Source organism: Drosophila persimilis, unplaced genomic scaffold (assembly GCF_003286085.1).
Source record: "Drosophila persimilis strain 14011-0111.01,24,50 unplaced genomic scaffold, DperRS2 tig00000431-arrow-pilon, whole genome shotgun sequence".
Lineage (NCBI taxonomy): Eukaryota > Metazoa > Arthropoda > Insecta > Diptera > Drosophilidae > Drosophila > Drosophila persimilis.
In genome coordinates, this window is record NW_020825312.1 from 5,081,745 (window position 1) to 5,153,208 (window position 71,464).

Below are 71,464 nucleotides of genomic sequence, written 5' to 3' on the forward strand. Positions count from 1 at the left end.
ACGGTCTAGGGCAATTCCTGGTTGCATTTAGTAAACCTCTTTGAGTCAAATATGGGACTTGGACTGGGACATTGCCATTGTGTCTTCTCTTGACTGGCACTGGGACTGGTACTGGTACGGGGTACGGGGTACCGGGTACGGGTACGGGTACTGAGACGAGTCCAAGAGTCCGACGCACATTTTTGAATGAAAAACGAAAACAATGCCATTTACAAGACACTTAACGAGATGTCGAGTGAAAGCCAAAACGCTCTCGGTTGTTACTGTTTTCGATGGACGAATGGAGGAATGGAGCAGCTATCATCTAGAGATGGAGACTGGTGGACTGGCACCTGAACTGGGCACTGGGTACTGGGCACTGGGTACTGGGTACTGGGATCTCCTCGTGATACGATATGATGGCCATTCGCTGATGCTGATGCTGTGGCTGTTGCTATTGCTGTTGCTGCTGCTGCTGCTGCTGATGACGATGATGATGACGCCGCATGTGTATGGAGTGTATGGAGTATATGGAGTGGCGTGGAGTCGACGGGATTGGAGTGAAGGCAGCAGCTCTGGCACAACGCACACATTGCGGTGGAGTGGAGTGTAGTGGAGTGGAGTGGACAAAGTGACGTGGCTTGTTTTGGCATACAAGTGCACTTCACTTGAGTTTCGAGTCCAATCTAAAGAAGCACAAGTGAGCGTAGACTTTCGGTCTAGTGTCTCCTCTAGCCACTCTTGACGCTTTTTTCGCTTTTGGATTGGATTGGGATCTTTTCTTTTTCCTTTTCTTTCTTTTTTTTTTTTACTTCTTTCTAATGACAGGCAAACAAACAGACCTGCAGATCTGTAGACAGAGGCTACTGCTGCCTACTCCCCACATACTTTCTCATGAATTTGTTGTCAGCGCTGGCAGAGTGTGTACAACAAATCGAGAGACAGAGCAACGGAACAGAAAGAGACGGAGGAGGAATAAAAGATTTATGGCCAACCATTCACCAATTGTTCAAAAACGTTTTAGGTCGAGTGGAGAGTGGGGAGTGGGGAGTGCGGAGTGCGGAGTGGGGAGTGCGGTGTGGGGAGAGCAGGAGCTATTGGCCTAGGCGACAACTAGGACAAAGCTGTTTTTGGTCACATGATTCAAATTATACATAAATGCAATGCCATTTTCCAGAATAAATGAAAATTTAAATGTGCAAGCACACAGACATATGCACATCCATCCATACAGGCACACTCGTACGTACGTACGTACTCTCGCAGGAAAACAGGTTAAATGGTTAACAAGGCAGCGAACAAACGAGACCGAAGTGGAGGCAGAGTCCAACGTCAGGTATGGCTATGGGTATGGCTATGGGTATGGGTATGGGTATGGGTATGGGTACGGGTATGACATGGGATTTGGTATCCTCCCCTCTCCCTCTTTCTCTGGGCTCTGGGAGAAGATTCAGACGCATGCGCGTTGACCGCCCGCTGCGCGTACACATTCTGAGAACTTTCCACTTCAATTAATAACTAATTTGATGTGTGCCGCACGGATCGCAGTGCGTTTTATCGATTTGGACAGCGATCAGCATTTGGAGCACCAGCACCAGCAGCTCCAGCTCCAGCTCCGGCTCCAGGAGGAGGGATCTTTCCGGAGCCCCTTAGATGTTTGTTCGCTCATTCGATTTGTGTTTGCCTGAAGTTTCGATTCGAAATTCGAAATTGATTGAGAAGGGTCTAGGCGATATGTGACAGTGAATATATGTACATATGTATGTATGTATCTATGTATGCATATGCATACGTTCATGCATTTGTTTGTGTGCGGCTGTGAGAGAAGGGAAGACGGGAGGCGTGAGAAGGCATTAGCAAGAGAGATTATCTATAGAAATGATTGCTGGATTGCTGGTTGCCTGGGCATAGGACAGGTTACGACACAGAAACGGGATATTCATTCAAAAATTTAATTCGATTTGTGGTTGACTTTGAATGGCCTTTCAGATCGGATCAGAAACCATCGCCTTAGTGGCTGGGAAAATTGGGATTCACACAACTCTTCCGCACTTCCGGGAATATTTCGATTCACATATTTCCATACAGAGCTGATATGTAGATTAGTATATGGTGTAGTTAGTATTCATCCACAATCCTGGCTTATTAAAACGAAATATCTCCATAGAATATGTATATTCTTTGGGTTCTTGTTTGGTTATCGCGAATTAGAAAGAGGAACCGAAGTACGACCTGCAATACACTAGGAATTAGACACCTCTCACTCCATTATGCATCAGATTGTTATTCCATCCAGCAATAAATATTGAAAGTGATTCCATGATCCATCTGACATTGGGAGAAGCAGAACATTCAACTCGAAATCTGATCAATTTGGCATATAATAATTATGGCTTATTGTAGTCGCTTGAATGGATGGATTCGTATTCGCATTCGGATGTGGATGTGAATGTGGATGTGGATGTGAATGCATGTAGTCTGTGGTTTCTGTTTCGCTTTTCGCTGCAGTCCAATGCAATTTCTGTGGGTGTCTTGGTGCTGGCTGTACGAACTACGAACTTATCGTACCGCCTGCCGCGCCGGTGAAAATAAATCAAGGTCTAAATACCCAAAGCTGAAGCTGAAGCTGAAGTTTAGGCCCCCGTCCGAAAAATGCCTTTGCGTTCGCTTTTCTGCTTTTCTGCTTTTTTGCACTGCAACACTTCAACAATAAATAACCAAGTCATATTTTTCACCTCCGTTCCTGTTGCTGTTGCTGTTGTTGTTGCTGATGCTGATGTTGTTGAGTCACTTCCTGGTTTTTCAACCCACTGAAAGGGGCAGAGTCAGGGGGAGTGCTGGGCACATTAACGAGCATATTACCTACTATCTCGCCAGACTAGAGAAATATGCAAAACTGTTGACCGTTCCGACTGAGCTCCAGCTCGGAGTCAGAGTCAGAGCTGGAGCTGGAGCTGGAGCTGCAGCCAGAGTCGAGAGTCGAGAGTCGAGAGCTGCAAATCATTAACATCTCTTCCAGAAAGCAAACCACCACGAACATATTTTGCACGTGACCTTATTTCCCCCGCACTGTCAGAATTGCTCAGATGCAGATGCAGCTTTGGCTTTGGCTGAGGCCGAGGCTGCGACTGAGGCTGAATCCTGGAAGTCGGTGGGTTGGGGGGATGCTTAGGGGATGGGTGCTGGGTAGCTGGGCATCTTGCGGTTGGAGCAACATCATTTTTCGATCACGTTTTAAGTGTCTTGCGCCTTCGTCGTAGTCTGAGTCTGACTCGTCGTCTTCGTCGCCGTCGTCGTCGTCGTCGTCTTCGTCGTCGTTTTCTAGGCAAGTTAAATGATTTAAAACCAACAACAAAAAATATCGTGCCAAGTGCTGCATATTGCACGTAGATCTAAGCCGAGACCAGGGCTCCTCCCTCATGATCCCCTTCCTTCGGCGGCAGTCACTCAATCCGTTAGACGTCGGAGGCCACGTAGCTGTGACTGCGCTGATTGCTGACTATCGATTGCACTGAGAGAAACGGAGACCTAATCTGGGCTTTCAGCTTTCACTTTGAGAAGATTCCATATGTCAGAAATCACATTATAAAAAGGAACACAACCATATCTTAATTAAATATTAGGTTTTTAAATACAAAAAAAGCAAATTAAATAGAATTCTCTTTGAACTAAACACAAATTTATTGAAATGTATTAAAAGTATTACATTTAAATGTAAGAACTGTTAAATAAATATATTATATATTTAATTTGTAGGAAATAAATTTAATTTAAATATGAAATAAATATTTCCAATCTCGGGGCAAATATAATGGCATCAATATTTAAATATTAATATTATTAAAAATTGTTTTAAAATACACTTTGATTTACAACTTTTCGGAGCTCAGGGCTTTGTTCTTTTACTTTTGATGGTATTTTGAATATTTTTACAGTGCTTTCAAAAATATTTACTATTTTACCAGTTATTTTCTCTCAGTGAAACTCTACTCACTGTCTAACAATGTTATTTTTTGTTGTATTTTGGTTTTTTTGGACGCGCTGACTAACAACAGTTCAAGCGCGTCATACTCTCCACCAAGCACCCCCAACGCCAGGCCCCTACCCCCCCCCTGGTTAACCCTCTTCCCCACTCTCTGTAGGAGCAGTGACTAAACTGCATTATCACGCCTCTCCATTGCATTATTGGCAGCGCCTTCCTCCGTGGCTCCTTTCAGGCGATCGCTAGGTTAAGGTAAAAACAAGACAGCCCAAGTCCCAAGTCCCAGTGCCCGTCCCGGTCCCCGTCCCCGTCCCCGTCCCCGCCCCGGCTATCGATCCTAACTACATACTTTGGCCGCTAAGCAGGCAGAAAAATATATGTCCGACAGATGCGATGCGCATACTTACTACGATTCGTTGCGCTGCTCACAGTTAGGTGTCTACTTAAGCAAGAAATCAAAGATACAACAACAAAAACAGCAGAAATACAAGAAAAAATCATCAAAAAGCTATACAACCGAGAGAGACAGAGAGAGAGGCTCGAGAGAGGTAGAGGAAGAGAGAGGCTGGCTGGCTGGCATATACTGGCATCTGCATCTGACTATAAACCGCAAGTTAACCGAAAAAAATGACGTGGCAAATAAAACAGAGCGAAGTCGCAAGAAGGCTGATGAGGGTACGAGTATTGAAATTTGTTGAGGGGGGTGGGGGGTTTACTGAGAGAGAAAAAGGGTACTGAAAACTGGACATTGAGATCCGCACCAAAGTTGGGGGGATTCGTCTTCCACTGCTTAAATTTCATTGTGTGGTGTGAATGTTATGGAAATTTGTTTAGCTCTGCATACAGGAAAACCAACAAAAAAAAATCACAAACAAGAATTGCACGAAACTTTTCAGAGAGGTTCCGGAGTGGAGGAGGAGGAGTGGAGGTTTCATTTTGATTTTCACACCACAGTAACGAAAGCCATCTTCCTTTTGCTATTCACTGGTCTGGCCTTCTGCAGCAATTGGTCGCCAGTGACAGCTTTATTGGATTCCGATTCCGGAGAGCTATTTAGCTGCAAGAATGCTGGGAAGAAAATGATTTGTCAGCCACGAGTATGAGGGGGAAAAGTTGGAGTTGGAGTTTGAGCTTGAGCTTGAGATTGAGATTGAGTTTGAGAGAGGTGGAACAGGTATGGTGTGGTATCCATCCATCCGCCTAATGCATTTTTCCATTCAATAAGTTGGATTTAAGTTTTCTTTCCGCTGATTACAATTGGTTTAGCCAGCTGCTGATTGATTGAGAGATTGGGGGGACGGACTCTGTGCCTGTCTCTGCCTCTGTCTCTGTCTCAAGGAGAGGTGAGGGCGAGGGCGAGGCTCTTGAAGAGCTAAATTTGATGATGATGAAGATGAGTGGAGTGAAGTGAAGTGGAGTGGAGTGGAGGAGACAAGTCCTTTAGTTCAAGACTATTCAAGTACTTAGCCAAAGATTTCATGCGATTGTTATTTATTCTGCCTCTGCTCAAGTGCATAATGGCTGGAGGGGCAAGGGCCTACGGCGATGGGAGCTTTTGAAGTTTAAATGCAACGAGAATGAATCCCAAAGGGAATCCACTCTAATCTTATCCTGATACATTTATTAAGAGTGCGTTATACAGGGGACTTCAATCCCTTCTGTTTTATTCATTGATCGTGCTACCAAATTGCTTTTCTCAGGCGATTAAATTGCAAGTGTTAATTCTTGCGGTAAGCCCATTGTTAAATTGAATTTCCGACAGAGTTCTTATGAGCTGCTGCCCTCGACCTCGACCCCCTGCTAATTTGAGCCATTTCCTCAATCAACTTTCGGTGACCTCCGATCGCATTGTTCACACTTATCCAAAAGCCAAGAGAAGGTGTCTGGTAGCGGCTGGTGCTGCTGCACATCCTTCAAGGCTGTTAAATCAATTTACACTACGCCGCAAATCGAACTGTTCCTTTCCGAACGGCCCTTCTCTCCGTCTGTCTCCTGTCTGGCATAACTCTGCCTTTCGTCTTCGATCGTTAAGCTCCTGGCCCCCACTCTTCCTCCTCCTCCTCCTCGTCCTCGGTCTGCTTCCAGACAGCCCTGCCGTCTCAACAGTGCTCATCTTTGGGTATGCTGGCAACGGCAGCAACTTAATCGACATCGTTTTCACATTGTCAATTGTCTTCAGCCACTCTGCATGTCCGCCAACCGTCACCCAGGCCCAGCAGCCGACAACAATGGGTCCAGGTTCAGGTCCAGGCACCCGCCCTCCGCCCCCAGCCCCCAGTCCCCAGTCCCAGCAGCCTCGGCCCGAAAAAGCCAAGCATGGCATTCTTCTCTTCACGTTGAGCTGAGCCTGTCTCTCGGCTCTCGACTTCCTGTCAAAGTTCAACAAACCGCCCCAGCGAAACAAACAGCAAAAAAGGCACTATAATTGCAGTTTCCATGTGTGTATGGAAAAAGGCGAGCAGCAGCAGCAGCGGCAGCAGCAGCCCATGGATCAGTCTCAGTCTCAGTCGCAGCACCAGCATCCATGGCACAGCACAGCAGCAACAGGGACGGGACCGACCGGCAGAAGCCTTTGGATCTGCCTACGTTTCGTTAATATTTTTGCAAATTTTCTTAACCTCCACTTGGCCAGCTCCTGCCTGCTCTCCGGGGGAGAGTGCAGCATGCCGAGTGGCATGCAACACTACCAAAAACGTACGTACAACGATCGTGTTGAACTAAAAAAAAACCAACCAACAACAAAAGCTCTGCCTGGGTCGCCTCCGTCCATTGCATGTGTACGTACGCGCAGACTAAACCAGTTTGCAGCTAACCAGCTCCTCATTCAAAGGCCACAGTGGAGATTGGCACATGGATGCTGCCCAGATGATGAGATAGAGAGAGGATAGAGCAGGACAGACACTTTTCCTATAAAATAGTCTCTTGAATGGCCAAATATGATTTGTATTTATGATGGATTATATTTCTTATGCCATAAGTCATTAAAGAAACAAATTGTACATCACTTCAGCGTCCAAGGACCGTAGATTAGGTTAGGTCAATCCGGGGATTATCTGGATAGGGGGGTATGTAGCACCTCAGGAGTCCTCAAGAATCGGGGTGTTCTATAAGTTATATTTTTAAAATCACTCAATAAAGATTAATTTAAATCAAGCTTAAACTATATTCTTCAGCTATAATCTCCAGAGATGTTCTTTGATATCCAATAGTGAACACCTGAGTGGGGCTCATCGTAGGGAGCTTCCACTGTAGACAACCTGGTGAACGGTTGATCGCTTTTGCTGCTCCAACGGATGGCTGTGCGATGTGTGTGCGAGTGAGTTCTTCCATGTGTGTGGTGTGTGCTGTGGTGTGGTGTGGTGTGGTGTCTTCTTGTTATTGTTGCTGCCTTGCTGCCTTGCTGGCTTGCTGCTTTGTTACTTCGCTGCTCTGTTGCTGTTGTGATCGATTGCTGTTTGAGCATGCAAATGTGTAAAGACGCCTCCGCCACCAACCAACAACCAGCAGAAGAAGAAACCGGCTAACTCGTTTGGCCTGGCTCTCGGTATGGGTTTTGGGGTATGGGATATGGGGCCTGGGCCTGGCTCTGGCTCTGGCTCCGTTCTGCTCTGCTCTGGGCCCAAGTGTAGAATCGGGGAGAAATCAGAAAACCGAAACAGAAACGTGTCCAGCTGCAGCGACAAAATGCTAAATATATTTGTAAGTTTTCTATTTGACGATCAACTGGCATTGATTCCTTAGCAGTTTTTACTCGTATACTCTTGCAAAAGGTACTCCAATGTTAGGCATGTGCTTAGAAAAAATTCAAAAAAATAATACACGTAAGAGCATGAGTAGCTGAATCGATTTAGCCATCTCCGTTCGATGCCTCCGATTAAGCCGATTTAGCGAGGGTGCATATTCGTATACCCTACACTCCTTCCGTAGTGTATGCTTTGGTATGCATTGGATCTTACTGGCTCTTACTGGGCTCTTGGGATCGTGAGATGCTGGCAGTTGATTTTTGATGAATTTATTAAGATTTTTCTCTGTGGCAAAAACTTCTCGACCATATCCAAAGGGGAAGGGGAAGGGGATGGAGAAGGAGCAGGAGACCTCTAATGAGTTAGCGGGAAAGGCGAAAAGGCGAAAAGTTGAAAAGTTACCTGACTCGACGGCAAGCAGCGAAGGCAACAAATCAACGCCTCTACGCCTGATCTATGATTAGTGTCAAGTCAAAACCATAGAGTCTTGGTCGGGTCAACCGCAGTTTCTTGGCCATTGATATATGGATGTATGTGCGGCCTGACCGCGACCACACAATTTCTGTATTTTTGTTTCGCCATCGATCTTCTTAGAGGTCCTCGTCCCACCTCGTCCTACCTGAGGCTAAGGACACCACAAATTTCCAAGCAATTGGCCGTGTCTAACAATGGTCGAGGCCAGAAAACGTTTTAGACCCTTTGGGGCAAAAGGAAAACAGAGGGACTCCTGCCAGGCGTCTCGAAATGGGTCCGTCCTCGTCCCCGTCTCCGTCCCCGTCCCGTCACAGCATGGCAGCAGATGTTGTCCTTTTTTTCTTTGCCCTCTCCCTTCGAACTGGACTGGGTTAATGTGACCTTCTCGCCCTGACAGCTGTGTCTTTGTACCGACGACGCGGCAATTTTCTTAGCCTGCATTTTCCTCTTTTGTTACGCAAAAAAAACGAAAGGAAAGAGGCAAAGAACAGAACGTTTGTTTACCCAAAACACACACAAAGTGTGTGGAAAATTGGAAAATTGTCTGTACAATTGTAAGGCTTTCGCTTCCTTTCCTTGTCCTTCCCCCCCACCCACTCCGTGTGTGTTTTTGTGTTGTACGTATTTGTGATTTATTTTGATCGATCGTTCCTACGGCTTAAAAACTCTTTATTCTGTTCGGCTCAGCTCAACAGTTCTCTCTCTCCGTTTCCCGTTGTTTACTTAGAGAGTCTTAATTTTGGTCGGTTTGCATTCTATTGGTATAAATACCCCACAAATAGTTCCTGAAAATTGCACATGTCCGCACACAAAGATTGCAGAGGTCTCTCCTAAGGACACGATTGAGTGTTTCAAGGCATCTTTGTTCAATGCTACTCTGAGCCCCTCTGTCTCCGATCGCTTTCCCATGGACGCAATCCAGGTGGGCTCTACAGCCGCTTGATATATGCCAAACGATCGACCACTGTGGCCTACTCGCACAGTGGGCGAATTGACCAATCTAGCACGAAAAATCCCTTAGCTCCAAGAGAATTTAAGTTAGTTTGCATTCGGGAAAAAACTAAGATTCCAGTGCCAAAATAATAACTAAAATTTTATGTAAAATGTTTTCATTTTTAAAGAGCCATCTATTATATTTCCATTGTTAGAGATTCCGTTATACAACATTCGATGGACAACACTGCTTGCGAGTCCCATTGAAGATCATTAGCGAAGACTGAACTAACAGAATAACCAGGTCTTAGAGGTGCCATATTCTGCAATATTAAACGACATTTAGAGCAATATTAAACGACATTTTGAGCAGGACGAGAGTGCTATTTATAAAGCTATTTGGGTTAATACCACTTAAAGCATGATTTCCACCACATAAACTATTTGTTAGTAGATACACTAAACTATAAAAGAACCCTTTTTAATTGGAAACTATGACTTTTAATTTAAAATCTGCGAAGTTGAAAAAATGAACAGAATATGTTATGATTTTTTAACTAAAATTAAAAAATCAGTAATCGATGGCTCCTTGAAGAATGGTAAATAGATACCACCAAATAGGTTTTGAAATTCCACATATAAAAAATGGTTGTTTTTTCCGGAATGGCCAAATGGGCTGTGAAAATGAATACAAATTTCCAACAGCCAGCATTGGGAATATGAACTTGGTATTACGAGCACTAGAATAGACTCCATTTCTAGTCGTGACTAATAAAGAAAACCAAAATTTATACTTTAATTTCTATTGTAGTCTCATTATTTACCACTGTTTCTGTTTTTATTGTTGTAATATATTTATATTGTGCTTCCAAGTCCAAGTCCAAGCTTAAGGAGTTTCGAGAGCTCAAAGCGCTTGTAATTTTTGTTAATTTTTTGAGTTGTTTCTCATTTCTGGTGAGTTCTCATGTCTTATGATCTGATCTGAGATCGGATAATTCAACACATAGCGAAATATATATCGTTTCGTTGGCATTTCTTTGTTGTTCTCCCTATCAGATCTTCGGGATTTCCTCTGTCTTCTTTTCATTACTGATCTCCCCTCGTGTTGCCGCCTTTTCGCATCTTTTCGCTTTCCCAGTCCTGGCTTTAATTTTGTAATTACTATAATACACAGCCCCACGAGCTGTTCTGGACTGTTCTGGGGAGCTGTTCTCCATTGAGAGGGATAGCTGGGTGTAAACGACTGGCATCCTTAACGGCTTTCGATGCTCAAACAACTGCGGGGCAAAGCAGCAAAAAGCAGCAAAAAAGCAGCAAAAACCATGATGAATAACCAGCAGGAGAGGAAGAGGGCCGAAAAAGGGAGAGCTCGGGTGAGACAGAGAAAGAGAAAGAGGGAAGTAAAACATTATTGAAAACTAACTGCTCCCTGTTTTAATATAATTTTAAATTTCTTGCTGCTCATCGGGCATTGTGGATGGGTGTGTGTCTTGGCTAAAGCGCAGCGTTTACTTCAAATAATTATGGAAAATGCCAAGCGCAAGGGGGGAGGGTGATTGTGAATGTGAGTGTGAGTGTGAGTGTGAGTGCAGTTTCCTTTGGTCAGTGGTCTGCCAGCCCCAACCCCAGCCCAGGTGGGCATGGTCATGGTCATGGCCAATGAGCTAGGATGAAAAACAACAAGATCATAATAACCAGCTGCAACGGGCGTGCGTTAGGCGAGCAGGGAACGGTCAGTGGCAGTGGCAGTGGCAGCAGTAGGGGTAGGAGTAGGGGCAGAGAGGCAGAGTTGCGGTAACAAGCGCTAATTATCGACAACAAGCTAAAACAGCGGCCTACAATTCAGCTGAGGCAGAAGTATACGTAGAAGCAGCAACAGAAGCGCCCTACGCAACGATCTCCTCGCTAGAGGCCACGCTAACAGAGGGGGAGGGGCAGATGGGTAAAGAAAAGCGCTGCGCGGATGCAGCGACTTCCATAGCCATTAAAATTTACACAGGTAACGCAGCAGCAGCAGCAGCAGCAGCATTTCAGCCTCCGTCTACGTCGTCGTCATCATCATCACCATCATCATCATCGTTGTCGGTATTCATCGTTGGCCTTTCTCCCATTTGGCGCAAACTTGTTAACTTCTTGGCATGGATGGTCATCATGCAAGCCTCGCCAGAAGCAGGAGTTTGAGGAAAGAGACAGGCAGACAGCCTGAGAGCGAGAGCGAGAGACCGCGGCATTGAGTGTGTACGGACAGGACAGCACATGCATGCAACGTACACAAGCAACAAGAGCCGAAAAGCTCCCCGAATGTGGAATGCTCTTAATCAATTAGTATGGGCGCACTTTGAGCTAAAGAATGCGTTGGACATATGTCGAAAGGGATAGAAATAAAGCCTCCTGTCCACCCACTTCCCTCGTACGCCAGCTCCCGGCTCACTCGCCTTGTTCAACGGACGAGTATACATACGAGTGCGAGACTGTACCTCTTGTACAAGAAAGTGTCACACACATCAACGAGCACATGATTTTAAAAGGATCATTTAGAACTCAAGCTTATATTGGGATTATACCGTTCTTTTAAATGGCAATGGACTAAAGAGAAGACTTGAATAATATTCCCAAAGAAACCTGGCAATTTTGGATTTCTTTCAAGAATCTGCATTGATCAAAACTATTTCGATTCATGTGGCCAGCCAAATTGAAAGTCCCTTAGCTCTCTGCAACAATATCTGCCTGAAACTTGAAACAACTCACATATTCCTCATCCCATTCAATCCCCGTTCCAGTCTTGACGACCAACTGCCATGTCATAATCAATATGCCCCATCAACATATCAGGTGTATAACAAGCAGCCGCGGGTATGACGCTCTGCCACTCTGCCCCTCTGCCTCTGCCTCTGCCAGATGAGGCAGCATGTATTGGTTGCAATTTATAGTCGCAGGATCGCTTACAAGCCAACGAGTTGGTAACGCAAACCGGCGGCACTCATAGCCAGTTACTGCTGTTGCCGCTGCCGCTGCTGCTGCTGCTGCTTCTTCTGCTGCTGCTGCTGTCGTTGTTGTTATTGTTTGTTGCATGGGCGCTGATTTTTATGCTCGGACTTGCGGCCAGTGAAGATTTCCAACGCAACTGATGACGGAGATGGAGATGGAAACTACGACTGGGACCAAGACCAAGACCAAGACCGAAACCGAGACCGAGACTGGGCGTTAACTGCGAAGTAATTGCGTTTCGGCTATGCAAGTACATAAATTGGATTTGAAATATGTACACATGTTGATGGATTCCTATAGCCAGCCTATCCATGCTATGGGTACCTGACTGCATGACTGACTGACTGACTGGCGGACAGTCGGTCGGTGCCAGGACTGCCGCTGAGCGCTGGACGGCATGGATGGTAGGAAAAGAGAAAAACATCGAACCATTTGTCTCTTGATAATTATCATTTCAGTATGATAGCATCAATTTTGAAAAACATTTGATGATTTCTGCTGCGTGTGTCGGTCGTTAACGAGATCTTGTCGAGGCCTAGGCCGATGCCGATGCCGAGGCCTGCCTGGCAGATGCGCCTCAGAGGCACCTGCAAACTGCTGATAAGTAAATACTTTGTAGGAAACAGAAGTCACGGGCTGCGCTGCACAGCTTGGGATCTAAATATGGGTTACCGACAAGTGCATAAGAGAAGTACGGGTACATAAACAGATGAATAGAATTGAGTTACGGCTCTAGCTTCAAAAGTCATCAAAAACTGTTGGATTTACAACGCTAAATCCCTCAAAGCTGCCTTAAGGATCTCCCCCAAAACTAATCTACAGCTCAGTGCAAGATCGGTCTGCAGGCTTCTGGAATTCAATGAGAAAATCGACACTTTGATAGAGGATTTATGGAACTATCGAATTGCCATATAGCAAATATCAAAGGGGACCAAAAAAGTTCTGGAAAGTTCGTTGTACGGAAGTTTGTAATAGAGAACGTCGACTGTATGTAGATCAGGGCATATATTTCCCCCACAAATGGTTTTCTATAAGTCTAATTGACTTTCCGTACTCTTTCGAACAGCCCACCCAAAACCCCTCTCAATTGGTCCATATTTCATGACCAAAAATTAACCAATAAAACAAAAACAAATGATAGCTCACTCACACACACACACACACACACACAGAAATACACAGAAACAAAATGTACGACTTTTCCCAATAGCCCAAGCCATAACATATAAAATCCCCCGAACATCAGCAGCAATAGCAACAATTTCCCCATAGTACAGCGTACAACGGTACGTATGCGCAATATATTATATTTGTGTTTACCAACCTGAAACATGTGTAGCTATGTACATCCGTACCTACAGATACTCCACGTATGTATATGGAGGGGGGTGCGAGAACGGGAACACATGCAAAACAGCAATAGAAACACAACGCAACAGAACACAGCAGCACGAATCGTACGAGTATGTACTAGATGTCAGAGATAGCAAAGGAGAGTAGAAAGAGAGATATACATTTCAAAATTTATTTATTTACATTGACATTTTGTGCTACTTGCGCACTTTTCCACCAGTGCCCCTTTAGCCCCCTTAGCCCCTTAGCCCGTTAGCCCGTTAGCCCCTTAGCTGCGAAGCTGTTCACTTGAAAAAATGCTAACAAAGCTTTAACCGGTCCTCACGCAGAGCTTCTCAGACTTCCCCCTACTTACGGCTCTCTAGCCGAGTCCAGCCGAGAAACAGAGACGACAAATAATATATTGACTCAACTACAATACGGACATTGTCATAGCACCCGGAAGCGGGGCGAGGGTGGGGGTAGGGGTTAGAGCAGGGCTGGCTTGAGCACGAGAATAGATGGAAATGGGACTCTGAGGATGAGATATAAGCAAAAAGGGACACAGAACGGAAGAGGACCGGGTCAGAGAGTCTATTTCTGCACCTGAATTGAGTCCTCGTCCCCCTCGTCCTGCTCCTTCTCGTCCTTGGCAAGGAGCAGCAAACGGACAGGAAAGCGGGTAAGTATGTTACGGAAGCTAAAGAAAACCCAGGACGGCATGAAAGCCATGTAACTGCAGGGATTTATAGCCTGCTAAGGATATTTTGAGATATCACCGATTTAAATAGTGGCTTATGCCCATCGATCCAGAAGCTACTGAAAAATGTTCACCTTGGAAATGAGAGAGTGGAACTACGTGCCTTGATAATCGAATTAATCAGCGAGTTTGTTATACAAATAAATACCCAAAAAGCTTACCCCTATCTATCATCGCGAATCTGTAAAGTATGTAGGTATCCTCGTGCATAGGGAGGGGATGATGGGGTAGGTCAACCGATTGAGTCACACGATTGTTTGCCAATGGTACTAAGCATGCCCCTATTTTCTATATTCGTATGTACTTACAAATTTGATATTTACAAGTCCATCGAGCAAAGCTTTCCTCCTCCTTGGCCTGCTTTCTTCTCATTCTAATTCTTCCCTCCCGCTTACCCTTTTCTCTGTTCGTCCCTTCCTGTCGTTTCCTGCGCCCTTGTTCTCCCATTGCCATTCCCATTCCAGGAGCAACAAATTCAAGAGTTCGCTTAACAGTTTTATTTGTCTTTGGAAAACTTTTGTTCCTCCCCTCAAACCCCTCCACTCAAACCCCCAACCAACCGCACTAGTATCCTACTACCCACATATACTCCTACGCACACTTGAATGATTTCCAAGGCAGGGGGAAACAATTCTGGGGTGGTACGGTATGGGTTGAGGTATGTGGACAGCGGAGGGCCATACGTACGCCAACTAAACTCAAAGTCAAAGTCTAGGTCCTGGCCAGGCCAAACCGGGCCTGGCCCTCTTCTCCGCCCCCTCGCCTCACCCAATATCTGGAGCACTTGAACAATTTGTAACATGATAGACGGAAAGAAAAGGCAAACAAATCATTGATGAGTGTGTGCCTGTGTGTGTGTGTGTGTGTGTGCTACTGGCCAGTGTTGATGTGTGCGTTGTCAGTTTTGTTTGTGTTTTGCTTTGCTTTGCATTGACTTCACCGTACTGGACCGGACGATTTCTTAGGGATCGGGATCGGAAGCGGAATCGGACAGGAGGAGCAGCAAAGGAGCATTGACTGGCTGTTTGTCTAAAATATTTGTAGGAAAATTGCAAACAAAAGCGGGACAGCCAGCGCCCAGCAGAAAACAATATGTCAAGGGGGATATAGTGGCTGATATGGGGGGTGGGGGGAGGGGCTGAAATTGGGGGAAAAACAATTTCTCCAGCTTTTTATTGTTGGTCTTTTGTTTTAAGCGCTCATATTGAAAATCAAACAATGACGGCCACTCCACTGAAAGTTGAAGCATATGAACTATATTTTATGGGGCAGAAAAAAGCATAACAGAGCATAGCAGAAAAAATGTGAATAATATAAACGGCTATAAAAATAAATAGAAAATCGAATTGCTTTTAAATTCATTCAGTTTATGGCATCACATTTGATTGAATTCGTAACCAGTTCCAAACAAAGTTTGAACAAAAAACTCAAATAAAGCGACAAAAAAAAACCGAAATTTTAGTTTTCGAGTTTTATAGTTTGACGCTTTTTTGGTAACTGGCTCGTTGGTCTAGGGGTATGATTTCCGCTTAGGGTGCGGGAGGTCCCGGGTTCAAATCCCGGACGAGCCCAAGCTGTAAATAGTCTACTTTTTGAATTTTTTTCTACCATATGGGTGGGTAGGCACATATCGTTTTTCAATACATATTTTTGGCTGCTAATTCGAATAAATATTTAATTATTTACTAGCCGGTTAGCTTTCGTCAAACTTTGGCATGTTGCTTTTATGACAGGCGGAATTCGCTTTATCCTTTGCCAAAATATCTTTTCGGCCAGATTAAAAATTCCCCAAACACAATGACCCCCGCATTTGTTGTTGCTGTTGAACATGGAACATTTTATGCGGATTGGATCAAAAACAACAGCAATTCAAAATCAAATTCAATGTCCGCCATGGCCAGGCTCGCAAAATATGACAAAATATGAATTGCACATTGCACAATAAACAATAAATTTTCATGTGACCCGCACACGCAAAAATTCAGCTGCAACCGCAAAACAAAACAAAAAAACCACAGATAAACGGAACTCACCGAATATTGAATACCCCATTAGCTGTACAAATTTCTATAAAATAATACTGAATTGTGAGACGTTAATGTACACTCGAATTTTAATTGCTAGAAACCAAATTCGCCCCAAGTAATTTACTTGAATATTTTCTTTTAAATATGAAATCATAAGAGCTTAGGCCCTCGTAAGCAATGTGATTCTAGGTTACAGTTAGTTAGCATAGTCAAATTTAATTATTATTTATAAAAATCGTGTGGCTTTATGTAAAATACATGCATATGTAATATCTTTTACTACATCTACATATGCATGTCAGGAAACGTACAAACTACTTGACATAACGGGTCGTAGAAAAAGTAAATAAATCATAGCATACTTTCAGGCCAAGCACTTAAGTACTTGCAGAATACTGATCGGAATTGTTCTTGCTCAATCTTAGAAGAAAAGATGGTGTAATAATTTTGAAAAATTGGACCAATTCACTGATGTAAAGATAAATTTTGATTTGAATTTAGCTTGGACTGTTTTGAGTCGCTTGGACTGTCATCCCATTTGGCTCTGGGATGTTGGCTCTTATGAGAAAGTCATTGGTAAGAACCGGATTTGTCACTATGCAGTCAGTGTGACCTCCATGTGGATTCCCAATAATATTGGGAAGTACATATATGGAAGTTAGATCTTATTTTTTGGCGTCCGTCGGTGGATCTTTCCATGGAAATGTTCATCATCTTACTGGCTATCTTGCTTGGCCACCCATTATTCCAGCTCAGAATTCCAGCTAGAATTTCAACTATATAATCGCAATATTGGTGGATGCCTCCAGACGGGCGCTACGGGAGTTGCATCGTTGAGCTTAATGGGCTTCTGTACTGCTTTTATCGATGGCCGAATATCTCCGTTAATCATAGGTACTTATGTACGTTGTTCCGTCAGACTGCAACGTAAGCAAAGCCGCATGTTCCCGTGTTGCTTGCCACTAAACTGTGTACAGACACGTGTAGATTATCTTAGTCCGCATTGAAAAGACTTCCATTTCAATTAAGATCAATCAAAGTAATTACTTTTACTTTTGGCATTACTTTCTTATCGGCTTACCTATTGCAGAACCTGCTTGCAAACCGCATCACGTACCAATTATACCCCTAGAAATCAACAATATCGCCCTTCGTCGGCACAACTCTGGGGCATAACAATGAGAGGCTGCATTCTGTGTGTCATAAAACAAATTGGGTGGGGAGAACTGGTATTTCCGAGAGCAGAAAGTACTCCGGTTGCTGGTCGGCACATATTCCCGCACATACATGCACGAGTATGGTTTGGATAGAGCTACGGATTGGAGGCATACATTTATGCCAAAAACGTTCACTGGACATTGGCATCATCAGATGAAAAACAGGAACCAAACCGAACCGAACCGAACAGAGCCCAGAGAGCAGGCCTAGGTCGCCTGTCACAGCCAGACTCTCGGATCCAAGCCCTAGGAGGGGGCGATAGAAGGGTGTCGGCTGTTTGGTAAAAGCAAAACCAAAAGCAAAACCAACAAAACGCATTTCTGGTTGCATTGGGGCAGTTGTGTAGATTTGTGGCTAAAAGAGTTAACAGATAAAATCAAATATGCACTATGTCCTGTGGTGGCAGGCAGGCGACAGGCAGGCCACAAACAGGGGCAAAACTATGGGAGAGGGAGGGGGATGGTAAGGGGATGGGGATGGGGTTTGTAGAGTGAGTAGAAAGGGTGCACGATGCACACATTTTTGGTTCGAGAAATGCAAGCGAATTTATTGTTCGAGACGTTTGCATGCAACACAGAGAGAGACAGAGAGAGAAGCGGAGCGGAGCGGTGGAGGAACGGCAGGGGCGTTGGGGTTCTCAGGAAATGGAGGACGGGGCATGGGGAAGTGGAGATTGCACTGTATTTGGCATGACAACTGTGGGTAGGCGTGGCTGACTGGCACGCCCACTGTCACAATCACATTTCCCCTGCGCCACAACTTTCCCAATACCCAACACCCAAAACTAACCCCAACCCCAACCCCACCCCACTCCAAATAGCAGTGACGTGTGTGTGAAGAACGCACATATATAGTACACAAAAAATGGACAGGAAGAAGTCCGATTGACCTACTAAATTGCATTGGAAAGGAAGATATATAGGGTGGGAGGAGGAAGAATCGGATGACAGAGCAGTAAGAAGGGTTGCGGAGATGAAAGGCAGGCGTACAAATCAAAAGAAATTTTTGGCATTGGAACAGAGCGATTCACACACACACACACACACGAGGAGAGTTTCCCCAAAAAGTGTGTGCACTCGAATTACACGCAGCCAGACAGAGACAGAGACGGAGGCAGAAATAGTGATAGATACAGAGAAGGAGATGGAAGATACGGTATGTAGATTCGGATGGAAATTAGTACGGCAACGGACATTGGGGTCGAGCAATGCAGGCACAAAAGCAACGGAATCGATTGCCGATTTGAAAGGAACACAAGTACGGTGGATGCAGGACTTTCCGAGAAAAGAATTCTTGAAAAACAGGAGCCACAATAACAGGCACAGTTGAAAGGTGTTCCTCAAAGGGAGATGGACACACTGAGAGAAAGAGAGAGAGAGCTCTCCAAATTAATTAAGATTCGTAGATCTTAGATGAGTGTTAAGCATTACCTTGTGACAGTGTAAGTAATGGATCTGGAATGATATGTTTCAATCTAAGATAGCGATTACTTCTTTTCCCATTATTGTATCTCAAACTTTTCTCTGGTATTACAATTGTTTACCCCACATAAATACCAAAACTTTTCTTATACCAAAATTCTTGCCATCATATTTCCGAATGTTATCAAATAGTTTAAGGAACATTCCGTATACATTTTAGTCATCAAAGAGTGCTCTCTACACCCCCACCACCCACGAAACCCTCTGAGCAACCCAAATATTCCACTTGGTGGCTTCAGAAATATGTACATACAATGTACATATGTACGTACGTACATATGTGTGTCCCCATTTCGTTTGTTGTCTATTTTGTGTGTGACGTTAATTGTAGTGCATGGGTCAAATATTATTACTAATGCTACTCATTCTCTTGCCCATCCCCCAGGGGCAGAACATATGTGTGAGTGTGTGCAATTTAGCACTCTGTGGCATTTAAGAAAAGGGTGGGCTGGGGTGGGGGGGGCATTTAAGGATGTTGGAAAAATTATGTGCCACAGTACACACACACACAAGCCCCCAAAAAGAGCCCAAGAACCAAACCTTGCACAGCGGGTGGCACTGTGGCCAAATGGGGGTAGGTGTTGTGGGTTGGGGGCAGGGGCAGGCTAACTGCATTCGCCGTTATGGAAAAGAGCGTGCAAATTGGGGTTGGGATTCCTCCAGGAACAACAGAAACAACAGCAAAAACAGCAACAACAGCAACAAAACTAAATGACAATAGGAGCGCAGTTCAAGTGTCAGCCGTGGCCTCTTATTGTCACGCATTGTCGTCTGCCCCCAAGTCCCAGACCGCACCAGTCCCCGGCTCCCCTGCCACTGCCTCTACCAATGCTACTGCCACCCTGAATGCCCCAAGGAATCCCCACGAACACATATATGGTGGCATTTCCGGTCCTCGCACTGAATGGTGGAAAACGGGAATAAACAGAAATGGGATGGGAATGGGAATGGGAGGGGATGGGATGGGATGGGAATGGGTAAGCGCGCGCATGGATGGCCCAATGTGCTTTTGGCATAAATTATGAATAGAGCGAAAGGCGCGTGTATGTGTATGGGTGGCTGCAGAGGAATGCTATGTGTGTGTGTGTGTGCGTGTAAGAGTTTGAGTGTTTGTGGTGAGGAAAATGAAGTAAAAGTAGAGAATAAAATGAAAGCAAGTGCCTCAAGAAGGGGTCTTGGGGGATGGCAAATGCGGAGCACATTGAAAATCGAAAGCTATTCGCGGGAAACCGAAGAGTGCTGTACTCTAGCAGATATTAGAGATATGTATCTCTGTCTAGATAAGGGCACACATGGGTATCTCCAAGGAGAAGTCCACCGAGGCCTAAAAATGTAAAGTCACACACTTTTGTCCAGTTATTATTTTCTAAATATATTGAAACTAAGCTAATTTCACCAATTGATTTGGAATTTCACTAACTCAAGTTTCCCTAAGTCCAGTTTTTCTTTACTATTTTCTCCTATAAGAGTAAGGATTATTGATACAAGTTTTTCCTCTAAGTCTTTCTAATATATTCAACTACACAAAACAAATGGCAATTTGCCCAATGTCGGTTACCGGTATATTTGTTAGCCTTTATTAAGCCAAGAAATGTGACAGAGGTTTAAATTAATTTTAAAGAAAAACTACAAATCATATTCTCGTAGAACTATAACCATTTTAAAGAGATATGAAAAAAATGTATCAGAAAAAAACAACGTGCGCGCCAATTATAGAGCTTATCAAGAGCTACTCTATCACAGAAAAATAATTTTGAAATTCCGTGTTATAATGAACATTTTTTAAATAGATTATCTCAACTAGGCATATGCAACCTGATTTAGAGCTAATCTGTAGATCTAAGATTCAAGAGGATTCGATAGGATTCAATGAGACGCTGTAAATAGGTAAGAACAAAAATTTCAGATAGATTGAATTTATTTACGAATTTATCTGTCACATTTCAAATATTTGCAAAACCTTTGGAACTAATTTTATAACTTAAAAAATCGTAGCATACTTTTTGGAACGTTGGAATATTGTTTCTTAATTACACAAAAATTGTTGAACTGCTTTCGAAAAGCCTGAAGACTGCATAAATATGATAAAAATTATAAAATTGCATTATTAGAGTAACGATTATCGGAATTGGAATCTCAAAGTTCATGCGAAGCCCGAAATACTTTTCCGTCAAACAGGGGTATATGTATGTGTGTACATGCATATGTATGTAGGTATGTATGTACGAAAGAAAAACTGTCCACTTTCGTTCGGATTGGGTGCTGGGGCCTGAGCCGGGGCCAGGGCCGGGGCACGTTGCAAATGTGTCTGAGGCTGTAGGCGGCCACAAACGAGCTTGACTTCCTTTTGCTCTCAGCGAGAGAGAGAGAGAGAGAGGGAGGGAGAGGACGGGAGAGGGAGAAAAGCGAGCACAGCTTCAGCTTGTTTATAGTATCTCAATAATTAATGAGCTCTTAGGAATTTTTGTGGCATACAACGACAGCGAAAACGATGAGGAGCAGCAGGCTGAGGAGTTGCAAAAGCCAACGCCAACCACAAGGATGCTGCTCCCTTTGGTCCTACTCCAGCCCTCCTGCCCTTCTGCCCTCCTGCCCCACTCCCGCTGAAGGAACAAAGTCAACTGCCGTACCACGGATGGCTCGCCTTTGGCTGTTGCCACTGCCGCTGCGAAAACTTAATGTACAAATATAATTTGCGGCACACACAAACACTTATGTGGCTACTAACAGGGCCTCCACCTACCAACACCACCCCCACCCTCACCCCCACCCCAAAGCCTCCCTAACCAGCATTTTGTTAGCCCGCAACTATGCGCCACAAGACGCTTCAAAATGTTACTGGCATACAAAGCTAGTTAGCAGGATGGGAGTGTAGGGATGCTGATGGGGATGGGCGTGAGAGTGGGAGTGGGAAAGGAATGGAAGTCTTTGGTAGTTGTCACCCAGAGTGGAGCAGAGAGTTCATATTTTATGAATATAACCATATTATATGCGTCCTAATGCTTCTGCTGCTCGAGCTGGTCGAGCAAATGGAGAGACAAACCAGAGACAAACCAGAGACCAGGGCCACAGTCAAAGCCAGAGCCAGAGCAAAGCAGCCCTGCACCAGATGGACCTTTCACTCAGAGGGACAAATATATCAAAGGTTTGCTTGTTTTTTTGGCTGGCATGGATAGCAGTGTAGCAGCCGTTATATGCGAATAAGGAATACCCTGTCTTTACTACTTACTGAAGGCAATTTTTTAGTTTCGAATACAATTTTAGGACGTCGATCTATTGGGAAACTAATTTTTCTGGGTCCCAGCATACTCCGCATACCCCATAAAGCTGCGTCGAAAAAAGTGACTTGCGCTTCCTGATTACTTATTCATTAGTCGCGCTTTTAACGCTGCCTCTGCCCTCGACCAACGACCCCTGTCCCCATACCCCCGCCCACGCCCACACCCACACCCACACGACTCCCGGCGTACGATACATACGGTGTACTCACCACCCCATAACCTTTGCCGACAAACCTCTGTCTGCTTTTGATTTGCTTAATTTGTAAATTTGCTCCTCTTTCGCGCTCTGGTGTTCAGACCTCCCTTCGGACTCCTTTCCCTTCCATTCCCTTCCATTCCACTCTCATTTGTGTCATGCTATGTTTTAGATGCTTTTCATGGCTTTTAAATGCTTTTGCTGCTATCAAATTGACCAAAGCGAGAGATGAGTGCGAAAGAGATATGTATGTATGGTCGGAAAGTGGCTCCAAAGAGGCAGCGGCTGTTACACACACTCGTACGTATGCATTCAGCATATGTACATATGTATATGCAGTTACATATGTTTAGGTGCCATAAAAAGACACAATGGATGACGCATGAATATTTTATGGGATATTTTAGAATCTAATTACCGCGTAATATCGTCCAAAAGCAAAATAAAAATGATCGCACAGCTGGGACACACCTTGTGGGCAGGGACAGGGACAGGGACAGGGACAGGGCATGAGGGGGTGGCATAAAAATGCCACAAAATTAGCTCGACGCGTTTGGGGCATTAAAAGCGGTTACCAGGGTCCAAAAGCGTGAGCCGTTAAAATAAATTGCAAAATACACGCACAAAAACACACACACTGCGACAGGGAGTGAGAGCGAGAGAGAGAGAGAGGGTCACACCTACAGAAGCAAGGAAAATCAGCAGCCCCGCTAGGAGCGCAGGTGTACCCGCTTTCAGCGCCATTTATGAGAGGCCCACAAGTCACTCTTTTCTGCTCACTCCCACTGCACCCCTCCCCATTAACGGGAAAGTGTCATATGGATAGGGAGGCCAAGCAGAGAGAGAGAGATTGAGCGGTCCACAAGAGAGGACGCTCCTGATAATCGCAAAACACAATTTAACGCATTGGCGGCTACTTAAAAAGCGTCGCATGGCCAAGCGATAAGAACGAAAAAATGAGCGTGGAAGTGCGAGCAGTCGGCAGGAGGGGCGGAGCACTGTGTGAGTGGGACAAAAGCAGACAAACGCGTAGAGCAACGGGGCAGAGTGGAGCAGAGTGTGGGCGGGTCGGGCCTGGCCTGGCCTGTTGGTTGACCAAATGAATGTTAAACAGTTTCCGAGCCGAGCCTCTTCACATACAAATGCCATTCACAATTTTTTCTCATTTCCTTTCCCCGTTATATTATCCAAAGGGGGGAATAAACAGCAGCAAACGAGGCACGTGCATGCAAGAGAGCCAGCAAGGCACTTAAAGCCGTTAAACTGCCATTTGACAGGCACCAACACGCACAGCACACGCATCCACACACACATACATACATACATACGTACAGATACTCGTGTGGAGTTTAAAGGAGCAGCTACAGAAGGCAGGCACACGCACAGGCACTGGCACAATTGGAAAACAATTTGATAACACTAAAATGTGTAAATAATTGCACATAAAAGTGCGGCTTGGTATGGGCAATTGATTTCATATTTTATGCAAAAGCAAAGAAGTGGCCCTTCCCTCTCCCTTTTTTTATTCATCCTTTCGGACCACTAATTGCGCAAGCGTGAGCAGCTCGGCGATCGAAAACTCCTTAGAATGGCTCTTCGGATAACACCATCTGGGAATACACTGTAACTGGACTGCGTGCATCGTATAAGGGCATTTCCAGGAATAGACCGAGACCAAAAGCTGCAAATTAATTTAAGAATCAATTTCTTGTGTTATTAAAAACAAATTTGATTAAATGTTAAGGCGAAGTATTCTTATTTATGAATTTTTGAATATTTTTTTTTACCCTTATACTCATTTTGAGTATTGGGTATAACTAAAAATCCCAAATCCATCCAACAAATTCGGCTTAGTTCGTGAGTAAAAAGGATGTTGCATTATGTAAATTTATGTTTTAAAAACTATCAAATTTCACCATAAAATACCCTTCAAATCAAAGCAATTAGCAAGGCCTCTTTCTATGAATGTTACGATTTTTTTTAAAAGTCCTTCAATGTTAATTTTGTTGGGCTCAAGGTTCAATGGAATTGGGGCAGGATGCCATTGTTTGATATTCAGTTACAATTTGGCAGCTTAAGCAGAGCCGAAGTACCTCTCATGCGAGCATTGCTCTTCCCCCTTCCCCCGTCACCCACAGGCATTTGCATAAATTTATTATATCTTATTTGATGTCTCTTCTGCTGTACTTGTACGGGCCTGTGTGCCTCGCATTTTATAGCGACCAAACAATAATAACAACAGTTCTCCAAGTAAGTCTCAAGGAGAAAAATATTCAGCATGAAATCACAAAATCCATGCCGCAGCAAGATAGTGGAGGGGGGCCACAGAAAGAGAGAGCATGGAGAGAGCGCCCAAAATTCTACTACAGTATTTATTGGTTTATTTTATGATCCCTTTTGTTATGTACTTAAGGAAAATTTTACATTTATTGGTTTGAAAAGAACACAACACACGAAGTGCCGCACGACCTTGTTATTTGGGGTCCACAATAGTTGAGTGGGATGGGGATGGGGATGGGGATGGCGATGGGGGATGGAGAGAGGTTACGGCGAAAATATGATGGGTTCTTTGGTCAAGGATGCCATTTGCGGGGTTGTAATCTGCGAATTTGCTTATGGAATTATCTACCTCATTTGTTGCCCTATTTTCTGCTTGCCTGGATGCCATACACATATACCCCCACCCAATCGTACCCCCTTCTGGGTCCTTGTCCCTCGGTCATTTCATGGGCTATTCCAGGTCTAAGATCTGTGCCTTTGGGTCTGTGTCTCGGGCCGCATTGGCAGCTGTTTTACGCTCATTTAGGTTCTGGAAAACTGTTGACCATAAAATGCTCAAGTTAAGTGTGGAAAATGTTAAATATTCCCATAAATTAATATTACAAGAGTTGCCTAAATATCGCCCTTCCTCGGAGAGTGTCCCGTCCCCCAATCAGAGATGGAACCTTTGTTCAACTTAACCAGTTGTCAGGCAACTGCGCTCAAGTGTCAGTTAGATGCACATTTAACGGCTCCAGAGCTCCTTGCGACGACCTTAAACGTCTTCCCCAAAGTTCGTTTCCCGTTTCGACACATTATGAGGCTAAGGCTGAGGCTGAGGCAGCCGCCCATTCAAGTGTTTTTGGCTGACGTCATGAAGCAATGGCCTCCCCTTCTACTAACGCTTTGCCGTGGCAGCTTACATATGTACAAATATAGAGGGTTAAAATAAAGGTTGGCATTGGGTTCTGGATGGGGTTGGAGAATGCCAGAGTGCGAATTGGAGGAATGGCTTGGGTTGGGTGGGAGTAAGTTGAGTGTGAAGCTTAGCGAAGCACAAATTAAATCAAGGATTTGATTTCCCTTCCACAATGAAAATGCTTGATAGAGTGGGGGGGAGGGATAGAGTTACATTCTCATAATGAGCAATTTGTATGAGGACTGCCAACACAGACCAGACCAGAGAATCCGGGACTGAAACTTCCCAGTCACCAGCAGTTAATGGAATGATAAATCTCTTCATTACTTGCCTCTCCCCCGCCAGCACCAACTCTTTGTTAGTTCAGAAAAATGCTAGAAAAAATCCACTAGGCCAAATAGAAGGAGAAATCGTTTCTGTCTATGAAAGGTCGGAGTCTTAGATACACGGGCTGATTAATGATAAAATAGATTTTGAGCTTTATTTTATGGTGTTTTTGATCCTGATAACACTCGTAGTTGCATCGAATCCTACGAGTGCTATGTATGAAATTGTGTTGTGCTTTTAATGGAATCGATCAGAGATCGAAGGTGTGTAGAATGTTCTCCCCAGTATTTTCCTAAGAGGCGACTTACTCTTTGCTTCAAATTAAGAGATTAGTTTAAATTTCTGCCTAATGGGATTACCAAATATAATTTGTATTCTGCGGACATTTTGTTGTGGTTCATTTGTCCCACACCGAACCCTTCCATCTCCTACATGGTCTCGTCTTCCTTTTCTCGTTTGCCACTGCCACTGCCACTGCCCCTCATCTCCTCTGCTCTGCTCTGCCTTTGGTTTGATTTTTCGCTTCATATCGAATTGGAGCATTGATGCGGAAGTGGCGATTGCCGGTTGAGCCCCCGTTGACAGCGGCGGATGGTTACAGGATGTGTGTGCGAGTGCGTGAATGTGAATGTGGATGAGGAGGATATGCCTGACAAAACAGCAGTCCCAAAGTTTGCCAGTGTCCCGACCCACATCTCCCATTCACTATACTCCTTCTAGCCCCGCTTGCCCCGCCTGCCCCACCAGCTCCTTCCCGCTTAGACCTGACTTAAATGTTGTCCATCCTTGTAAATTAGCCTCAGCTTCTTCTTTTCGTTGTTTTCGTTGTTTTTGTTGTTTTTGCTGTTGCATGTTCTGTGACGCGGCATTTCTTTTCTTCGATAGAGGATGGAGAATTTCTCCTGCTTCCATGTCTTCTTCTTCAGTGGAATGACAGACAGAAAACATTATTTTATACGAGAATGAGCACGCTAAAATTTCACTTGAAGCAGGTTTTATGCTTCAACAATTTTGTGAAATTCAATTTATCCAAGGACATAAAATATACCGAACATACCGAATCATTACCCACACATATGTAGGAAAATAGCTTCTGTAGCACGTAAAATATCAGTTATACTCTCACATATGTATGTACTATATGTAGATACTTAGATACATTCATACACATGTACATACCTACCTACTCGTACTCGTACTCGTAGTCGTGTGTCAGGGAAATGTTATAGACGTGCAGTGACGCAGTCAAAGCCTCAAATGCAACATTGAACATTGAACGTCGAAGGAAGATTTTCTTTTTCCTTCGCCCTGTGCCATATTTGTCTGTCTGCGACCATCCTTTCGTTTTCCCTTGGATTCGATTCGATTGTCTCTTAACTGTCTAGTTACCCTCTAGCTCTAGCTGGAGCTGTAGCTGTAACTCTAGCCTATCGTAGCATCCAACAATATAACATCAAAGTGAAGATGCAGGAAGGACCCAACACACAAGAACTCTAACGGAAAGTTCGGATGGATTGAATAAAGATAGACAGAGATACAGATAGTTAGACGGAGGGTTAGATGAAAGCGATTTCGCACCTATGAGGGGTAGACTTTACGTGAGATTTTTGGGACTTCGCTCTCTTCAGCTATCCTCAGCCCACACACGTAGAAGACATAAATTTTACTTTATGGTTTGTTAACGAGTTAAATTCGAATCCAGAGCGCTGAAAAGTTTGTCATTTGTTTTCGCCTCATTGGGTGGGGTGGGTTTGGGCGGATGTGGGGCTCTGAGGATAATCAAAGAAAGTCCTCAGCGTGCTGGAGTGTGGAGCGTGATAAGCATTATAGTTATAGTTATATGATGCTTCACTGGAACGGCAATGGGACCTGGGACCTGGGACCAGGGACCAGGGACTGGGACTGGGACTCAGGCAGAAGCTGGCGTCAAAACGTTAATGGATTTTAGCTTTTGTTTTCCATAGAAAGGTGTCACTGATTGTGGGGCTTGAGGTATGGTAGCTCTGGCTGATGTCAACAGAAAGTTGGATTTGAAGTGAAGGCTGGAGAGGGAGCAGGAAGCTGAGGAAGATGGCACTTGGAACTTCAGAAGGCAGGGGTAATTATAAGGTATGAAGCGATGAGAAAGAGAGGCACTAAAATGTCAATTTAAAATACACGAATCAAGAATTTTAAAGAAGCTTGCAGTAGTAATGCGGATTAGAAACTAAATCTATATAGTCTTCTGAGTGCTCTTCCGATAGTTTCTGCCCTCCTCGGGATTTCCTTTTCTGTACCATTGAGAAGAGGTTAAGAATAACGCGCTGATAATTGAAGCTTATGAGGATGTCCCGAATCAAAGCTATTTGCCCCCAGTTCTGTATCCAGATATTGAACACTGAACATATGACAATGTGCATCAGAAGCAGCAGCAGCAGCAGGACAAAGGCCAAGAAAGAGATTGTGAAGAGGTTGCTTTGTGTTTGCCGCACGAGAGGACATTGGATGTGTGCGTGTGTGTGTGTGGTACTGGCACATGGCAGACATGGCTCGTCCTCGTCCACATCGCCGCCTCCTGCTCCTGCTGCTATGACTGCAGCAGTCGAAATCAAATTTCCAGCGCGCACTTTGCGAAATCAAATACATCATGAGCGGAGGGGTTGGGGTTGGGGCTTTAGGGGGAGATATAGGGTTGCGGACTGAAGTATGAAGTGTTTGCCAAAAAATATAAAATGGGCACCAAGCTCAAAATAAAAAAAAGGAGAAGACGTGCAGGCGGAACTACCAGAAACCCAAGAAAATGATTCACCAAGGAAAAACTACGTTCATGCATTGTAAAATAGATTTTAGTTTTGTGTAAAGGGAGGGGCCAGAAGCGTTGCCAGACATAAAGGAAAAGGAACTGAGAGACAGAGAGACAGAGAGAGAGAGGGACCCAGCCAAGTGCCAGATGATTGAAGTAAGCGATGTCTCGGCTGTCTGCTCTTTGCCGTCGCACTGTATCTCTCCTCTCTAACTGCTCCGGGGCTCCTGGGGCGCTGGCCAAAGGCAACTTACATGTTTGCTAACAAACAAATGCAGGAGCAGAAGCAGCAGCAGAACGAGTATCACAGGAGCAAGAGCAGCAGCAGGAGTGGAAGACGCAACAGCGGGAGTGCCAGTACCACCATCAGCCAGGACATACACATACAGATACACATGCATACTCGCATAAGAAGGCAAACATCGCTCGAAAGCAAAGCAAATAAGGCAAGAAAAAATGCTCCTGCTGCAGCAGCCAAGGACAACCGACGACAAACTCTGCCATGTTTGACATATTTGCTTTGACAGTTCCAAGTTCCAAGTTCCAAGTGCACATTTTAGCCACGTTCCCCCATCAGCGACTCGGCAGTGGCCATGTTTCTGGGGAGGCAGCAGCAGGAAGCAGAAGGAAGAACAAATTTTGTATTCAATATGAAATAGCTTCTTCTTCGCTTCCCAAATAGCCACAGGTTCCGTTCTCCATTTGATGTTTTGTCTGCATTAACCTCTAATAAATATTAATGCAAATTAATCCAATTAAAGTGGCGTCGAAATTCTAAAAGACTTTCCATCATGCTCCACTGTATATCTGCATACAAATGAATATATGTACATACGGAAATGAGGGGTTCTTTAGTATATCCACCCCATATAGTAGGCCGGGCCGTGGCGGTAGCCGTATGCAATATGTGCATCATTTTGGTGGTGGCTATGGCTATAGCCATGGCCTGCTAATTTGCCAAATGCTAGGGGGATAAGAGCTGGGCTGTAACTGTGGCTGTGGCTGTCATTGTCCTGCTTCCAATACGCGCATTCTCCCCTTCGTAGACAAACAGGCAAACAACAGATTCCCCTTGGAATTGTCTTAATCAAATTTATGAAACGCTAATGAGCAGGCTCAGGGGGAAAGAGAACACACAGATATGGAGAAAGACACACACCCAGAGAGAGAGAGAGAGAGGGAGAGAAAAAGGGAAAGTATTAGTGAAAGTCCATGCTGGATTATAGCCATATAATACTCAAAACATCAGCTAAGCCATTTTGATCAAAACATAAGAAGAAATTTGGCGCAGATGTTCCTGAGACGAGGTTTAATTAATAGATGAATGAGAAAGACCATACCCAAGGTTCTCTGAGGCCGATGAGAGAATGGATCTCTAGATTTCTGACTTTCCACTACATTTGTATGTGCTCATACCCTACAATCCTTTGAGGGCGGATTCCCTGTAGCACTTCGTTCCAGATCTCTCCGAGTTCACTTCAGACAAACACTACTCCCCTATTCAATGAAGTTTCCTAATTTTGCCATAACAAATCGAACGAATTATGCTGAAGAAAAGAGAAAAACTTTCACGTCTCCCACACAAGCAACTGAACAGCAAATAAAGCATCCATCTATCATCATCAGCGCTGCTCTGGCTGCTCTGAAATCCAATCAATTACACGGAGAATTCCTTCCCGGTGACCTTTACAATGGAAACGTTTTGCTTGCTCGCTGACCTTTTCAGCGGTTATTAGGAAGGATTACCCTGAACTCCTACTTGCCCCATCAAACAAAATCTCTGGGAAATCGAGCGAAATATATGTATGACACACCATATAGGGAGGGAGAGTCTATTATTCGGAGCATAGCAATGCTTCAGCATTTTACAATTGATCTTTCCTGCATTCTTTCAACAACAATGCATAATATAATAATGCAATGTGGAAGAAGGAAAGCAAAAGTTGAGCTCCTCCGCTCATCATTAATATTCTAAAAGTTATGGGGCAAAGCTTTCAGCGCAACTCACGAAAAAAAAGAACGAAGCCAGAAACAGAGAATACAACTTTTTAGCAAAACCATAAAATGTTGAACGTAGTTTTGGCCGGGTCCTTGCCCCACTAGTTCTACCGCTCCCTGGGACCATCCAAACGGCTTGCCTTCGGTCTATCTTCAATTAATAATGGAGGTATTAAATTGTCGAAATCTCTGCGCCGCGATGTGCGGGTGGCGCCACCTAGAGACCTACATACATTGTCGGAAAGTGGCACGGCACACTGTGAGAAAATGCGCTAAAAATATGTTTTGAGCAGTCGTGAAAGAACCATTTTGAATTCAGTTTCAAATGAGAATCTTAAATCGATGTAGTTTTCTTAAAAGTGACCTTGAATTACTCAACAATCTTCTGCCTTTTTATACTTCTTTCGAAAAATATTTAAAATAAAGTTAGACAGTTTATTTAAGCCCGATAAATTGGTATAAATGGGACACGAATATATATATACAAAATATAACAGCCAGAATATTGAACAAGACACTTAAAATCGACGATCTGTGCACCAACCCCCGACTCACTCGCCTTTCTCGCTGGCATCGATATGAGCAAAGTATAGTAAAAGTAAAGAGGGATAGGGAATAGAGAGAAATTTCTGTTGTATTCGATGCACTTACAGGGAACTATCAGTTCCAGTGGAACTTAAGAATGCTCTTCCCAAGAAGTGTAGTTTCTTCCACTGTATTGAAGCACTGCAGCCAGTGCTGGTGCTGCAGCAGCAGGAAGCTAATTAATGAAAACGCTTTGAAATAATTATGCATAATTTTTAGTGTATACATTGAGCAGTTTATGGCTGAGTTATTACAACAGCTGCTGCTGCTGCTTCTGCTGCTGCTGCTGGTGCTTCTGTAAAGTAATTAGCATACGGTAGTATATACGGTCTATAGAAGGGGGTGGAACTACTACTAATGCTGATGCTGGAGCTGATGGTTGGTTTAAAGTTTTCGGGAAATTTTGTGCCGAAAAACCAAATCAAAATATACTTCCACGCCCACCAAAATCCTATCCTGACAACTACATTTCAAAGTAAACAAATGAGCGAGAGATATTTGTACGTATGGAAAGCTTCCCTTCCTGTCTCTCACTCCCACTCCCGCTCCCCACTCGCAGTCTGTCTCCCTTTCTCCTTCTCTTTGGACGGTCCCGTTCCTCTCTAGCTCTCCTCAAACTGGCACTGCACAACATGTTTTCCATTTCGAGTGTAAACAAAATTCTAATACGTTCAACATATTGCTGGAAAATTGCTTTCCTTTCGGCATTCGGCATTCAGAAGCAGCAGCCAGCAGCAGCAGAAGCAGGAGCTTCAAGGAGCAGAGGAACAGTGCCGAACCGAAAAGCATTGTTAACCAACAATAGCAACAACAGGAGCAATAACAGAATGAGAGGAGAGCAGAAGCAGAAGCAGAAGCACAAAAGTGAGAAGAAAATGAAGAGTGGAAGCAAGCAAAGGCTGAAGCGTGGTACACTCAGAAAAAAACAATTGATACTTTTGCTGATCGCACAATAAAAGGTCTCTATTTAGGGCCAAGGCTACCGATGCGATACTTTAGAATTTGTGCTCTTCATGGCTTTCAATGGCTTGATGGACTCCTGGACTTTTTTCTCTGTGTAGTGCTGTGGGTAAACCAAACCGATGGCAAGGCGCAACGAAGGAAAGAGAATGTCAAACTTTTGATGTTGCAATTTGTAATTCAAGCGGAAAACGAAGCGGACAAATTTTTTTACTTTGCTGCTTTGGTGCCCGCTTTTCCTCATCTTCATCTTCAGCTTTGGCTCCTGCTTCTTCTTATTTTTGGTGGTTTTTTGAATGCGTGTCAATGAACGAAATGCTGTGTGTATTTTTCCAGCAGCCTGTGTGTACCTTGGGCTGCCTGCTCGTCGATTGTGAGTATGTTTTATATTCAGGTTTCCAGACAAATGACTACAAGCCCCAGTCGAAATACATAGGAATTTTGCACCAAGGCTAAGAAGATTGGGATATTGGGCGCTTTGTGGCCAACGGATGATAAATTGTGATCGAAATACATGGCTAACAAATGTATCAATTGAATGGTTACATTTCACATTCAAAAGAAGTACCTTATCGGATAAAACTATTTTGAATATGACAAAAATTGGTCAAGGTGCTAAGAAACCTACTTCAGCTAAATTTAGTTCGCATAAAACTGGTATTCCCCCAAAACGCACCTCCTGCTGGGGCGCCACCATCGACAGCTCCATCTCCTTCTCATGCTGCTGCCACAGCGCACTCTGTCTGTCTTTTCTCAGTTCACATTCGAGTTTGCTTTTCATTTATTTTTCCACACACTTTGTGGCCGCCTCGCCTCAGTACGAGTACGAGTACGAGTATGTGGGCGTAATTGAAGCGAAGGAACAAGAAAATGTTTTCAATTTGAAAAATTGTTAGGAGTACGTACCCTGAAAATCGGAGCCAAATGAGGGTATCAAAATGGAAAGAGAGGAGTGGAGGGGAGGGGGGCAGAAGGGAGTGAAGAGCAGCGTACAAAGAATTGTGCTCCAGATTTCGATTCCGCCCGAATCCTTTTGCACTCTGTTGGTATCTGAGTACATTTTTACATTGACTACTCTCATTATTCTCTATTAAATTAAGGTCCTACCCGAGACCATTTGAGTCTAACGTTAATTGTTCCAAGATTAAGATATTTGTTCCCTTGCTCTTTCGCTTCTCTCTTTGATTATTATTTACTTAGGATCGCTTCGGGCCTTTCGGCTTTCTTCTCCCGATGCGGCTGTGCGACGCAGAGGAGTGCCGATCAATGGCTTAATGCCTGAGTGGAGGTTAAGGAGATTTATTCAGTTGAGGGCTGAGAGCTGAGAGCTGAGAGCAGCTGTCATCGGTGTCGGGGAGACCGTCACCATCTCACCCCTTTTTAAAAATAGAAACCCTAATTTTCTATTCATTGCCAATTTAAGTGCGATATAAATAATTTGGCATCTACCAGGTAGATGTCGCTGACTTTGATGAAGCACTTTCGAGGGATCGGATGGTCCTAGGGGAGGGTTTCAGTGTCTAACGAATACCCGTATGTGGGGTGCCATTTTTAGGTAACGAATTAGCAATTTGATTTGGGGTAGTCTGGCATGGATCCTTGCCACAGCGTTGTTTAATTGATTATGCAGAAATATTTCATTATTTATGTAGGGAAGTGGTTTCGGCTTTTTTTTTCGGCTTGCCCTTTAAAAAACAGGATTTGAAGGATGGTTTGAAATTGTTTAAGTGGCAGAAGTATCTAAGGATCTGAATTTTAGTTTTGTGGTACTTTTCAACCACCCTGCAACATCCGGTACACTATTTTTGTAGCTTTGGTTTATTTTAGAGCCAAAGGAAAATTTCTTGCCCTAATTTCGTTGAAATTTCTATACGATTCATGGATCTCAAGCAAATTTCTGACAAAACTCCCATCACCAAATCAGATTACGCTTAATGCCATCTTGATTGGGCCTTCGCTTCTGTTGCTATTCTCCGCTGCTAACCTTAATTTCATAATTGATTAAATTATTTAATTTACTTTGGAGTACAGACATATTTTTGAAGTCTACCCTGCCCTGCCCTGCCCTGCCCTGCCCAGCTCTGCACTGCCTTGCCATCTTCTGATTATATCGGCGAAGTCAACAAAAAACCTTGTTAGTGATTGCGGTAAATGAGATTAGAAACTTCTTGCTGGCTCCACCTGCCCCCCACCCTCCACTCGTGGCCTCGTTTACCGCTCTTCTCGCAAATTCCCCTGTTTGATTTTTACCATAGCAAAGATCCGAAACTTTTAACCTACAAATACAAATACACACACGCACACACGCACACAGGCACACACAAACTCACTCATATACAGAGAACATAACCGTAAATAGTTAGTTCACCTTTTACGTGCGTTAATGATGTTTTCTCAATCAAAAAGTTAAATCTTTCGTAGCGGTTGAAGGAGAGCTTTTGCAAGCAAAGTTTTGGGATAGACAGCGGCGTAGAGGGTGAGGGCGAGGGTCTAGATTGGTGTGAGGGTGGGGATGGGGATTGGCGAGGGCGAGGGCGAAGGCGAAGGCTATGGCTATGGCGATGGGCAGGGTAAGGCTTCGCGAGAGCAAGCGTATGGCGGGGGACTATCGTTTTTTGGCTTCCAATCGGACATGAAAAGCTAATTACAAGTAGCTGAAAGTTGTGCGTGTTTCGGCTTCAATGGTCCAAAATGGAGTTGGGTGTCGGTAAAGCAGTAAGGGAGGAAGAGGAGAAGTAGGAGGAGGAGGAGGAGAGCAACACCTGCTCAAAGAAACTTTGATTGGGTTTTATATATGATTTTGCAGTGGCAGCGAAAACAGCTCGTCGTCTCTTCGACCAAGTGTGTCAATAATTTTCATAAAAAAGATTATTGCATCTGCTCGTTGGAGACTTCCAAGTCTTTGCTGCTTTTCCATACAAATTGTTGCTAGAGTAGGTCTGGGATGGTTCGACTTACCTATTTATATCCCCTGAGCTTAGCAATCCAATAATGATGAAGGACTAGTATGCCCAGAAACAGATGGACAGAAAGATGGGCAGACGGGCATGGGCGAGTCAAGTTGATAAATATTCTATAATTCTGATCAATTAGGTCATTAGGTGGAAAGATGGCCTCAGCTCTCTCTATGTTGTTCCTTCTCACATCATAATTCCTAGCAAAATGTAGAAAATCACGCACTAACAAACAAATATATTCGTCCCCTTTGCGATACCAATTCCAGCGGTTACATATAATTACGAATAAAGTATATTTCATTGGATGAATAAGTCATAAGCTCAGATACATACATATGTACATATATGTAAAAGGAGAGCCGCGGCCCTTGCCGTGGCTCACAACGTTTCCGCTCGTTTTAGTTTTCTTTACTTTATTTGCGGCCTTACTTTAGTCCTGTGGTTTAATCGTTAATTCCCTTGGGTTCCAATTCTCGTTCATAGTCTACAGAACTCAAATTTGAAGCTCCCCCAAAACCATCCCGATACACTGATGCATTCAACTGGGTTTATTCATTTATTCATTTGGTTACTTACTTTTGTACTTCCGTTGGACTTTAGAGCTGGCAAGCTCTTTGGTTCAAAACTTGAATGCCAAAGAGTTTTGATCCCCAAAAGAAAGCGAGGGAAAGGGTGCAGGAGGGAGGTGGAAAAGGAGAACCAACCCAAACACTTACTTACAAAAGTATTTTACCGTTACGCTCTCCCCTGTGTCATAACAATGGGACTTCGCCAATTTCATGGCACCCAAATTGTTCTTAGTTTGGGGCTGGGTGGGGGTAGGGGTAGGGTATCGCTTGGGTTGGGAATTTTAATATTAAGCTAAGCTGTCTCTGCTTCTTCTAGAGCATTTTGAGAGTTTCTTGTTGAGTTTTCCACCCCTGCCGCGTGCCCAGCGAAAAAGTTTTTTTTATCTACAGCCAAATAGTTTTGGACTATTTCTCCATCAATTTTATTGGTAATACTTAGACAAAAGTTTATCCACATTACACTCACACACACAGTAGATAGGGGGGACAGTTGGAGTGGAAGAGGAAGAGGAAGACAGAACGAGAGTCCGAAATCCTTAAATGAAAGGATTCAATGCGTAAAGTTGGTTGAGTTTGGCCCGAGATTTCTTTTTTCATTTTGTAGGAATAAGAGAAGCCTTTTGTACATCTTTTCTTTTTGATAAATTTCCAAGTAATGCTTTTTCAGTGGATGCTGGCGAGGGATAAACTAATAAAATGGGTCCCAAATGCTCGTCGGCTTAATTTTAATTACTGGCTTGGGCATTCGTCTCCTCCTTCTTCCCCACCGACTCTATCTGCGGCGACGATTGAGAGTGCGGAAAGTTTTGCCAACTTGTAATTATCACTCACAACATGCAGTCGAGCATCCCTTGCCCTCTTCTCCTCCCTCATTCTGGTTAAACACCTGACAAACTGACAACTACAAACGGAGGGAGGTCCAAACTCCCCCACACATAGCCACACAGCCACCCGCACACACGTGTAGCTTAATTAATAGACATCACAAAGTGCTACACCGCTCTGTGGGGAGTACGGGTACCCGTATATTACCCGTGCCCCGAAATTTGACATGATGTAGCACAATTCTGGCCACAATAATAACTTACATTTTAAGCCAATTTGAAAATGGCAACACAAAAAAGAATTTCCATTTTCACAGTTAAATAAAAATTAATTACAACAATTTATCGTCGTCGTCGTCGCACCAGCCGCAAAAAATGTATGGAAATGCTGGCTTGCAGAGGCATCGACAGGGGGGTTACCCTAGACATTCCATATTCAAAATATATTACATTAGTTATACGAGTAGTGGAGGAGTGGCTTTTTATTTGACTGAACAGGTCTGAATATCCAGGTTTTTTTTTGTCCAATGAAAGAAGGCCCCATACATCACGAGAGCGAGGAAGCGAGTGAACCCGGGGTTGGTACACGACTATATACGAGTCTTTTTTTTGCCTAGCTCTTCCAACCGCGACACCTGTGGAACTGGTATGGAATTTGGAAGATACGAGAAGGAGTGATAAGGAGTGATCAGAGATAAATGATCATAGGGAACGAAGAAAGAAGTAAGCAGAAAGGAGTTTCAACAGATTAGTAAACCTAACCAGATATAAGTTGTTATTGGCTCGAATCGGATTAGGCCGAGTTCCACTGTTTCTTTTCTACTCAAATGATGCAATATTCCATTGTTGGCCCTATGGTCGTTCACAACTTTCTAAAGGGTACACAAACGAGAGCAGTTACAAGGCGAACAACCCTCGGGACAACTGCCCCGTCCAGCTTGAAAAGTCCTGTCCCCCATCTTCTCCACTTACCGCACCAGTCCAAAGCCTGGTCGTTATATGCGGCTTGCTGCTGTTAAAACGCAAATGTTAAACCCTTTCGGTAATGCAAAATAATTGCTACGGTTCGTGGTCCGAGTTTACCAGAGTTCCGCAGAAAAAAATTTCAAAAAAAAAACAGTACCGAACAGAACAGAACAAAAAAGAAAAACGTCAAAACGTAATATTATTTTCCCTCTCCTCCGCTCTCATCTCCCGGTTTCTGGCTACAGTTTGGGTTAACAGAAATTAGAGCAACGGAAAAGTGGGCGTGTGCCGGGTTCCGTTTCATTTAGTTTTCAGTTTCCACCTAATTTACCCAATTGGGTAAAAGTGCTTTGTCATAATCAGCCCGGGAGCAAGGTTCGCATATCTAATGAATGAATAGAAGGGCCGTAGAAGGGTGGGGCCAGGGATCCGCTGCCTGGCCTGGGACCTGGGAGCTACAGAGACAGAGGAGGTGCTGGACCAGGCTCCACCTCCGGACCCGGCTTCGGCTCCGGCTCCATTAAGTAAATGTTCATGAATGAATGGGTCTTCGCCTTTCTCCGCTGGGCACATATTTACCGAGTTGCTAATAGGCTGTCACATAATTAGCCCTGAAACAACCTAAATCGGACCACCAGCATCAAAACAAAAACAAAAACAAAAAAGAAAATAAATAAAAGGATAGGAAAGGAAAAGAGTTGGAATAAAATGGAGAGACTGACATTAACATTGGCTTTGATGGAAGTCAAAGATGACCAAACGATAATGTCCAAAGATGTCCTAATGAATCTTACGGCAGATTCGGGGTTCTGGCCCTTTCCTGATAGCGCTGGGGATTAGGGATTGAGGTTTTTTGTTGTCCTTGGGGGAGAGATCTAGAAATCTGTTAGGAGTGTTTACTCCCCATTAAGATAAAGAGTGACGAATGAGATTGAAGGGAAGGGCCAAAATGCATATTTGTGGAAGCAAAAAGGAGTAAGGAACAGAAAGGAAAGATTATCCCACCCAGGAGTCGTAGAGCCCTAAATGATTTATACATAAGTCATGAGATAGAATGTCCATGAAAGAGTATCAAAATGTTTACCGATTATTTTCTTAGAGGTATCGTGAATGGTCCGGTCTTTTTCACCAATTTTCACCATAAATAAACGGCAAATTGCCTTTAAAACTTTGAAAAAATTCTCTCTTCTGATATCCCTGCAAATCTCTACTTTCCAATATTCAAATTGAAAATAAGAAATCCCTTAACTATCATTTAAAGATTAGGGAATAGAAAGATTCCTTCCATGGGCTAACCGGACCCGTGCATCAATTTCAGCTTGTTGAATGTGTCTTCCTCCTCCCTTCGCGCCCCTGCCAACCCATATCATTTCCAATAAACAGAGAGAGAGAGACCACCCCCTTCCAATCTTTACCTGATTTGAGGTAAAAATTCTCTGCGCCTTCCCAGAGGTCGCATTAGACAAAAAGCAAAAAGCCGAAACTGACTTTGAAAAATGGCAAACGATTGAAGGGAATCGCCTGACCGACCCGAGAACCCTACCACACCCCACTCCCCGCCACATACCCCCAAGCCAGGGGCTGCATAAAACAGTTTGCATTAAGCGCATTTTGCATGGCTGTGTTGCAATTAACGATGCAGAGCAGCTGCAATCAAGCAGCATGTACAAACGAGCATAAATATTTCTGATATAGTGATATAAAAGAACATACATGCACACACGTACATACATATACATATACATATACGAGAATGCGAGAGGGAATGCAATTCGATGATTATTGTTTCAACGCCTCAATAATTCTGAAAATGTTGTTTTTTCCCGTTTTCGAAAAATGGTCACAAAAATTAAAAAAAAAGGAATATACATATATATATATATGTACATACGTACATACAGCACAAACAGCGATGAAAGGGGGAGAGGAATCGAGCAAATATTTGTTGCAGCAATCCAAACTCTGTTCCCTGACTGTGACTTTGTTCTGGCCACGTTGTAAGTTGACCATGAGAGATGGCCATGATGACGATGATGATTGCCATGGCTCTCTGTACGAATGTACGTATGGACGTGTGTATATGCAGAAACGTGTATATGGCAATGGTCAATGCTAATTGCCAATTATGGACAAATTCGTTCGAGCGCGAAATTAAATTAACCCCTTTTTTGCGCCGATCCCTGCCTGAAATCCGCCCAAGCCGAGCACACAAAAATCCGCATCTGCAATCCTCGACCGCGTCATCAATCAGCCCCAGCAGCAAAGGAAGCAGCAACGCAACAGCAGGGCAGGCCACACGAGGCGACAAAACACAAACTACGCTATGTGCGAATATGAAATATTTATGCACACATTTCACAGGACTGTTGCGGCACGGATACGCGGCACAGCCGAATTGGTTGGAGGTTTGCCTGCTTCCTGATCCGCCATCAGATGAGGGAAGGCTCTTAATAAATATACAATTTATTATGGCCAGGTAATGGTTTCCTGGCCCATCTACTTACACCTGAATTTGGAGTGAATTGATCGCTGGATGTGTATCGCCGATCTATCTGGAATATGTTCTAGTCCCAATGTGAACCCAATCTCGTATAGAGTAGCCCCCATTCGGTAATGCGCAGATTCCAATCCAACAACACCTGCTTATGTTTTTTATCCGACCAAACAAAAAACCGCCGTATGCGAAACATATCGATCTGAAATTGTCAACTCGAAAGCCCAGAAAGCAGGAGGTAAAAAACGAAACCTATAATACCCCGCAAACACGTTAAGTGCCGAACAGAATCGGAATGATTCAGGCCCTCTCCTCTCCCCAACAAGTCAGTGCATTGAACGCATATAATACAAGCTTGTGAAACGATAGTTTTCCTTGAAACGAATGTAATTGCATTTAATTTTTGTCATGGCTTTCACGGGGCAGAAAGCCCTTTTAAGTTTTAACATTTTTAACAACAATTTTAACAACACGCATCGCGTCAGATTTTCAATGTTTGGTTATGACAATGAATGTAATACGGGGGGATATAATTCCCTTTTCGAGGCTGCTGCTCCTGTGGCTTGGTCTGGCAGCTGACACGCGTACATGGGTTGGGTATTGTGGTATGAACATGATTCGGATTCGGAAAATACTCGTCCTGGGCGCATTGTCTTAACGCATCAGCGGCCATTGTTGTCAATGAATTCAATTGAAAAGCTCCTCAAAGGGTAAACAACAACAAAAGACTAATCAAATGTATAGTCAATCGAAAGGGGGATTGTCGCAAAAGTATGACTAACCTTCTGCAAAGATGTGTATGTTTATGTATACGGAGAAAGAAACGGAGAAATTTTCCTTCGATTTCTTTCCATTCAAGGGGGGCATCCTCTAAGCATCCTCTTCTTCGCCCAATGCCTCGTCGGAGGCGGTACGCAGCACGGCCACCGTATAGCCCCCCGATGGCGATGTACGGATGTGAGTGCCCCGCATATTGAGGAAGCGCTGACGCATACGATCCCGCCGCTCCTGATGGCGCTGCTCGATGAGCTCATCAAAATCCACTGGCGAATAAATAGGATATTTATTCAGCTATGTGTGGGACTGCAGAAAGCTTACCACTGGCGGAATCAAGTCTACTGGGTCTACGCCGGCGTGGTCTGTCCTCCTCCGGACCATCCAGGGGCTCGGTGAAGGTCAGTCGCGAGATGTCCTCCCAGGTGGAGCGACGGCTCGGATGATAGTTTTCCGCGAAACTAGCGCTGCTGGAATGCTTGTCCAGCATATAATTGAGAAAGTTATCGCGCCCACTACGGTTGGTTGCAGTCGAGTCTCGGGACATATGGAATCTCCTTTGCTCCGAGTTAGTGGCTCTGTAGTCCAGTTTGGCCGTAGAGGCCTCGGGCGGGCCCGTCCGTTTCGCGTCGTCGGCATAGGGCAGCTCGTTAGGGAAGACTTCGTCCCAATACTGATCCTTGACTAGTTCCGGATGCTCCTGGTGCATCTCATCGACAATCAGATAGGAGACTGTCAAATTGCGATCTATCATCCAATTGAGCTGCGAATATGGGAGAGTACTGGAGTAGTGTTGGATGAATTATAGGTGGAGTGGAGTCCAAGCAACCTCAAAGTCGTCGTCGTCCTCGCCAAAGGGGTTGATCAAGGACTCGGCCACCTTCAGCCAGCCCATGTAGAAGAAGAACTGCAGAATTGTGAGGAAGGGAAACCATTGCTCGACTCTGTTGGGTGAGCCGCCAGCATCGGCGACTTGTGTCCACTGCTGGCCAATCACGCTGAACAGGAAGAAGGTGTAGGTGGCCAGGGTGACCACCTGGGTGTACACCAGCGGCACACTGACCCAGTCGTAGTACAAGAGGAATCCACAGAAGCCGCGGAACTTGTTCAATTCATCGATGATTGTTTTGACGGCATAATCATCTCGGATCTTGTTCTCCTTTCGGGCTCTCATCACGATGCTGGCGGCCCAGACGATGGGCATCCAGTGCTTGGGATAATGGGGGAAGGCGATGTCCATGTTCTCGATGATGGCCTTTTCGTTCTCCAGCAACAGCCCGGAGTCGATGATCTGATTGTAGGTGGGAAATCTCTTCTTGACATTCGGCGATATCATCGTGAAGACAATCACCTGGCACAGGCACACGTACCGCAGTATGGTGCGACGCATGGCCCGAGCCCGATCGTCGAACCCCTGGATGCTGGAGCTGACCAAGATGGCTATAGAGTCCGGCCATGGTATGGTCGTATACTGCTGCCACCAGCGGCCCATCACAATGGAGACATAGAAACCGAGCACAAAAGACAGCGGCAATAGGTTGCCGTGCATATTGCAGTAGTATACAATGCCCTCGAAGACCCTACAAGTTTTTGGTGTTTTTAATTAGGGATAGTTAGGATCTCAGATTATAAAGACACCAACTCTTGGGCCTTTGCGCTCATCAGCATTCGATAGGAGATGGCCAACAAGCAATACAGTGAAAAGAAGATGAACAGATCGATCCAAACCAGCTTGTAAATACTTCCGCGCCATCTAAGAGAGGGGACAGACTTAAGGGACATTTTTCAATCTTCCTTTTAACTCACCTGAAAAGCAATTTCAGAAAGTTGCTAATAACCTTCGAGGTGTTTACGTTGGCTGTATAGGTCACAGTCATAATTAAAGGAATAAGAATTCTGGATAGAAAGTATCTCCGAACTGACAAAACTATGAATCTTTTGACAGTCAAGGCAGAGTAAACTTAAGGCAGTAGACACCTCAAAAGAATGTTGCTTGAACTTCATTCACGACTAGTTCTCAGAGAAGACTACTTCGTAGGCTGCATCTATGTTTCTGGCCTAAATATGAAGAAACGAGCTTGCGTGGTCGACGGACATTTTCATGTGAAAATTTCAGTTCGTTTCGGAGATGAATTTTTTGTTTATCGTTAATCGATATCAAACGCTACCGTACAAGGAAAGCTTATGTGTAGGCTCATCGCAGAAAACACCAACCCTTTTAATGCAAACGACCATTGTGTCCAGTCCTAATAAGGCTGAAAGTGTCCTAGTCCAGAAACTTGAACTTAAACCCAAACTTTTGATCAGAATTATGCAAACAAAACACAACTAGGAGAACAGTGTGACCATAGTTGCGTGTTGTCTGTCCACACTCATTTACAGTACAGAGTACGCGTTTGGAGTTACGAGTATGGTAATTTTTATTGAAGTCAGTTTCGTGCAATACATATTTACTTGTCCTTTTTCTTGCTTATGTGACTCTTGTCTGTCTGAATTTCTGTGTCCTTGCGCGTTTGCCTGCCGTTGTCCTGCTCCGAGGCCCCACCCGAACTGGTTCCAGCGGGAGCTTCGCCCTTCATTAGCTCCAGCGTCATGGCAGCATGATGGATTTGACGAGTCATGCGTTCGCGTTCCCGCTCCGCCTTCAGACGGGCAAAGTCGTCCTTGCTTGTCTCGCGACTCAGGTGTTCCTCCTCGCCCAAATCCTCTTCGAACCGTGAAAAGTGTTCATCCGAGGAAACTGAGATGGACACAGAGCTCCTGCTGGGGTGGATTTCATGCGGGGCGAATCGGATGCGCAGCTCGTTCTCGTCCTCGTCATCGAAATCGGTCCAATCCGGCTCCAGATCGACGCTGTGAGCCTTGTACGGAGCCGTTGTCAGCGTGTTGATCTTGGACAGGTCCATCCTAGCTGTAGAAGCCTCCGGATGCTCGGCCCGCTGTGCCTCCGCTGCATAGGGCAACTCGTTTGGGAAGACCTCGTCCCAGTACTGATCCCTAACTAGCTCCGGATGATCGTTGTGCATCTCGTCCACGATTAGATAGCTCACTTGAAGATTGCGGTCGATCAGCCAGTTGAGCTCAAAGTCGTCATCGTCATCTCCGAAGGGACAGATGAGCGTCTCGGCCACCTTCAGCCATCCCATGAAGAAGAAGAACTCCAGGGTGCTGAAAAGCGGAAAGTAATAATTGATCACGTTCCTGTATCTGCTCTCGCCGCCAGACTGCTTATCGATCCATTGATGGCCGAATATGGCGGCCATGAAGTACGTATAGACCGCCAGGGTCACCACCTGCGTGTAGACCAAGGGAACACTGATGGTGTCGTAGTGGATGAGCATGTTGCAGCCAGCCCGAAACTTGTTCAGCTCGTCAATCATGGACTTGAGGGAGAAGTCGTCCCAGATGCGCCCCTCCTTCCTGGCGCGCGTCACAATGCTGCTGGCCCACATGATGGGCATCCAATACTTGGGATGCTTGGGAAACTTGGCGTCCATGGCCTTGATGATGTTCGCCTCGTTCGCGTTGAGCAATCCCGCCTCAATGAGGTAGTCGTAGTTGGGGAAACGCCGCTTAATCACCGGCGATATCATGGTCAGGACCATTGTCAGGGCCAGGCACACATATCTCATGATGGTGCGACGCATGAGTCGTCCGTGCTCATCCTGACCCCGCACCAGGGCACTCACATACACCGCCAGGGGATCTGGCCAGGGCACTGTGATGTACTGATTCCACCAGCGATCTACAATGATGGACACGTAGAAGCCCAGAACGAACGAGAGCGGTATCAGGGTGCCATAGCTGTGGCAGTACACGACAATGTCCTCGAAGATCCTGAGAATCAGATTTGTGAGCGGGCTATGTATACATATGTGGGTTGGGGCCCTATAAAAACTCACACTTTGTCACTTTCCCTGAGGACATAACGGTACAGCAGGGCCATGCAATAGAAGCTTGCCAGAAACGCCAATAAATCCACCCAAATAATCTTGTAGATACTGGCACGCCATCTGCCGATTACGGTCATAGATGCTTCAATGGACAGCTCTTTTCCAATAATCAAAGATATCTTACCTGGCCAACAGCTTCCAGAAGCAGCCAAAATGGCGGCACGAGGCCACCTCGGCTGTGTACGAAACCGTCATATTCCCGCTATTAGGTATTCCAATTTGAGAACTTTAATATAATCTTCGCGAGACTGAGACTGAGACAGAGACTGAGAATCGATTGTGGCAATACACAAGCACTTTGTGAGGCCATAAGCACAGCCAACTTTGGAATTAGTTTGCTTGGGGCAATTTTCTTACTCAAGCATTAAACGAAGGCAATCTCGGTAGGCGCGTCACATTTGTGGGCGTAATTATTTAAATTAGATCATTTATATTTGCCACAAGGCGGTAGACAACACATACCCAATTTTCCTAGAGCCCCCACACATCCAAGCATCCAACTCTTCCTCCTTTCATAAGTACTTGTACATTTACACACATACACACATACATAGATGTACATATGTATACTCGTACATGTAGTTGGGTCTGCTGGGAGGTCTGGGGAGCATTAAATAGGTGCAGTAAAATTTTAATACATTTTGGGTGGAATGGCAGTGAAATTTCCCAACTCCAACCCAAGGGAAAGTGTGAAGAACATTTTGAGCATCTGATTAGCATTGGAAGCGTGTAGTATTTGTTATTATTGCTGATACCCCTCCATACAGCCAATAAACTCGCATGTTGAGTAATCCACAAAACTGAAAAAGGTGAAAATAAATGAAAGCACGTGACGCATCGATAAAGTTTGATTCTTGGTCTAGTAATGCCTACAATCAGTTAAGAGATAATATAATACATACGATTAGTTAATATTGCTTGAGCGCCTCGCGATTCCGCCTCACAATCTTATTCTGAAATTAAGCATTTATTCGGCTTCTTCTAAGATATTTTTATACCTGGTACTCGAAGAGTTTATCTGTGGTGGATGCGTGTAACAGCCAGAAGGAAGCGTTTCTGACTACATAAAGAATATATTTTCTTAATCAGAGTCAATAGTCGAGTGGATAGAGCCATGTCTGTCTATCCGTCCATTCACCTTTATGAACGCCTAGATCTCAAAGGATGTATGTAAGTGCTAGAGCATCCAGACTTCTGTCATGTGACAAGTGTAATTTCAAATATTTCTCCGCCCTCTTCCTCGTCCAATGCGTTGGCACGCTGAGGTGAACGAAATATGGAACCATTATGCATCATACATCATAAAATGATATGTATGTATACTAACTGAGTATAACAGGGTATAACAGTAAAGCTGCGTCCCTTGCCACGTCACAAAACGTTCCCACTCGTTTGGTAATTTCTCAATTTATTGAGATAAGAGAGCCGTCCTACAACGATTAAGCCAGGGCCTCTACATATGTACATTTTTTTGTAGAATATATATCTTTTGACCATTTTTTTTTCCAAATAACTAACTTCATTGATTGTGATATCGAAAATGTGGATTGAACTTCAAACCAGAAAGGGATTTAAAGTTGAAGGAGCCTTATGAAAACGTAAGTTGGATACTTTTTTAGGCTTGAACAATATTAAATTTAAAAGACGATTTGAAACTTGTCTACGAGTGAATTATTTTTTATTGCAATTCATTCTTTGTTATCGTAGCATTAGTAAACTATCGGCTGCGACTGCTCCGATGGATGGTGAAGCTGTATAATTTTCGGAATGAAATTAAGGATGGCCAGTATTAAGCGGAAGTTCCAAAGATAAATATGTAAATACTGTATGTATTTATATGTCTGCATGGACATATGATATTGGGACTGGTCATGTTTGGAGTTTGATACATTTTATCCAGCATGCAATGTCCTGCCCTTTGGCAAAAAGTGTCTTTTCGAAGCTCACATTCATCAATTTAAATCGATCAATATGTAAAATTGACTGTCAATTGATTGATACAATTTTGTACAATTAACTGTGAGTTCTGAAGTCAATATGTTATTGTTTACCGATGATTTCCCGTATTAGTGAGTATATTTCCATGCATATTTACAGCTGCACATCGTATTTACCCAAATGTTTATTCGAGATTCCATTCTCTTCCTCTCCTTCTCTACTACAAAGCGCATCCAAGCTTATCAACCGACTCGACCACTTCACCCAGTGTATAAATTGACACTCGACAACCAATAACAACAGCAACAGCAACAATTCTAAAGCGCATCTATACGACTGTATTTGTGTGCGTCTGTGCGATATTATTTCATTCCCCTGTACACCGGTGCACCGGTAGGGTACTACGAGCAGAATACGGAATACGAGTATTCCGAGGCCTCTCCTCTCGTATATATCAGGCAGAATATTATCTTACACTTTCAGTTAACGTTATGCGCTGAAAACGTCAACAACAGAGAAGCAAAGAGCGAGCGAGAGAGGAAGAGAGAGTGAGAGAGAAGAGAGTACAAGGGAGTGATAGTGTGAGCCAATTACGGTACGTTTAAATCTAAAGCCGAAACGGTAGATCGGACATAAAGTAAAAGAAATCATAAAACAATAATCTTATCTAAAGAACAACAACAGTCTGAACAGTGCGGTGCGGTGTGTGGGTGTGCCGTGTCGAGCACAGGGGAGTGAGTGCGGTAAAATCTGTTGTGTTGTTTCTGCTATCGCAAAGATCATAAAACGAAAAAAAGGGAGACAACATGAGCAAAAACGGCATACGGCATGCGACGTCACACGGCGTGATTCAGAGCAGCGGCAGCATCTTCCCGTTCTCCCTCTCTCCCGCCGGACAAAAATACATACATATGTACATACATACATACGTATGCATATCTGCTAATTTTTTGCTGTTGTTGCATTCGCTCCAATTACAACCCAGATCATCTACCTCTCTCACTCCCCTCGCCACACCTGACTTAGGTGATCGTGGGGAGGGAGTCGTCGTTTTCGAAGTCGTCGTCTCTTATCAGTTTGCCTCGGGCACACACAAGCTGTTTTTCCACTCTGCGTCTCCCTCTGCCTGATCTTGGCTGGTCGACGGCAACGGCGACCGCGACGGCTACCGCTCTCATCCGGCTGAGGTTCGGCTTCGTCTTATCTTAAGAGTAATACGAAGACGAATTCGCGTCTGTAATACTAGTCCGACACCCGCGGTGGCCTGGTCAGAGCAGTCCAAGACAGAGACAGACACAGACGCAGATCGCCAAGTGTGTCAGTCACACGTTCTGTCCATTTTTCCATTATTGTTTTTTGTCTTGTGTGAAATTAATAAAAGACTTTCCATTCCGATATTCAGCAATAGGCTCAAATACTTTCCCATTCTGAGCTGGACACAATACTCTTAATTACAGAAAAACGCCAACGCCTGGTAAGTGTTTCAGTGGCTCATTCAGATGATAATTATATAAATCTAGCATAAGTTTCTATTCGACAAGCCCCACCTGTGCTCGTAATTATCTTAATGTGCAAAGAGAGGATAAGTATAATAATAGAAATGCAAACAAAGCTGGGGAAGATACTGTCTTGAGCATCCGATGAGTGGGTGGGCGAGTGCCTAGCTTAGTCACCTGCTAGAAACATAGGAGCCATAGGCGCCGGGCCACTGAATAGAATATGTAATAATCTTCAACAAATATCCAATTTGTCATTCCGCTCCCTTGTCTTGAATTGTTGGCATTCTGCAAGAAATAGGGGGACATTTCATTCTACAAATCTCCTTCATTCGAAAAAGTCCATAAGAAACTTCCCCAGACTTGAGTTCAGTCTCGTCCCTGCAAATGGTATGGTAGAAAACCTATACGATACGGCTGTATAGGTTGCTCTAAGTAGAGCAATCGAGTTCGAATTTGATGCTAACAATAGCCTCGTCTCACCCCGGCTGGGGCTATTATTACGATTACAATTTGAGCTCAATTATTTGCATATAATCGTATAATCGAAAGCTGCGCCAAGATAAGACAACAAGACATTAGACACAACACGAACTCGCAGTCGTACATAGATCGAAGTGCATCATGATCTTGGTGTGTACATACCTCAGCTAAGATGGGATTTTTTCGCTTTCCAGCTTCAAGGTTTAGTGAACTTATCGCGCATCAAGAGGGAAGGAGACGGAGCGAGAGATGGTTCAACAGCTTTCGCCCTGGAAGGTTCTGACACGACGGAAACGTATCCAGGCCGATGGCAGTGAGGGCGAAACCAAGCTGAACCGGGTGCTGGGACTATGGGATCTAACGGCATTGGGAGTGGGCTCCACTCTGGGAGCGGGGGTCTATGTGCTGGCCGGACAGATAGCCAAAGATCAGGCGGGTCCCTCGGTCATGATCTCGTTTGCTATAGCCGCTCTGGCCTCGCTACTGGCAGGTAAGGACGCATCTTGAGATCTCTGTTGTCTGGAGCAACTTCATTAACGTTTCGTTCTCCGACTTTAAGGTATTTGCTATGCAGAGTTTGGCGCTCGGGTCCCCAAGGCAGGATCGGCCTATGTGTACAGCTACGTCTGCATTGGAGAGTTTGCTGCCTTTGTGATTGGCTGGAATCTCATCTTGGAATACGTCATAGGCACTGCCAGTGTCTGTCGAGGGATAAGCCTGTATCTGGACTCCCTCCTGAATGATACGTTGAAGGAAACCTTTGCCGAGGTGGCCCCCATGAATGTCACATTTCTCGGAAGCTATTTTGACTTTCTTGCATTTGGATTGGTGGTCGTGTTCGGTGGTATGTTTCGGAGAAGACTCTCCTCAAATTGATTGCTGATCGATTTCTGACTCCTTTAGTGGCCCTGGCCTTTGGCGTGGAGACCTCGGCAATGGCAAATAATTGCATCACTTGTCTGAACATCTTTATACTGGGCTTTGTCATCATAGCCGGCGCTATCAAAGGTAATATTTTGTATTCTGCGAGTGACGGAAATCCCTGAGAGTATTACTAAATTAATTACCCAGCTGACTTCACCAACTGGACTGTGGACCCATCGACTGTGAGTGCCAATGCCACAATTGGATCTGGGGGTTTTTTCCCCTTCGGTTTCGAGGGGACTCTCCAGGGCGCTGCCACCTGCTTCTTCGGATTTGTGGGCTTCGACTGTATCGCCACCACTGGGGAGGAGGTTCGCAATCCCCGCAAGAACATCCCACAGTCGATCCTGCTCTCCTTGCTTATAATCTTCCTGTGCTACTTCGGCGTCTCCACCGTATTGACCCTGATGCTGCCTTACTATCTGCAGGATGCCAATGCTCCGCTGCCGTACGCCTTCGAGTACGTGGGCTGGCCGGTGGCCATGTGGATCGTCACGGTGGGTGGACTGATCGGACTCTTGGCCAGTCTTTTTGGGGCTTTGTTTCCCCTGCCCAGGGTTATGTACTCAATGGCGCAGGACGGCCTGCTCTTCCGGTTCCTGGGAAAGGTGAGCCCGCGATTCCATGTTCCTGTGACCGGATCGATTGTGGCCGCTCTCTTTACGGCCGTCATTGCGGGCCTGTTCGATCTGGCCCAGTTGGTTAGCCTTCTCTCCATTGGCACTCTACTGGCCTACAGCGTGGTGGCCATTTCCATAATGCTACTCAGGTACATGGAGTACTATGAGGCGGAGGAAAACCAAACGCGGATCGATAGTCGAGCTTCGGAAACCACTTCATTGACCTCCAGGGCGGAGCGTTTCACCTGTGGGTCGGTCTGCGCTCAGCTCTTTAACGTTCATCGCGTTCCTGAGCCAAATAGGATATCGACTAGAATTGTAGGAACGCTGACTGCACTTTTCAGTGAGTATACAAAAAAAAAAAAACAAGCAGTATCTAAAACTAAAACATTGATATGTCTTTCAGGTCTTATTGCCTTGGGTCTGGGCCTGTTGATTATGCACGCCTATTCCGCGATCAGGTCCCAAAAGGCGTGGGCCATAACTCTGCTGGTGGTGTTGATCGGGATGATCTGCCTGGTCCTCCTGCTGATCTGTCTGCAGCCCAGGGAAACGCGCAGTCGACTGTTCAGAGTGCCCTTCGTGCCAGTGGTGCCGGCCATCAGCATCTTTATTAATATCTACCTGATGCTGCAGCTGGACACCTGGACATGGATACGCTTCGGGGTGTGGATGATTGTGGGTAAGCTTGCGATTGCTGTGTGCTTCATTACTGCAACTACAGCAACTACTGAGCATGTGGTAGAATAATGCGACTAATGCATGTCACTTCTTGAACTAACCCTTTGTATTAAACACACCGTCTGTACTAACACACATAGGTATACCCATATTCCTTGCATGCTGGTATCTTTACGACTGTAAGAATCCACAGAAACGCAACCCCGATCGCTTGGCCTACTATACGGCCCTCAAAGGACCTTCGACAGCTGCCGGTAGTGCAGATAATGCAGGCAATGGTCTGTCCAAGGAAAGCGTAATCACCCAGGACACTCACTGGAAGAGCAGTTCCTGCAGCAGCCTGGATCGAATACAGAACCTAAGCGAGCTGGGGGAAGATCTCATCGAGGTGAAGAATGCCAATGGAAAGATCTTCTACGTGGAAGACACCAAGAGCGAGAACTCCACCGCTACCCTGGGCGGGACTGAATCACCCTCTCGCGAGGATGAACAGTCCGTTATAGCAATGCTCGATGATGTCCTCGACGCGGAGGACATACAGCAGCAGCAGCTGGAGCTAAACCAGCAGAATCACATCTTTGAGCGCCACTTCAGCCTGGACTCGGAGATGTACCCGAGTGTGATAGAGACCGTCATCGTGGCCACTGTCCATAGTAGTAGTGAGGACGATGAGGTGGTCAGTCAGCAGTCTGTGAAGCTGCGGAAGTATACGCACGATGAATGCCGAGTGTTTGCTCAGCAAATGCTCGATGAGATGTTCAATAGCGTGGTCTTCTTTGAGCAGCTTGAGGCAGCCTTGGTGGCCCGAGAAGAGGCCGTACTAGCGGAGGTAAACGATTCAAGGGATACTATTAGAGACACGCCAAAGCTGAGGCGGCTCGCATCCGAGACGTCCCTCAGGTCTCAGGCCTCCTCCATCGAGGATCCCATGCATTCAGACAAATTTAAAGACCGCTTGAGTCACATCATTATGAATGCCAGTGCCCACAAGGTAAATACAGCCATGAGGAGGAAAGGGGAGCCCGAGCCCGAGGCCGAGACCGAGCCTGAGCCAGAGGAACCTGAACCAGAGGCAGGACCAGCGGGAAGGCCAGAAAGGACGCTGCTAAAGCAATCGAAAAGTGAAACCGATGTGCGTCGGTTAATGCTCAAGGCCATCAGCGAGCTGAAAATCAACCATAATGAGGATGGTAATGTTGGTGGGGACTCCTCAGATTCACATACCGCCCACCGCCACCCCTCCACATCCACGTCCACATCGATACAGTATCCGAACAGCAGCCACGGTAACGGCAGCGGCAGCGGCAACGGCAACACGGCTGGGCTTATACCTCGGCCACCGAAATTCGATCCAATTCTGTACAAGACCATCAACAGCATTAGTTTGCGCAAACAGCGACCCAGTTTGAGCCAACAGCATGTTGTGGATGCCAAGAATCTGGTGGTAGCAGCAACTGTAGCTTCCTCAACGGAACTAGAGCCGGAGCCGGGGCCAGGGCAGGGGCAGGGGCAGGAGCCGCAGTTGGTCCCATTCAAAGCGAAATTGGAGGCCATATTGCAGCGCGGACCCTCTCACCGCACCCAACAGCATCCGGACCCTGTCCGTCGCCAGCGTCCGCAGTCGACCCACGCTGAGCAGGAGACAGAGGAGGCGGAAAGCTGAATGGGGCTGGGGTGCTGTGCGGAGTGAAACCAAAGAGTGTGCAATATTTTTTCTTTTTTTTCCTAGCTGAAAGTAGTTAAACTTCCATGTGGACTGTAAAGAGCTGTAGATAAATAGTTGAATGTCAGCAATTTTCGATAGTATTAACAATGGAATTGTAGTGTTGTAGATCTTGAGATCTTCTAAAATCTCTAAAATACCTTCTATAGGTATATATGTATGTATATACATTAATATTTTTTTTCCTTGTATGCTGATATGGACGTTGTATTGTGATGGTAGAAAATTTAACTTGGGGTAGTTAAATATAGAATAACACACACTACCCGCACAATCCGTAGAGTCCTTGTCACGGTTATCATACTGAAACTAGTCGTAGACCATAAAATATATTTAATAAATTAAAAATGGTATTATAAAGGTGAAAGCAATTAGCCAAGTGCATGCCTGAACTGTTTTGTCAACAAATTTAACTAATTATATACATATGTGTATACAGGACTATCCATATACTTTCTGTATGGCCTGCCCAACAGCTACAGAGAGCTGCGACGACAAAGGGCTGGCTGGCAGAGACTCAAGTACAGCGAACGGCTCTGAAAATGGTATTTCCTTCCGAAATCAAATAATTATAGATCTATGAAGCTATATCTACATACAATATGTGAATGGATCACTAAGATAATATGATAAATTGTGAACAATTTGTTGGTTATAAATAAATGAAACTACATACATAGATGTAATTAATTAAAGTCAAATGTCTTACCTGATTGGGAGAGAAAGGACAGAAGTGGAAGAAAATAAATGTCGAGTTGCAGTTGCTGCAGCCGCTTCCGGAATCGAACCCCGGACGATCGTTCCGAGAGTGTGTTGCAGTATTAATAACCCAATGAATTGGGATCGTTCATTGTCGTTTAATTCCCAGTGGCCTTGTCTCAACTGGTCGTATCTCCCATGGGCCGTGCACTGGCTGACTTTGATAAATTAATTTATTTCGGCTGATCGTCTCTCTGAGAATTCCCCCTCTTCCCGGTTGCCCCTGCCCTGCCACGAAAAACCCCTTCCCTTCCCTTCCCAAAACGTTTGGTATTCCCTTTTGCTTTTGCTGTTGCTGTTGCTTTGATTTTGATTAGTCTGAAACATCCCCTTGGGCTGGGGCTGGGGCTGGAGCTGGGGATGGGGCTGGGTCTGAGGCTGTCTTTTGTAGTATACTCGTACGTAATGCCTTCCTGCCCCTTTGGCCCTACACTTACACTGTCCTGATTTATGCGGACGTTCGTTGGGGCATTTCTTTGGTTTGGTCAGGTCGCTCGAGCTGTTGATGCCAGTCTAGAGATTTGTCCAACCACAAGCCGAAACAACTGGCGACTGTTTGGCGACCCATCTCCTTACCAGAACTGGATCAGTCTGCTGTTCGAGCAGCATGGAATGCCATGCTATGCTATGGTATGGTATGCTATGGTATGGTATGGTATGGTATCGTATTGTTCTAGGGCGAAAGACGACGTTTGTGCTGCGTAAGTGTAACAAATTGTAATCGTATTTGGCGGGGACTTTGTCTGGGGCGTGCCCCAGAGTCTCCCCCGCTCTGTGTGTCTGAGCGGAGCTCCCCTCGGCGTGCCCTGCTCCCCTGTGCCCTATGCTTTGCTTTATTATTATTAACTTTGTTATGGGCCAGAGAGGAGTTGAAGAAGCTGCCTCAGAAGTCGTCCGGTGGTTGTTTTGGTTGTTTGCTACACTTGCTCCCTGGCTGTCCGCCCCCTTTATCTAGCCAACCGTTCAAATAGTTTTATGGCATATTTATGGGCGCCAAAACTTTAAGTTTCTTTGGCTAAGACTTTAAGACTGTCGGCAGGGCAGTCAGGTTGCTGGTTTTGGGGGGTGCCGAGTGTGGACGATGGTGGGGGTTGGTGTGGGTTGGCGTGACCCCGGAGAGCATTGACTCTGTGGGGCTCTGTGACAAATCGGCAAAGGGCGAAACTAATTATTGTAAAGGGAGAGACAGGGAACGGGAGACAGCTCATGATATTACATTCTATTGCGAGTCCACCGAGTTTTAAGGGTAAATACCAGTACGCATATGAATATTTAATACTCGCCTGTAGTTGTTTTCGGGCGGCAAAGGGGGGCTGCAGAAAAAACAATAGATTCGAAATGAGTAAAGAATATAAGAAATCAAAGAATGGACACAAATCTAATTCAATAATAAATCAAAAGACTCAAGGATTGACAAAACGATTTCCAGATTTCATTCCCATACCATTCCGGATCGTCTGCAATAAAAAATCCTCATTAATCCCGAAGTAAGGTTGTGTTTTTTCAAAATCCTTTTTAATGCAAGTATTTGAGTCTGCAAAAGCATATCTAATACTAGTGTTCGGAGCAGCAGCTGTCAATAGATCTAAAGATATCATCTATATTCCCTTCTAATATCTTCTATTGGAATCCATCAATGGAGAGATCATACTCGTAAATGTGGAGCAGGATTACGTACTCTCTTTGGCTAGCAGAAGCTTTCTCAAAGTGAATATGCCATCCACAATTCTCCGATGGCTGCCTGGCAGCGTTAACATATTAGGACTATGCTATGGAATCGATAACGAGAACGAATCTATTTGCTATATGGTCATATATGACTACGGAACCAGCAGACATGACCGGGACACACTTTGACCACTTTGAAAATGAAACTAGTAGATGTAGGCTTGAGCTTAGTTAACTTCCACTCCCAGGGCTGGGGACACTCGTTTGAAAAGTCTCTTCTCCAAATGAGTTGGACCCTCCACCTGTACTCACTCAGTGATCATCTCTTGTAATATTCAGCTCCCCTAACTTGGGGGCCCTAAGTACATTTTCGTCGCATGGAGTGCACAGTTATTTTTGAAGCTGTTTAGTTTGCCATTATTTTTTTTTCTCTTTTTTTTTTGCTGACTAAAGCGGCTTTTCCATATTCATAAAAATTGCGAGTTTTACCATTTCCTCTGTCCATGTCCTGGGCGCATTCGGAGTCCACATACACACACAAACGCCAACAAAAAGTAATCCTCTTAACGTTGCAGGACAATTCTCAGCGTATTCGTTTGACTATGGTCCAATCTCCCTGATTTTCTCATACGTATTTTGTTTTGCTGAATTGTTTCGAAAATTAAAATATGTGACAGAGGGACAGGGGGACAGGGGCACGGGGTAAGCGGGGAGGGTGCTTAGCCAAGAGCGGAAGTGGTCAGCAGGTAGAATACTGTAATTTCCAGTGCTGCAGTTGCAGTTGCAGCTCCAGCTCCTGCTCCCTGCTCCCTGCCACCGACCAAAGTCAATGGCACTCAACAAAAACATTTTGTCAAAACAAGGAAGGCGGCTGCTACTGTACGCAAAGTGGATCAGTTGATTTGTCCGGAAAAAATCCATCTGTAGTCAGAAGTGACAACAACAACAGCAGCACCGTACCCAACTGCAGCACAGATGCAGGCAGAACAGAACCGAACAGAACGGAAGTCTCTCACAAAAAAAAGGATTAGCATTTTGGTGTAGCTGTTTTCCCAATCCGTCGTGACAACAGGACCAGCCACGGATATCGTCTATGTCAAGGTTTGGGCTTACAGTGGATCGAGTCCCTGCTGCCTGTGGTCTGTGCCTACGCACACACACATATGCTCGCCGGGGAATTGAGTTCGCTGGAGATTAACCCATTGATAAATTTCCTGAGTGGATCTGGACCTGAATCTGGTTTGGTTCCAATATTAGGCCCCTAGTTAAATAAATGAAACCAAGGAGGAATCCATTGAGTGAGCGGCGATCAGTCGAAAGATAAGCGATTCACATCAAAGATATTCATAAACTGTTTATAGGGTTAGGAATTAACCTATTAAGGAGGTCCACTTTATCTATAGATTAGCTAACAGATCGAGAAATGAATTCATTACTACTTAGCTCTCTTAAAGGGTTCTGCTTAGGAGGATTTCAATAGACTTCGAACTTTTCACTTGGATCTACATATGTCTAAAGGCTTATGTTGGGATCAGATCAGTACAAAGAACATAAGGTGATTATTGTTTGTTTTGCAATCCAATCTCTGAACGTTTGCGACCCAGTCAATTCCAATTGAACATTTCTTGGCCTCTACACACCTTCTTTAGTGGTCCAACTTCTATTGTTTCATCATTAGAACTCGCACAATCTATAAGACACTTTGGCAATTGTCAGTCAGCATTTTTTCTTGATTTTCATTACAGTATTTCGCTGGATGTCTCAGCCCTCTTACCATACAACAAACAATTAAATTTTATTCAGCCGCTTGGCTCCTTCTATTCCTTGGGTGCTCAACATAATTGCTCCTTTGTCATTTCCCACAACACAAGAAGGAACAAAAAAGTAGAGAATAGAGCAGGAGAATAGGGAATAGAGAACAGAGAGAAGACGGGAGACGGGAGAGAGTGAGAGTTGAAGAGGAAAATAATACGCTGTTGATTTTCAACTCGACTTCAATTGATTCTTTCGAGGTCTCTCCTCCTTTTTTTCTCATTCATCTTGTTTGGGACAAATGGTGAGTGCTGGCCATAACCTTTGCTACTCCGCCTTCTTCATCTTCTTGTTCTTCTTCTGGAAATATATATATTTTTTAAAATTTGTCCCTTTCTTCTCCATCATTCCATCATATTTCGTTGTATCCTCGGGCATTTGAAAATTTTTAAAGAAGAATAATATTTACAAAGCGGCGCACAATAGTAGGGCAGAGCAGAGCAGAGCGGAGTGGAATGGGACGGGACGGGACAGGACAGAGCAGGACTCTAGGATAGGGCATTGTTTTCGCATTCAATTCCCTGACAACAAGCATTATTGAGAATCTGAAATGTTTCTAATGCACAAACAGACACACACACACACAAACACGAGAACACACACACGCACACAGACTCGCAACCGCCCTCTCCATCTGGCTGTCTGTGAGTGTGAATGCGCTTAGAATGTTAACCAAGCCAACCAAGCAATTCAAATTCAATTTGCCCCATTATGTGAGGCCCATTGTTCCTGGCTAAATTCTTCGGGGCTGAGAGGCTGAGAGGCATTGAGGGGCATTCAGAGAGAGAGAGAGAGAGAGCGAGCGAGCCAGGCCAAGACTGCAAGCCAAGTTAAGTGCAATACAAAAGGCAGTCAGATTAAAAATGTGCAAAAGACACCCGAGAAGGAGACATTGAGAGAGAGAGAGAGAGAGAGAGGGAGGAGGAGTGAGAGAGAGAGATGGACGAAAGGGAACCACTCTTAAAGCTAAATGAATGCAATAAGTAAATAACAAAATGTCGTTACCATTTTCTGACGCACTCACTCTCCAGCCACATTTCTCTTTCCTTCCATCTCTCTCACTCTATCTCCCTCTGATTCTCTCCACATCTTTTCAGCTCTCCAGAACAATGGGAATGTCAGCATTTGCAGTTGCAGTTGCATTTGCCGTTGACATCCTGGCCTGGCCTGCCCTGGCCTGCCCTGAATCCTGAATGCAGACAACCCAACAGCAACAGAAACAGGAACAAATTCTCCCTTCTCACAGCTGTCAGCGTCAGCGGCAACAAATTGCGCGCAAAGTTCGTATTAGAAAAGGGGGTGGTGGGGTGTGTGGGTGGGGTAGGGTTGGGGGTTGAGGAATAGTGGAGGTGAAGTTGTAAGTAAGTACAGGAATCGGCCTATCATTATGTGGGAGCCAACCGTGCAACATGCGACAGCTGAATGCACTTTTTAATTAGTGAAAAATGCAATCGAATAAAGATCTTGGGCTAGATTTATAAAGCCACATCTTATATGTAAATGTTATATGAATGGCTTTGGCTAGAAAACTCAACGTTGTAGTTTGCTGTAGTCTTGAGTACTAATTACTCCTGGAACGTTTTCCAACTATATCTAGATGTAGTCTTTTCTACCGACACTTAACTCTCATTTTCAAATCCCATGTCTCCATTTATAGTTTGTGGTACGAGTTCTGTTACAAAACAATCCACCGACTCTATAGTACCCTTGGCGTGGAGATATTGAGCTTTCGTTTTGGGTCCGCATTGCGTTCGCTCATTTGCCAGCGGCAGTAGGAGCTTCATCATCGTCGTCCTCATCAGGAGTCATCATCAGCCAGCAGCCGGCAGCCGGCAGCCAGCAGCCAGCAGCCAACAGCTAGCATTCAGCACATCAAGTGGCAATCATATTAACTGGCTTAATTGTCAACACATAGCCGGGGGCAGGAGCGGGAGCAGAGCTCCCCTCCTTGTTGCGGGTGCCAGTTTGTTAACAAGTTGCCAGGAGCTGTTAATGGTTGCTAGTTTGGGGGGGGGGGCAGTGGGAATGGGGAGCGGTGGGGAGTGGAGGGGAAAGCGTGAAGCCTACAATTCCTGATTACAGTCACAAATGTGCGAATTACAAATGCTCATTAGCCGCAATTTTTCGACACTCAACGTGTGGTTTGTCATTGGCAATATAAATGGGAACCGGAAAGGGAAGTTGAAGGGGCTGGGGATGGGGAAAGGCCATGGTTAGTTAGTAGTTAGGGACATTTTTCCGTGCTTTCGGAAGCGCTAACTAATGACAAACACACCCATGACCACCCATCACAATCCTAATCGGACCCCAAATCTGGGCTGAAGGACAATCGCCATTCTCAATTAATTTTTAGTGTCCCGAAACGCGTATGAAGTTTCGAGTGCAATATTTGAGGGGAGCGTAGGAGAACGCGAAATGGCGCCACGTGCCAAATGACAGAATAGGAATGATGCTGCTGCTGCTGCCATGGCACTAGTCAACAAAGAGATTCATCTTTAACCGCCAAATCCAAATCCGACCACCCACTCAGCAACAGCGACAGCAACAGCAACATCATCGTCATCGTCATCATCATCATTCGCCATCAGCGTCCTGTCTTGTCTTCGCGTACTTGTCTCTGTCAAGATGTATGCAAACTAATCACACGCAAGCATTTGATGCGTTTAACACCCACACACCCACACACCCGCACAGCCACACACAATTGAGAGAGATACACACAAACATATGTACGTGTACATACAGACTGTTGGTTGATGGTAGTCCTATGTACGGATAGATAAAGATGGGAAGAGCTAAGTAATTGCGTCTGTCAGGGGGACTTGCTAGGAGTTTTGAATGAAGTATACGACAAATCGGATACACTATATGGAATTTAGCTGTTCGTTATATGTATATCTTGGCTAGGCCAAAAGTTTTACTAGATAAATATGTATTTCCCTATATAATAGGATGGTCTTTGATTATTTCGATTGAATGAGTAGTCCCTACAAAAATCGATGGGAGAGCTGATCATTATATAATAAATATTCTAGATAAGGAAATTCCACAGATCTCAACAGATTATTATTATTAAACAGATTTTTTGCTTAATAAATGCAGGAAAGAACCTTTGTGGGAGGGTCAGAAATATTCGTATACGGCGAATGGGATAGTGCTTCCGAAGCTGTTCATTTGTACGTATATTATAATGTTGGTAATTTAAACATTTCAAATCAAATCTAAACGTCAGCTGGTTAGCAGCTGCGACCCTTTCGGGGGGCCAAGGGGAAAGACGTACGAGAGAGAGAGAGAGAGAGAGAGAGAGAGAGAGAGAAAAGGAGCAAGAAATAGCTGGATGAGTCGCCAAATGGAAATTGTCAGCAGCATTGAAATGAAAGTGGAGATTGGAAAATGGCAGCAACAGCAGCTCCACTAGAACCAGAACTAAAACGAGACCAAAGCCACAAGGCAGTTTTGATGAGAAGCAGTTGGCTCTCCTCTCCTCTCCGCTCTGCTCCGCTCGTCTCCCACGACCCCTCTGCTCCGACACGCTGCATAATAAATCGACTTGTAAATGCAATAAATTTTCTATTGAGCCGCCCCCTCCGGCAGAAGGGAAGAAAAGGAAATGAATTTAAAACGCTTTAAGCCCAGAACCTGAAATCTAATGAAGTAAGCTCCCCGAAACATTTGTTTTTCCCTCTAAAAAACGCCAAAAATGTCCAAATGTGTAGGGCAAGTGGTGGGGAATGAATAGGGATAGCGGTGCGGAGAGGGGGGGGGGGGGGGGAGGAGCGGAGGCGAGGCAAGTGCCAGGCGAAAACAAGAAAACAAATCACGTTTTAATTTTGTTTAACTAAATACGAAAATCGCATACAGAACACTGTACTGTAGAGAAAGAGAGAGTGCGGTGAGGAGGTGTAGGTGTAGGTGTTTCGGGTCGGCGGTAGTGTCTGCAGTGGGAAGAGGAAGGGGAAGGGGAGGGGAATCACCCGCCTGGTGACGTGCAACTCTCGACGCCATTTTGTGCGCTGTCATGCCATACACAATTAAAGCGCCCAGGATCTAGGAAACCTCCACAGTAGAGTGGAGCTATGTCTATCCCATACAAGTATGTGGGTCGGGAGGGTAGCCGGGTGTCGAGTTCGGGGGTGGATGGACTGGGGCCGGGGCTGGGGCTGGGGCTGGGGCTTGGGTCAGGAATAGGGGCCACCGGGGCTCCCTGGTAACGTCTAGCTCAACGTCTAGTTGTAGGGAAATTAAATTAAAATTCACTTGCACGTAAAAAGTCTGGGCCAATTGGGGTACGCAAGGAGCATGGCAAGCGGGGCCACAGCAGAGGGGTGCGGATTGAGTTGAGTGGGTATGAGGAGGGAGAGGGGCTGGAATTCTGTCGGTTAAGTTAGTAAGTCAGCGGGTGATTGGAAAACTGTGCAGATATTTTTTGTTTTTCGAGCGAGTGGAACAACAAAATTAATTCGTCGAGTTTGAAATAACAACTAATAGAAAAGGAGAGGTGGTGCAGCGAAACAAAACTACGCTAATGATATACACAAGTTAAAATTTCAATAAAATAATTCAATTTCGCGGGAGAATTTTTCACAGAGATTGCGAACGCGAGTGCGAATGATTTCAGCATTAAAAGAGCTAATGAAATGCTAAATTAGTAACAGAAATATGGATAACTGAGTCTTAAACTGGGGGTTTGACCGATTTTTATGCAATTATTTTGAGGATAATTTGTACGTGGAACGAGTAAAGCAAAAACATGAACGAAATCATGAACTACAATTGGAACGGAGACAGACCTCCCCTAAAACGCCAACAAGTGTATCGAGCATTTACATCCACTTTGTTTCTTCATCTCGCACTCGAGTACGAGTCAAATATTGACTATTCCGCTCATACGAAAGTTCTGATTGGTAAAGCAAACAGAGAATGTCCATTCTTTGATTCAGATGGTTCATTGAGCCAGATCCAAACCCGTTCCTGAAGCCCATTCGCACAATATATGTACTAATACTGAGGTAAATGGTTTGCCGGACCAGCTAGTTTAAGTTTGAAATATTTCTCTATCGTTTGCCAGCCAATGCGGATCATAAAATTGTCAGCTAACTTATTACTGTGAAACATTGTTTCTCGAAGTACTTCATGTACATCATCACCGATCGCATTATCTCTAGGGGTCTGCTCTTCTCTTCTCGACTCCCTCGACTCTCTTCAGAATCGTTGCTCTATATCATTGCCAACAAGCGGGACTATTTTTAGTGAAGGTCATGATAAATGACACCAAAAGTATCAAAATACAATGGAAACTACTCAGACGAAGAGGAAACATGCTCGCATGTGACAGCAGCTGCCGCTAAGTGCCCAGCGTTTGGGGGCGTTAGATTTAGTGCCTGAACTATGATACATATGCAGATTATTCCAAAGATAAGCGGAAAGTCGAAGAGGAAGGGTAGTGGAGCTGCTGCAGGTCTCGAGTACAAGGAAAACCTTTTTCCTCAACAGTAACCACAGAAGGACAGACTTATGAGCGCGCTTCACCTTGGAAGGCCCCACACGGCTGTCAGCATCTTATTGAGCGTACATAAACACATTAGCTGCGGTCGCATCCATGGGATTCAGATACACCCAAGGCCGAGAGCTCAGTGTTGCGGCAGTCCCTTTGGTCTACACAAACCCGAAAACTATAACTAATTTCGAAACAAGAGAGACAGAGAAAGAGAGAGACGAGAGACGAGAACAGGGGTAGAGACTACAAGCAAAGGATAATTACTGGAAAAAGAGTGCAGCATATGGCAGAGTTAGAGCAGGGAGAGGCGGTGCCGAGACCCAGACAAGAACAGCCATATGGCCCAGAAGCGGTTCCGTCTCCCAACTCGTCGATACTCAGAGTAACAGCAGGGCAGGCAGGCAGAAAAAACTCTTCCTATTCGCTTCGCTTAGGTTTTCTTAAAAGTCATATCCTGGAGCCGTCATTCCGTCAGCTGACTGTCGCTGGGATCTATCATGATCTTGTTTGTGCTGGCCCAACATCATCCAGATTGATAAATAGATTTCTTGTTGTTTTCTTTTTTTATTTTTTGGGATACGCATCAAATTAAAGAACCCGAACTTGTTAGATCGATACATGAAAGACTGTTAAGTCATTCCCTAAAAAACACACGAGGATGCTTAAAATCTAGTTAAGGGAATTTCTTTGTAACATTTTTTACTTTCTACGGTAGGCATATGGATTTTGATCTTTGACAGAAAAGGTGTGAGGATAAGCGCAGATATCTTTCTACGTATTTGGTCGGAAATCGAGAGGAAATAAGTTGAACTTATGGTGATGATATGAGATGAATGGTGAAAATTGGGGCCTCTCTGGCCTCTCCGAAGACTCGTTGACAGCATCGATTGTTGGCAGTTGATCCTAAGCCGATTATGCTGCAGCTTCAGTTCCGTTCTATTCAATCTCTTAAGAGGCCATCACATGGTGCAGCAGGCCATCTTAAGCATGAGTGGATATAATAGGATCTATGACCTTTTCGAGGAAGGGCGGCACTCGAATACATGGGCTCGGCTTTGCAGGCCGGCTGTTGTTGACACAACAAGAAATTTGAGAACCAAAGAAGTGTACAAGAATAAGAATAAGAATAAGAACACAAAGTGGATCACTGCAGTTAGTAGGAAACGATTTCTACGGATAGGCTTAAAAAATATGTCATAAAATATATCGTTTGGCTTCTGGTTTCATTTTTGAGCAAAATAAGTAGAATCGCACCCCGTCCATCTCATTATTTAAACATCAGTTTAGCACATATCAAACATTTCAAAGCTTTTCGTTTCACAAATTGTCAATTGCCATTGGCCATTGGCCATTTGCCATTGGCCATTGGCCATTGGGAAAATAATAGAATTTTGCTTTTTGTTTCAGTTTGGTTCAGTTCGGTTCTGGTTTTGCATTCTCATCTCGTTTTGTGGACAGCAAAATTTGATAATCGAAACCAATTGAATTTTGTTTTTGTTTCTCTGCTGCCCATTTGAGAGAGCTCCAATCACAATAACCGAAATGTGTATGTGTGTCTGTCAAAACGTTATTGGTGGGCCAAACACAACTCACAAATGTGTCAAATCGATAATTGGCAAAATATCATTCTCGCTTCGGTCCGGTCCGGTCCAATACACTGATGGTGTTTCTGGATGGGGGGGTGGTGGCAAGCTCGAATATCACAAGACTCTCAAGGACATTGAGGCAACAGTTGACAACACTTACGGGCTTACCCATCCCCTTGCACCTCCCCTGCTAAAACCCACCTATGCCACAACACACTGCAGATATTTCCGACCACAAACGTTGATTTCTGGACAGGTTTGGAAAGAGTTTAAGTTGGGGCAAGGGCCGAGCTACTACATAAATCGAATTAAGTGAACACACAATGAAGGAGGTACTTTAGTGTCCTTTTAAGGCTTGTGTGTCTCAGTGTGTGTGTGTGTGTACTTTAAATTTTGTCTCAATGTGTCTGTGCCACATACAAAATTCTACTTCATTTGTCTAATTCTCATTCTGAAGGGGAGCGGAGAGAGAGCGACAGATACAGAGAGAGCAAGAGAGAGAGAGAAAAGGAATCAAGAGGACACAGCACGCACTTCTTGCACAAATGAAAGTAAATCCTTGGCCTAAGCCTGGGCAAGAGTTCTCCATTCGCCTGTGTGTGCGTGTGTGCGTGTCTGTGGGTGCGGCGTAGGATAATCTGCATTTGAATAAGAGCATTTTAGTGTTTTTTCAAACTATATATGTACACACATACATATCTATGTATGTACTCGTTTGTCTCCTACTCAGTCCTGAGGGCTATTTCTCCATGCGTGTGTGTGTGTGTGTGTGTGTGCATGTGCCTATATAGGACACCCTTGTGTTGGCAGGCCATCAGCCTTTTTGCTGTTTTCTTTTTGCAGCTTTTTGTGGATTCCCTTCACAGAGAGGCTAGACTATTTTTTAAAGAGGTTAGTAACTACATATTGTAGTTCTTGAGATGCGTATGAAAACCATGAATTTTTGTTTTTAATTCGTCATCAATATGGACCAAATTAGCATAATATATTATCCCACATACTTACTAGCCCATCCTTTTAATGTAAAAATGATTGATCTTTATTCTTTGTCTTGGATTTAATCACTTCTTTCAAAACTATATTTGTAGATTTGTGTTTTATAAGAACATCTGGTTTGTCTCTGAGCTTTTGGACACATATATACTAAATTATATCCTCGTATTCGTACGAGTATATCGGCGATTCATCACTCCCTTGGTGGGATCTTGAAAATAATCGATTTTTTGTGGAATTGTTTGTGCGAGTCTGATTTTTAGAAATCATTTCAGTGAGGATTGGGTGCCATGCGAATTGGATCTGACAATGTGGGAAATTAATACAATTTGCCTGATTTGCCACTGTCGGAAGTTCTCAGTGTCTGCCAGAAGATAAGGATTTCTTTTTCTCCGAAAATCAAAATCAATTTAAACGATTTCTGGTGTCATCGTCATCTGCCTCTGCCTCTGCATCTCCCTCTCTATCTGCCTCTCCCCAGCAGCGAAAGAAAAACTTCTGTCAACTGTTGGCGGCCTTGATACAGGGGAAATTTGGGAACTCCAGTCCCCCATGGAGGAGAAGCTTAAACTAATTGATAAAAATGTTGCACGTCGCCAGAGCGTACGTGTGGAGGAGAGGGTATCTGATGGGGGATTTGGTGAGTTTGCATTTTTGTTGGTTTTGTTTTTTTGTAATTTATGTAAAATAGCAAACAACGTGTAGGTCGCAATTTGTTGTGTGCCTGGGTCACACTTCCACTTCCACTTCCACCTCTCCCTCCCCTTCCCCTTCCCCTTGCCATGCTCCATCCCTCCAGCAACTGTAGGCAATCCCTGACAACGCCGCATGTCTTGACTTTTAAATCCAAATGTATTAAATTTCCCCAGTACAGAGAAGAGTCATGGCCATGGAGTTCCTACTCCTGCTCCTGCTCCTGCTTGTGCTCCTGCTCCTGTTGCCGCCGAGGATGATGACGAAGGTGAGGATGATCGAGAACAAAATAAACGAACGAACGGCAAAGTGCCATTGACGGTGCATGTGGCATGTGGCATATGGATGTGGGTCTGTGTTCTACTCTCAGGTTCTGGGGCCTGGATTGCTAACCTCTATTCCTGCGATGTTGCTTCGGCATCTGGCATGGCAGCAATTATTCAACAAAAGCTACTGACAATTATGGCACACCAGTCATACATACCGCCAAAGAATGTCATATCCTGCCACCTTCGTTCCCCACATCCCCGACGCACAGACACTCACCCCCAAAGCCACACCCACGCCCACACCCACACACCCCATTGCTCAAATGATGTTGTGAAGAGGGGTGGATGGTAAGGTTGTGAGCGACTGCTCTCGAATAAAGGCATTTGAATTGGTGGATGATCTTGCCTATAAAGCCAGTAGCTCTAGGCTCTCATAGAGACAATTCCTTCAAGAAATATATCTTAATTGTTAAATTTGTTATCTCTTTTTACAGCTCCCTTGGAGCTACTTGGATTCCTACTATCAACTGCGATCGAAATGCCTCTGCAACTGGTGGCACAACCCTCGCCAGCGGTGGCACAGAGTGCACCTACAGGGAGGGTAAAAGCTTGATGGATAGACACACACACCTGGATGTTGGACTTAGAGGAGAAGGCAAAAGCAAAGTACAAGTAGCAGCAGCAACAACAACATCGGATAAAACAGCCAGAGGCTGGGCGGGAGAATGGGAGGAGGTGGTGGGTGCACAGCTGGCACTGGGCCGACTCCTGCTCCTGCTCCTGCTTTGGGGCAGCCCCCGCAACCCGTTTTCTAGATTGTCTGCGTATGCAAAAATATAATTTAACACACATTTGCGCAATTAGATTCATTCGTGCAGGATGAGAGGAGGGACTCTGTGGGTGAAGAAGTCGTGTGACATACAAATGAATATCTATGAGTGTTGCTGGGAACGTGTACTCGTACATGGGTATTGGTGTGGATGTGGATGTGGATGTGAGTGCTTCTTGCATGTGTGTAAATGTCACAATTTGAATACATAAAATGCAAATAACGGTACAGGAAAGGACCCAGGACCCAGGACCCAGGACTGGGACTGGAACTCGGACTCCCCATCTCCCCCTGTTGTTCTGAATTTCTTTGCGGGGAAAAAAAACGCATAAATTGCTTCCAATGCAGAGACATCTATTAAAAGGACATAAAAAAGCATAAAAGCGGAAATGATGCATGGGAAGGAGGCATAGGGCATGGCATGCCCCAACACTCAACCCACCTTTTTCAGCAGTTTAGCGCAAAAAAAGGGAAAGTGAATGGCTAACCCGCAGGGGATCCTGTCTATGCCTGCCTTGTGCGACCTGCGACCTGCGACCTGTTGCCCCACATATTTTTGGCTCTGCTAATTTAAGCATTGCAACTAAGTCACCTACCCCCCAACCTCCTCCTGCCCCCTAAGGCTTCTGCTCCAACCACCACCACAAATATATATAATAAAATTTACAGACTTGCAAATGCTCCCTAGTCCAACTCTCAGCCCGGGGTCTGGGCTGTGGGCTCTGGGCTCTGGGCTCTGGAGTCTACGGTACGTGGGTTTTCTGGCGCTTCTGCATGAAATATGCTTGGGCAGAAATGCTTACAAGTGTAAACCACAGCCTAGGAACGTGTAGACCTGTCAAGGGCTGCAGGTGTAAGAGGCGGTAGCCCCCCTCCTGCTCTGTAATTGTTTTTTATAAAATTTAATTTATGTGATTTTTTGCAGAATGAGAAGAGAGATGGTTGGCTCCCTGTGCACTGCACTTGAAACGCTCTAACCAATTTCCAGCCAATGTGTATGCGACATTTAAATTTATTTTCAGAGAGAAGGTCTTGTATCGTGACCATTTTAAGATCAAAGCTAAGAGCTGCCTTAAAACGTTGATTAGTACAGGCAGAGGGGTGCCTGAGGGGCCTAAGAATAGAGATTGGATAGGTAGGGTATTAAGGGATCGCAATTGATTACGGATTACTGGTCATATTTGTGTACATGGCAGAGTCAGATTGAATGCTCCTTGAATGTAAGTACTTATCCGTACTTATGTATGTCCACGATTTCCTCGTTTCCTTCAATTCCCAAAGGAACACGTGCTTAGACATTTTTTGGATCCGGCGGCGGATGATCATGGGATCCTTGCTTTCCATACTTTCAGAACTCTCTGCTAAGTAGATTCCAAAGTCCATCTGATAAACTAGGTGAACCTTTGGATTAGATGAAATGATTTAGTATTTATTGTCCGGAGAGAAAAAACATTTCGTAAACCTTTTTGTACATTTATTTCGCGTTTTCCTTTTCCCCTTTCCTGTATTCTTTCAAGACGAACCCATCTTAACCTAGTCTAGGGCATCATTCGTTGTCGCTGGTAAAGAAAAACCCAAAAACAGAAAAAAAAGGATGAAGAAATAAATGAAATTTAATTGCCCTGCCTCATGGCACCCCTACTATTTTCTGGTTTTTCGGAATATTTTAATTAATTTCCCTGAACGCCAACAGCGCCTCCACCAAAGCACAACAAATTTGACTTCTAATTGCTCTGCCACCCGTTTGAAGGGGGGCAGGGGGCATAGACTGGAGATCGAGTGAAAAAGTTCTTTCATGTTATTTATTCACTTTGATTATGGCTGAAAAATGTTGACGGCATACCATCATCGGTTGGCTGCCAATTTAATTGTTTCCATGACAGAGGGAGAGCCTGGAAAACTCTTGCCGAACTCCACCAGCTCCAGCCCCGACCCATTTAAGAAAAAACCAGCCAATTCCCCGACAATTGAGAGGTACACACATATCTGAGGCATTATGTGGGAGTCACAGCAACCGCATCTTGGGGCCGAAATCAAAGTCAAATACTTCGGGCTCCAAGCTCCAACCACGACGCTTTGCTCCACCTGAACACGGACGGGAACACTTTAATAGAACTCCCTGCTCACTCCACCCATCCCGCTCTCATCAACTACTCAGAGTACGCGTATATGTGCCTATTGTACACTGAATATTTGCGGTTGCAAAGGTGCTGCCTGGCCTTGCTCCCAGCTTCTGTTTTGGGATAAAACTTGCCTATAAAGTGTGTCGAAAATGTAAGAGCCTTGCTGAACCCAACCACCCAAAACCGTGCACTTAAAGACACAGACAAACGAAGAGATCGGATGTTAATGTTTTTTAATTTGTACACACTCACACTCCACTGCGACTGCATCATCTTTGGACTTTAGTCTAGAAGGGTTTAACTCCCAAGAACATTAATGAGATGATTTAAATGGGACTTGTCTCAGGAATCTCAGCATATTCGTTGGATATTGTTGATTTGTTTGTTTGTTTTATTGTATCATACATCATTACCTTGGAACACTTCAATGCTTTGGCAATTTCCCGGCACAAAAATAGAATATCCATAAGCCGGGCAGTGCAACGCACTCCGCTTCTATTCTGAATGTTTAGGCTTTGTCTTATGGATGTTTTTATATCTCAATTTAGAAACAATAATTACTTGCAATAGTCTAAAGCCAAACCACTCTTAGAAAACGTTATTTTTAATATTATCTGTCCCTATTACTTTTCACAGCCCACCCTTGGGTTTAACCCAAGTTAAAAATAATTAAAATCACTTCAAAACTACAGAAAGTAGTCATTTTATAGAGCCTTTGCTGTACTGTACATCGATGGGTATTATGCGGAATGCATTTTTCTATACTTGGCCGAGAATATTGCAGATTGTTGTCAAATCACAGTGATGAGGGATCTTCGGAGAAGATGTTTAAGTTCAGGATCTGAAAGACATTCTTATACGAGCTAGAGATGTGCATTTATGGGAGAAGGAGGGAAAGAGTCCCTAGGTAGATACATGTAAATGTGCTTGTGTCTATATTTGAATAATATTGGATCTTTGTATCGAAACTGTGTATCAAAACCAGGTTTTGTCTTGATTTTGGAAAACGGCGAGCCCGCAGTGTTTCAAAACTTGAATTGCATTACCAATGAAATCCTGGGTTTCACCATAGCTAAAGAAATACCAAATCATCGGTTTGTTGTACACAGGTGTTTTTCTTGCCACAGAACCATCGATAAAAATAATTTCCGAACCACTCTAGAGGAACGTTTTAATGCGCACATAAAAATTATCGCCAATAAAATTGAAAGTATTTCGAAAACAAGAAATAAATACAAAAAAAAATCCACAGAAGATGATAACAACAACAAAAATACCGACAAATTGTTGAACGAAAAGTAAGTCACGAGGAATGCAAAAAGGGAAATCAAAACAGAAGCAGATGCAGGAGCAGGAGCGAGGAGCGAGGAGCAGCATTCTAAGGGGAGCTGCAAAAGGTGCAGCGGCAGGCACCCCTCACAGTCAGTGTCAAAAGTCAATGCACTAATATTGTTTTGGCCCAATGGAAGAATATGCGAATGGAAATTGACGATATGGCGGCTGGCAGTGATGATTATACAGAAATTAATTTATTTTGCTCGTAGTTTTGAACGAATGAAAATTATTCCGAAAAATGTCGGACTCAAAAAATGTGTCACCGTCACCCCATCTTCAAAAGAGAGGAGACAAACATTAGAGTCAAAAACAGCGAAAGAGAGAGATAATATAAGTGAGAAAATTTCCCGTTGTGACCCAGTGAGGCACAGAGAGAGCGCAGGAATTGTGCTCTCCGTGTGGTGTGGTGAATTTTGGGCCGAGAAAACTCACCATAGACAACAGCTGGCGCTCTCGCACACAACTTCAGAAATATATGTACGCACACACATGCATATATTGAGGAAAAAACATTCTTGGGATAGGGATCCTTTTGCTTTGGGTCGTCACAGTTTTTCTGGAGGAAAATTCGTTGTGCACAGTATGCACCATGCAGTGCATTGTGTGTCGGCCTCCGTCGACTCTGACTTCGCGTTGGAGAGTTTTCTTCGTCGCTTTTCGCATTTCAATACATCCCACTGTTTTATCATTGTCTCAGCCTATGATTTAATGAGTTTTCCTTTTGGTGTGAAGCGGTGTGTCCTGCGGAGCGCCTGTGACACCTCAGTCGACTGCCTGCTGTGCATAATGGCCTTATGGTAGCTGTCACACCGCTCGCTCATTCCATTCGAATCTTAGTCAATCCAATCCAATCGAATCGACTCGACTCGAGTCACACTTCACGGCTGCTGGACAGGGCACACATACTGATTCCTCAGGACGACCGAGCCAGAGGACAGGACAACAATGAACAGAGTGCCCCGTCTTGATTGACAGTTAAATGTCAAGCTAAACAGTGTGAAATCTCCAGGATTGAGGACAAAGGCAACACTGATTGCTAGGCGCAGTGCCAAATGCCTTCGTATTGTGTTCTCCCTTCCCCGTCCCCTTCCCCGCCCCCTTCCCTGGCCAACAGCTACTACCACAGCCTTTTGTTTCGATTTCAATTTTCGCTAGAGAAAAAATCAACCATCAACCATCAACCAAGGTACATTGTACATCCATACGAGCATAGAGCAATGGATGTATGGATTTCCCAGTTACAAGTAAAGCCAGATTGAATCGTTAGGAAATTG

At 44.6% G+C, this 71,464-nt stretch overlaps 3 protein-coding genes and 1 non-coding gene across 7 annotated transcripts; 2 read left to right on the top strand and 2 right to left on the bottom strand.

The window, feature by feature from the left end:
• The first annotated feature begins 15,690 nt into the window (after positions 1 to 15,690).
• On the top strand, positions 15,691 to 15,762 carry Trnap-agg. The gene has a single exon. It is a non-coding gene; the product is annotated as a tRNA-Pro (tRNA).
• Positions 15,763 to 40,469: 24,707 nt separating this feature from the next.
• On the bottom strand, positions 40,470 to 42,685 carry LOC6597051 (bestrophin-4). The gene is made up of 6 exons (XM_026989808.1): positions 42,615 to 42,685; positions 42,451 to 42,561; positions 41,638 to 42,388; positions 41,136 to 41,571; positions 40,817 to 41,077; positions 40,470 to 40,736 (listed from the first exon to the last, which is right to left on the bottom strand). Exons 1-5 carry the CDS (start codon positions 42,683 to 42,685, stop codon positions 40,905 to 40,907), a joined length of 1,542 nt encoding a protein of 513 aa, XP_026845609.1. The 3' UTR covers positions 40,470 to 40,736; positions 40,817 to 40,904.
• Positions 42,686 to 43,251: 566 nt separating this feature from the next.
• LOC6597049 (bestrophin-4) lies at positions 43,252 to 44,996 on the bottom strand. The gene is made up of 3 exons (XM_002022173.2): positions 44,886 to 44,996; positions 44,711 to 44,821; positions 43,252 to 44,645 (listed from the first exon to the last, which is right to left on the bottom strand). Exons 1-3 carry the CDS (start codon positions 44,954 to 44,956, stop codon positions 43,259 to 43,261), a joined length of 1,569 nt encoding a protein of 522 aa, XP_002022209.2. The 5' UTR covers positions 44,957 to 44,996; the 3' UTR covers positions 43,252 to 43,258.
• A 2,169-nt stretch (positions 44,997 to 47,165) lies between these two features.
• On the top strand, positions 47,166 to 53,321 carry LOC6597048 (cationic amino acid transporter 2). 4 transcript variants are annotated; one of them, XM_026989682.1, is made up of 8 exons: positions 47,167 to 47,294; positions 48,102 to 48,173; positions 48,873 to 49,168; positions 49,238 to 49,522; positions 49,582 to 49,686; positions 49,750 to 50,565; positions 50,629 to 50,904; positions 51,044 to 52,753. In XM_026989682.1, the coding sequence occupies exons 3-8, from the start codon at positions 48,928 to 48,930 to the stop codon at positions 52,564 to 52,566; spliced, it is 3,246 nt and encodes a 1,081-aa protein (XP_026845483.1). In that variant the 5' UTR covers positions 47,167 to 47,294; positions 48,102 to 48,173; positions 48,873 to 48,927; the 3' UTR covers positions 52,567 to 52,753. The 4 variants fall into 4 exon arrangements, with proteins under 4 accessions (XP_026845484.1, XP_026845483.1, XP_026845485.1 ...); XM_026989684.1 differs by lacking the exon at positions 51,044 to 52,753 and adding an exon at positions 53,066 to 53,321 and having other exon boundaries at positions 47,180 to 47,294; XM_026989683.1 differs by lacking the exon at positions 48,102 to 48,173 and having other exon boundaries at positions 47,166 to 47,294.
• The last annotated feature ends 18,143 nt before the right edge of the window (positions 53,322 to 71,464 follow it).

Coding starts and splice junctions, on each gene's coding strand:
- LOC6597049 (XM_002022173.2), bottom strand. CDS start 44,956: ATGACGGTTTCGTACACAGCCGAGGTGGCCTCGTGCCGCCATTTTGGC. Junction 44,822..44,885: donor TTCTGGAAGCTGTTGGCCAG/GTAAGATATCTT, acceptor CGTAATCGGCAG/ATGGCGTGCCAGTATCTACA. Junction 44,646..44,710: donor CTCAGGGAAAGTGACAAAGT/GTGAGTTTTTAT, acceptor TCTGATTCTCAG/GATCTTCGAGGACATTGTCG.
- LOC6597051 (XM_026989808.1), bottom strand. CDS start 42,685: ATGACTGTGACCTATACAGCCAACGTAAACACCTCGAAGGTTATTAGC. Junction 42,562..42,614: donor TTTCTGAAATTGCTTTTCAG/GTGAGTTAAAAG, acceptor CCCCTCTCTTAG/ATGGCGCGGAAGTATTTACA. Junction 42,389..42,450: donor ATGAGCGCAAAGGCCCAAGA/GTTGGTGTCTTT, acceptor AAAAACTTGTAG/GGTCTTCGAGGGCATTGTAT.
- LOC6597048 (XM_026989683.1), top strand. CDS start 48,928: ATGGTTCAACAGCTTTCGCCCTGGAAGGTTCTGACACGACGGAAACGT. Junction 49,523..49,581: donor ATTGGTGGTCGTGTTCGGTG/GTATGTTTCGGA, acceptor TGACTCCTTTAG/TGGCCCTGGCCTTTGGCGTG. Junction 49,687..49,749: donor CATAGCCGGCGCTATCAAAG/GTAATATTTTGT, acceptor TTAATTACCCAG/CTGACTTCACCAACTGGACT.